The 72,089-nt window shown below is 47.0% G+C and overlaps 1 long non-coding RNA gene across 1 annotated transcript; it reads left to right on the forward strand.

Moving 5' to 3' along the window:
* The first annotated feature begins 44,967 nt into the window (after positions 1–44,967).
* Positions 44,968–50,729, forward strand: LOC140390050 (uncharacterized). Its single transcript, XR_011934543.1, has 2 exons — positions 44,968–45,511; positions 49,488–50,729. It is a non-coding gene; the product is annotated as an uncharacterized lncRNA (long non-coding RNA).
* Positions 50,730–72,089: the final 21,360 nt, after the last annotated feature.

A 72,089-nucleotide genomic window follows, 5' to 3' on the forward strand; every position in this document is an offset into this window, starting at 1 on the left:
GCTCTGAGGAGGTCATGCAGTTTCTTTCCGCAATGCTGTCGGTCCTGGCGTTGGGGTCCCACAGCAGTCACGGCCTCTGCCGCCTGTGCCCAAGTCCAGTTGACATCCGCGGGTGGTAGCCTCCTTCCCACCCCAGGAAACAGTGTGCTCCGCCTCCCCTCCATGGCATCCAGTAGTGTCTCCGGTTCGGCATCAGTGAACCTCGGTGCCTCTCTTCGGGGTGGCATCTTCCTGGCTGGAATGAGAGTGTGTGGGGAGTGGAATGCTTATATGCAGCTGAAGCTTGTCAGGCTCTCGAGTGTCAATCCCGACCCCGGTAAATCACTCGCCAGCATTTGTTGGAATTGCACTACTTCCACGTGGCCCCTGTGCTAGCCCATTAGGATGTCCTGAATCGCTCCGGGACTTGCGCTGCTTTCCGGGGCGTAGAACTCTCACGGTTCAATCCCAGCGCCATCACTTATTCTCTGAAACGGAGAATTCCACCCCAGGTATAGCTGCCCTTCCTTGTGAAGCTGTGGTGGCTCGCCAGGTGACAGCTCCAGCGCATCTGAAAAGTGGCGGGTTTGAGGCTTTGGAGTGAAGGAAGGAGGATGGGGTGGGAAAAGCAAGAGATCCTTGTTGCCACCTGACTCGCCAGAGAGCAGGATGAGTGTGAACTGGGATTTATGGGGTATAAAGTAGGAACATCCTGTCATCCTGCACGACCTTGGTGACTCTGGATGGAATAGCCTCTGTCTCAGCCAGTCCATGATGTGAGGCACACTCTCCTCCAAGTGCCCTTTGCCTTGTGGTTCCTTTGTGTGGTGAATTTGAAGAACTCGCTGTCCCATTGTGTGGTGGAGTCGGAGTCATTAAATGGTTTCAAGAAGGAGATACATATATTTCTGATAATAAAAAAAAGGGTTAAAGGGATATGGGGAACAGGGAGGGAGGTGGCTTTGAGAGCAGGAAGAGATCAGCTATGATCTGACTGAATGGCAGCACAGACTCGAGGGGCTGAATTGCCTACTTCTGCTCCTAATTCCTATGTTCCTCTCTACTCCCTGCTGCTTTGGTCCACCTTGCCCTGAAAGAGAAGAGAAGGAAAGCCAGTGAATGTGCTGAAGTGGTTTTTGGGTGATGTCTTTGTACAGCTGAATAGCTGGGGGTATTTGAAAGCGACGAGAGGTGGTTATGGTATTAATAGCATTGATGGGTGCACGTGAGGGTGAGGTGGCATCTCCGAATATTAGGCCTGAGTCCTGATTGCTAGAGAGTGCTGATGGGTGAGTGATGGGACTGCTGCTTGGGAGCAGTGTGAGATGTTGGTATTGCGATAGGTGGGAGATGTCATGTGAAGATGCATTCACTGACTTTGACCATCCCTGTGGGGTCACTGAAAGTTTTCTGTCGGGTGCTCGGGGACACACTCTGAAAATGGACCCTGCCCCTGGTCACCTGGAACCATCCCCTTCACAGGGTTTGCCTTGAGGACCTCCTGGGCCTCTGTGGAAACATCACATTCTCCTTTCCATCTCCGACTAATGCCTCGAGCACCACATCCGAAAGCCTGTCCCCTGCCTATTACTCCATTTTCAGTGCTTTTGCTAATCTCCATTCCTTCCACAGTCTGCAGCAACTTGTGTACAAACTAGTGTAGATCACTATTAAGAGGGACACGCTGCCATTAAACCATGCAGACTACCTGAAACATGCACCAACCAGGCACATTGCTGGGCTGTACGCTTAAATCATTGAAATGAGGAGCCAAAATAAGGTCTACTTTCTGACTGTCTCAACAGAGCCGGGTGCAGAATAATCATGAATCGCGACCCCCATTCCCGAAAAAGATCCTAAAATTCAGTGTTTCAGGTATTAAGTTTCCTATAATGTTAGCATTTAAATTTAAGTTAACTTTCTGAAAAGCTACCCCAATCATTCATTATCGTACATTATCGTACATTCATTATTGGTTAGCACTGCTGCCTCCCCCCGCCAAGGATCCAGGTTCAATTCCGGCCTCGGGAGACTGTGTGACATTTGTTCATTCGCTCTGTGTCTGCATGGGTTTCCTCCGGGTGCTCCGGATTCCTCCCACAGTCCAAAGATATGTAGGTTAGGTGGGGTTTTGGGGATAGGGCGGGGTGTGGTCCTGGGGAGGGCACTCTTTTGGATGGTCGGTGCAGACTCAATGGGATTCTGTAGATTATATGCAGAAAACCATTTGGCTACTCCAATAGGTGTAAAACACCCCGTAGCATTATTAGGAAGAAGAGCAGGGGAGTTTTCTCGATTACATGTCCTGACCCATATTTATCCATCAATCAAACATCACAAAAACCAGATTACTTAGACAGTGCTGTGTGTGGGAGGTTGTTGGGTGCAAATTAACTGTTGTGCCTCCTACATTATAACAGTGACTACACTTCAAAATGTGCTCCATTGGCTGAACTGCGCTTTGAGATGTCTGGTGATTGTGAAAAGCGCTGTGTAAATGCAAGTCCTTCTTTTTTTTAAAAAACGCATTTTATTCAAACTTGTATCAAAGTAGGTTACAGCAAATAAATACCCCGGGAAACAATCTTCCCAACAATCAACTATACAGTTTGTACAGATTTCTTTCCTTCTTCACCCACCCCCCTCCCGATCACCCACCCCCATGCGACGAACAGCTCCTCAAACATGGTCACAAACATCCCCCACCTTTTCTCAAACTCCCCTGCTGAGCTCCTTAACTCATGCCTTATCTTCCCGAACCGCAGGAAGTCGTACAGGTCACTCAACCTTGCTGCAATCCCCGGTGGCGATGCGGACCGCCACTCCAGCAAAATTCGTTGCCGTTCAATCAGAGAGATGAAGGCCAAGACATCGGCCTTCCTCCTCTCCATGAGCTCCAGCTTCTCTGAAACCCCAAATATCGCCACCAAAGGGTCCGGGTCCACTCCCTCCTCCACTACCATGGCTAAGACCGCAAACACTCCCGCCCAGGATCTTCCCAATTTTTCACAACCCCAAAACATGTGCGCATGATTCGCTGGCCCCCGCCCACACCTCTCACACTCATCTGCTACCCCCTGAAAGAACCCACTCATTCTCGCCCGAGTCATATGCACCCTGTGCACCACCTTAAACTGTATCAGGCTCATCCTTGCACAAGAGGAGGTCCTGTTTACCCTTCGCAGTGCCTCACTCCATGCTCCCCAATTGATCTCCATTCCCAACTCCGCTTCCCATTTCTCCTTGATCTTCACCACCCGCTCGCCTCCCTGCTCCCCCAGCCACTTATATATATCCTCAATTCTTCCCTCCCCTTCCACATCTGGAAGCAGCAGTCGCTCCAGCAGGATGCATCCCGGCAATCTAGGGAACCCCTTCCAGACCTTTCGTGCAAAGTCCCTAACCTGTAGCTACCTGAACTCACGACCCCTCGGCAGCTCTGCCCTCTCCCTTAGCTCCTCCAGACTGGCGAACCCTTCCTCCAAATACAAACCCCTCATCTTGACTAGCCCCACTTCTCTCCACCTCCTGTATACACTATCCATCCCCCCCGGCTCAAGCCCATGATTCTCGCACAGCGGCGTTAGCACCGACATCCCTTCCACCCTAAAATGCTTCCTCAACTGATTCCATATCTTCACCGTGGACTGCACCACTGGGCTCCCTGAATACCTACTCGGAGTCATTGGCAATGCTGCCATCACCATAGTCCTCAAACTAGACCATTTACAAGATTCCTCCTCCATCCTAACCTACTCTACCCCTTCCCCTTCCCACCACCGCCGCACCTTGTCCACATTCGCCGTCCAATAATAATGAAGCAGGTTTGGCAACGCCAACCCCCCCTGCTGCCTCTGCCTCTGTAGCAGGGTCCTCCCCAGTCTCGGCACCTTCCCCGCCCATACAAAGGTAGACATGATTGTGTCCACTTTCCGAAAAAAGGCCTTTGGTAGAAAGATCGGGAGAGCCTGAAAGATAAACAAGAACCTCGGCAGAATATTCATTTTCACCACTTGGACCCTCCCCGCCAACGTTAAGTGCAGTGTATCCCACCTCCTAAGATCCTCCCTGGCCTCCTCCACCAGCTTTGTTAAGTTCCACTTATGGAACCCCGTTCATTCCCTCGCTACCTGAATCCTCAAGTACCTAAACCTATCCCTCACTACCGTAAATGGCATCCCCCCTAAATTAGTCCGCTGTGCCAGCTCATTCACCAGGAATACCTCGTTTTCCCCTACATTCAGCTTGTATCCCGAGAACCCTCCAAACCTTCCCAGCAGGCCCATAACCCGTCCTATACTCTCCAACGGATCCGAAACATACACAAGAGGTCATCGGCATAGAGCGACACCCGATGCTCTCTCTGTCCCCTCATTATCCCCTGCCACCCTGCCAACCCCCTGAGAGCCATCGGCAATGGCTCTATGGCCAGCACAAACAGCAGCGGCGACAGCGGGCACCCCTGCCTCGTACCCCTGTGTAAGTCAAAGCTTTATGAGCTAATATCATTCGTCCTCACCCTGGCTCTTGGCGTCACATACAGCAACCACACCCATGCCACAAATCTCGGCCCAAACCCAAACCTTCCCAAAACTTTGAACAAGTACCGCCACTCCACCCGATCAAATGCTTTCTCCGTGTCCATGGTGTTGCTCTTTTTAGCCGAGGTCTATTTGCTCTGATTACGTCACTTTTTCTCACGAGTCGCCAGGTATCTTTATGATACCGCCACGTGGTTCAAGTTCAGGTTATGATTAATAATACAGCACACCGCTTGGTAAGGATTAAAACAACGGTCATTTATTATATACAACAAGCAATATTAATACACTAATACTACTATCTATATAATAAACCTATCACTACTGGCCAATATTTAACTTAGGAAGAGCCCACCAGGTCAGGGAAACGAATGGCTTGTCCAATCAGATCTGGCCCGCGGGATTCAAAAGGCTGCTACAGGTCGGTGGCTAGGTGTCTCTACCGGATAGCGATCGCTGGATTCAAACTTACAGTTGCCGGTTGCTGGTCTTGCGAAGGTCTCGAGCTGGCGAAGAGGAGAGAGAGAGAGATCTGAACTTGGCCCCTCACTTTTATAGGGCCCAGGGGCTTCCCGCCTCCTGGGGCGGCCCTTGACCCTGAGTCCCAAGTGATTGGATTTGTCCCCAATCCCTGGGGTTGATGTGTCCAATGGGGAGGCGATTCCTCGATCGGGGGGTGGTCGCTCACCTGTCTTTGTTTCGGCCACTGCAGGCGCCGACAGGTCTGGCCCGGTATTCAATTGCTAATATGTTGCAATTGTTCCCGGGGATAGCCGATTTAACTGCAGCTGTCTGGATAGATAGGCTGCAAACAGTCCTGAATGTAACTGCAAATATCTGGGTTGATGGGCTGTTGATAGCCCTGACTATCGATCTGGGCTAACTTCCCCAGAGCCGAATATGCAATACTGTCTGCAGCTGCCTGCTTGTGTCTTGTTAGCTGTTTTTCCCAGCAGCCTTTCGGGTTAGCCATTTCAAACTGGGTTTTGGCCAGATTAATCGGGACGCAGCCATTTTACGTGGCTACAATGGACACCACCACCTCCGGTACCAGAGCTCTTGACTGATTCATCACCACATTCAACAGCCGTCTTTTATTACTCGCGAGCTGCCTGCCCTTCACGAAGCCTGTTTGATCTTCTGCAACCACCCCCAGGACACAATCCTCCATCCTCCCCACCAACAACTTAGCCAATATTTTCACATCCGTGTTCAATAGTGATATGGGTCTATACGACCCACATTCCACCGGATCCTTCCCTTTTTTGGGGATTAGTGTGATTACCGCCTGCTTCATCGTCTCCGGCAACTCCTCCTTCTCCGCTGCTTCATTAAACGCCCCCAACAGGTGTGGTGCCAGGTCCGCTGCAAATTCCTCATAAAATTCTGCCGGGTACCCATCCGGCCCAGGGGCCTTCCCCGACTTCATACCCCTGATACTATCCAGCATCTCCCTCAGCCCCAGGGGCTCCTCCAACACATGCCTCTTTGCTTCCTCCACCTGGGGAAATTCCAGCTCGTCCAGAAACCACCCCATGTCTCCCCCTCTCCTCCTGGGTCTGCCTCATGAAGTCCATGGTAATACTCTCTAAATGCCTCATTTATCTTCCCTGGCTCTGACACCACATCCCCAGTCCCAGTCCGGATCTTCAATATTTCCCTGGACGCAGCCTGCCTCCGCAGCTGGTGCGCCAGCATGCGGCTCGCCTTCTCCCCATACTCGTATTGTACCCAAATGCAAGTCCTTCTTTCGACCAGTCTGATTCCAACGTGTGACTCGACTCTCCTCTCCCTCTGAGGGAAGATTTCTGATGCATCGTCTGAGGCATCTTTACAAAGGACAGAAAGCCCCTGCCCCTTTTCAATATGTGGCAAAATGCGTAGTAAGATGTATAATCAAGTACGTGATTATAAAGTCCTCACTTGTTACGCTGAGAGTTCCGCATGAGTTGAGAGCAATCTTTGTGTCTGGAGCTGTTGAATCATCAACGTTCCAAACCACCAAATGGAGCAGTTATCAGCTTCGGTGGCACTTTAAAAGGTAGGTGTGGTGAGTTTGCTTACATGTTTTTCCGCCTGGCTGTGGCATTCCTGAGACTCCCTCGGATTGACAGGTGGAGGTGACAGTCTGTCTGTCGGTTCCTTCTCTCTGTGACAGAAGATTTGATTGTTCTTTGAAGCCTTTGTTGTGTAATCTCCCCACTGTCACGGCTCTCCCTCTTTTGTGTTGTGGAGACTTTGATCATCATTCTTTTCTGTGTAGGTTCCCTTTTTTGGTTTCTCCAACCCTTGTTATGCTCATTCACTCAATTGACATGACGCTACATGTTTGCGTCTAAGTGCGTATTGAACATTTGGTTTTCTTTCGGGTAAATGCGCCAACACTTTACAAAACCCGAGGCCAGGGTTGGACTGAATCATTTTGTCATTTTAAACAATGCTTAAACAAAGGGCCACTAACAATTAGGCTTATATATAGATCCTGTGCTCCCAGCACAAAGCCTCACACGAAGGAATCATGCACTGAATCAGCACAAAACTATTGTGCCTTACTCAGACTTGCAGTCTTGCAAGTGAGGAGGATGGTGGGAATGTAGCCTCTCTGTCCTCTGGAGAAATACATAGCGGTTACAACGCAGAAATAGACCATTCAGCCCAACTTGAAATTTATTCTGTACTGCGTGAATCATTTTTTCCAGCAATCCCCTGCCCACTCCAATTTTGAGTGTTGAAAATTGTTTCAGCCTCAGTCAATAATCCTGGAAGTGAATTCAACAGTCTCGCAATTCTCTGGGTCAAGGAATTTCCCCTGTGCTCTCTGATTTTGATCCCCATGACTGGGAAAGAGGCTTTTGAAAAAATGAATTTACAGGATGCGAGCATTGCATGTTGGCCAGCATTTATTGCAAATCCCCAGTTGCATGTCAGAAGGTGGTGGTGAGCTGCCTTCTTGCACCGCTGCAGTCCTTCAGGTGTAGGTACATCCACTGTGCTGTTAGGGAGGAAGTTCCAGGATTTAGCCTCAGCGACAGTGAAGGAACGGTGATATATTTCCAAGTCAGGGTGGTGAGTGACGTGGAAGGGAACCTCCAGGTGGGGGGTTCCCAGGTATCTGCTGCTGCTCTTGTCCTTCTAGATGGTAATGATCATGGGTTTGGAAGGTGCTGTCTAAGGAACCTTGGTGAGTTTCTGCAGTGCATCTTATAGATGGTACACATGGCTGCTACTGTTCATCGGTGGTGGAGGGTTTGAATATTTGTGGACTGTGTAGCAATCAAGTGGGTTGCTTCGTCTTGGATGGTGTACAGCTTCTTATGTGTTGTTGGAGTGCACTCATCCAGGCAAGCGGAGAGTATTCCATTACACTCCTGACTTATGTCTTCTAGATGGTGGACAGTCTTTGGGGGGTCAGGAGGTGAGTTCCTACCTTTGACCTGCCCTGGTAGCTACAGTATTAATATGGCTAGTCCAGTTCAGTTTCTGATCAACAGTAACCCCCAGGACGTTGATTGTGGGCTATTCAGCGATGATAATGCTATTGAATGTCAAGGGGCGGTGGTTAGATCCTCTCTTGTAGGAGATGGTCATCGCCTGGCACTTGTGTGGTCCGAATGTAACTTACCACTTATCAGCCCAAGACTGGATAATGTCCAGGTCTTGGTACATTTGGACATGGACTGCTTCATTATCTGAGAAGTTGATCATCTTGCGACACTCTGGAGACTATTAATTAAACAACATGAATACAAAATGATCAGGGGGTTGGATAGGGTGGACAGTGAGAGCCTTCTCCCGCGGATGGATATTGCTGGCACGAGGGGACATAACTTTAAACTGAGGGGTAATAGATATAGGACAGAGGTCAGAGGTAGGTTCCTTATGCAAAGAGTAGTGAGGCCGTGGAATGCCCTACCTGCTACAGTAGCGAACTCGCCAACATTGAGGGCATTTAAAAGTTTATTGGATAAACATATGGATGATAATGGCATAGTGTAGGTTAGATGGCTTTTGTTTTGGTGCAACATCGTGGGCAGAAGGGCCTGTACTGCGCTGCATCGTTCTATGTTCTATGTTCTATGTTCTAAGTTGCGAATGGTGCTGAACACTGTGCAATCATCCGCAAACATCACCACTTCTGCACTTATGGTGGAATAATCCCGGAAGTGAATTCAACAGTCTCGCAATACACCGGGGACAAGAGGTTTCTCCTGTCCTCTCTGTTTTCATCCCCATGACTGGGAATGAGGCTGTACGCAATCATGACAGGAAGAGCCTTAAATAATGCTGCACAAGGTGATATAGTGATATTCATTTGGATTGTGGAACTATCCTCCACTTACTGCATGTTCACTATTCATTTGTATTGTGGAACTATCCTCCACTGATGCTGGTGAAATAATCCTACCTTGTCTGGGAATCTGTTTGCTGTAGCTTTAATCATGAGTTTGTGGACTGCAAATTACTGACCCACTTTACAATCATTGGCACAGTGGTGTCAATATTCATGTTGTTTAATTAATAGTCTCCAGAGTGTCGCAAGATCTACTCAACATGTTGGCTTATTTTGGCTGTTGGGCCTTCACCATCGCTTTGCAATATACAATTCAATGTGTCAGCATGGTTTTAGTCATGAAGGATAAGTCAGGTAGCACGATGACACAGTGGTTAGCACTGCTGCCTTACGGCACTGACGTCCCAGGTGTGATCCTGGCCCCCAGTCACTGTCCATATTCTCCCCATGTCTGCATAGGTCTCACCCCCACAACCCAAAAAGGTGATTTGGCCATGCTAAATTGCTCCTTAATTGGAAAAGAAAATTTGATATTCTAAATTACTTTTTTTCAAATGAAGGGTAGGTCATACTTTCTTTGAAGGTGTAACCAGCAAAGTGGATAAGGGGGAAACTGTGGATGTGGCATATCTAGATTTCCAGATGGCGTTTGACAAGGTGCCACATAAAACATTGATCCAGAAGGTGAGATCGCAAGGGATTGGGGATAGAATAGTAGATTGGATTGAGGATTGGCTGACTGACTGAAAGCAGAGGGTCAGGATAAATGGGTCCTTCTCTGGCTGACGAACTGTAACTAGCTGGGTGCTGCAGGGGTCAGTCCTCGGATCTCAACTGTTTACAAACTAAATAAATGATCAGCAAGCAGTGGCAGAGTGTAGCATAGCGAAATTTGCGGATGACAGTAAAATGGGTAGGAAAGCAGGCAGTGAAGAGGAGATAAAACAATTTCAGATGGATATACATAGGCTTGCAGATTGGGCCAAAGTTTGGCAGATGGAGTTCAATGTAGGTAATGATGTGTTAAATAAGTTGGATCACCGTTGACTGCAACTGGATGCAGTGAAACTAGAAACAGGCTTCTTACACAGGAGATGGTCCAACACTGTTTTATTGAACTTCCTGATTGCTGTAGTCTGCTGTGAGTTGACACTCTATCAATCTAACTGATAACCTCCTACTGGCTTGACCAGACTAACTCTCTACCTCATGGTGACAGTGCTCACTGGCTTGTGCACTCTTACTATCTCAGTAGCTGTGTCCTGTAGAGAGAGGGAGAGTCTTAATGCCCTGTGTGCTTTATAGTGGTGGTGTCCTGTCTGGTGATTGGTTGATATGTGTCGTGTGTGTTCATTGGTTATCCTGTGTGTCAATCACTGCCTGTCTGCATCTCATTATATACATGAGTGGATATTATGACAGGTAAGTGTGAGGTTATCCATTTTGGACGAAAAAATAGAAAGGCAAATTATTATCGAAATGGAAAACTGATTAAAAATGTGCCTGGGCACAGGGATCTGGGTAACTTTATTCATGAATCGCAGAAAGTTTGTATGCAAGTACAAAATGTAATAAGAAAGGCAAATGGGAAGTTACCGTTTATTTCAAAAGGACTGGAGAAAAAAAGTAGAGAAAGGTTGTTGCAATTGTATCGGGTGTTGGTGAGATCACGGGCGTCATTCTCCGACCCCCCAGCGGGCCGGAGAATGGCTGTTGGCCGTCGTGAATCCCGCCGGTTGCCGAAGCCTCCGGTACCGGATATTCGGCGGGGGCGGGAATCGGGCCGCGCCGGTTGGCGGCCCCCCCGCTGGATTCTCCGGCCCGGATGGGCCGAAGTCCCGCCGCTAAATTGCCTGTCCCGCCGGCGTAAATTAGAGTACCTTTTTACCGGCGGGACAAGGCGGCGTGGGCGGGCTCTGGGATCCTGGGGTGGGGGGGGCGCGGGGTGATCTGGCCCCGGGGGGTGCCCCCACGGTGGCCTGGCCCGCGATCGGGGCCCACCGATCCGCGGGCGGGCCTGTGCCGTGGGGGCACTCTTTCCCTTCCGCCTCCGCAACGGTCTCCACCATGGCGGAGGCGGAAGTGACTCTCCCACTGCGCATGCGCGGGAAACTGTCAGCGGCCGCTGACGCTCCCACGCATGCGCCGCCCCGACATGTCATTTCCGCGCCAGCTGGCGGGGCAACAAAGGCCGTTTCCGCCAGCTGGCGGGGCGGAAATCCCTCCAGCGCCGGCCTAGCCCCTCAATGTTGGGGCTCGGCCCCCAAAGATGCGGAGCATTCCGCACCTTTGGGGCGGTGCGATGCCTGCCTGATTGGCGCCGTTTTGGGCGCCAGTTGGCGGACATCGCGCCATTTGGGGAGAATTTCGCCCCACATCCGGAATATTGTGTCCAATTTTGGTCTCCTTATTTGAGGAAGGACGTGGTGGCATTGGGGGCAGTTCAGAGGAGATTCCGCAGATTGATTCTGGGGATGAAAGGGTTCACGTATGAAGAAAGATGAAACGGTTTTGGCTTATACACGCTGGAGTTTAGAAGGATGAGAGGGGATCTGATCGAGGTATATAAGATACGGAAAGGGATTGATAAAGTAAACATAGACCAAATGTTCCCCCTTGTAGGGCAACCTAGAATGAGAGGTCACAGATATTGGTTGAGAGGCAGTAGATTTAGAACTACTTCTCGCAGAGGCAAGTGAATATACTCTGTTGTGTTTTCTGTCCTTGTCATATCGCCTTCTCTCCTCCTCGGGAATAACCCGGGTGGGAGGGGTCTTTGATTATGCTGTCCGCTTTCCCAAGGCAGCAGGAGGTGTAGAGAGAGCCAATGGATGGGAGCTGGGTTCGCGTGATGGACTGGGCTGTGTTCACGACTCTGTCGTTTTTTACGGTCTTGGGGCAAGCAGTCGCCATACCAGGCTGTGATGCAGCCAGATAGGATGCTTTCTATGATGCATTTGTAAAAATTGGTAAGAGTTAATGTGGACATGCCCAATTTCCTTAGTTTCCTGAGGAAGTATGGACGCTGTTGTGTTTAATTGGTCATAGCGTCGACATGGGTGGACCAGGAAAGATTGTTGGTGATCCATTTCTTGCTCTGAAAGTTCATTCCACTCTTGTGTAATGAACAATTCTGTGATATCTTGACCCCACTTCTATGTCAGTTGAAATTATCATCCTGCATTAGATTTTTTCTATACCCAGAACAATCTTATATGTCATTGGTGCTGTCGCTATCACAGTCTACTTGGCTGTGTGAGGTATATCACTGTTACATCCATCTATTCAACGTAAGCATATCAATCATACACAAGGATTGGTGCAACAATAAGAGGGTTCTTTATTTGAAGATAAGACTATATATAAATAATGTCCAGAGGGCTAAATATTGGACATCTGCCTTCTACCCAATGCTCATAAATTACCTACATGTCATGGAACTAGTATAGCATATTCTGTCGAATTGTGTAATGATTGACAGCAGTTTAAGGTATGCTCCTTTAGCATATGGGAACACCACCACATGGAAGTTCTCCTCCAAGTCACACACCATCCTGATTTGGAATTATATTGCCGTTCCTTCACCGTCGCTGAGTCAAAATCCTGAAACTCCTTTCCTAACAGCACAATGGGTGCAGCTACATTGACTGCAGCGGTTCAGGAAGCCAACTCACCTCCACCTTCTCAAAGGCAATTAGAGATGGCCAATTAATGCTGGACTGGCCTGCAAAGACCACATACCATGAATGAATTTTAAAAACTGCCTGCACATCATACCACGCCAATCTTTTGAGAGGGACGATATCGAACCTCACAGTGAATCTAGCTGTGATAGAGGACAACAGAGTCAGTTACTATATCTTAATTTTTGTATAACATAGATAATTTTACAAAGAGTTAACCTTTCCCTTTGGAAATAATTTAGATTTCTTGATGTGCACCTCCCAGGTACATCAAACTGAAAGAAACATTGACTCAGAGTTCACTGTCACTGCTGCATTCTTTTATCTGACTGTGAATCTCTTTCTTCTGTTGTTGCTGATAATTGCCACTTGGCACACTGACAAATCTCACAGTCTACAGGCCCCGGTCCAAGTAATCCGCTCATAGTGATTCTCCCTGTTTAGTTTCTCAGCGCTGGACCGGGCCATCAGATTCGCATCCAAAAGAAAACAAATCAAACAGCGAAAATAAATAGGCAGAAACAGAAAAATAAATCAGGCCTTTGTGAACTCACACAAGTCCCGGCAAGTCACCTCCACATGTTACATGCACACATTGCCTGGAAACTGACTTTGCTTTGGTAAGTTGGAGATGGCAAGCAAAGGACGCTGGAGGTGAAATTTAATTGGTGCTGTTTGAGCTCAGTTCATCCAGTTTCATTTAACTGGATACGATTGTTCATTGAAATAGTGGGTGCAACCTAACGGGTAAGTGAGGGAGCTATAGGGAATCGCCGGGTGCTTCCTGGCCGGGCCGGTAATGATGCCCCACGGGGTTCACCATGGAACTGGCTATCCCACTAGCTGATTGGCCCGGACGCCGCCCAGCAGCTCCCTGCTAACAAGGGGGAAGGAGCTTTTAAACCGTTTCCTCCAGGCAAACCCTAGACAGCATGCAGCCATGCCACCAAGGGGACGTGCACCACGATTCGGAGGTGCCAACCTGGCCAGACTGCTGTTCAATGTGGTGTCTCGACCGGACACCCTGCTTCCCCTGAGGGGGTCGGAGGGTCAGCCACAGAATCAGCCGGTGCTGCTGGGAAGTACTGGAAGTGGCCGTCAGTGCGGGGAGTGTTACCAGGAGGACCGTCACCCAGTGCCATAAGCTCAACGACCCCCATTGGGCCGTACAGGTGAGTTGACATCGGTCCCGCCTGCCACCCATGTCTACCCCCCGATGAGCTGGCGGTTGGCACCACACTTCCCATCCCCCACAACATCACACATGTGCCCAGCACTCCCTGGTATCTACCAGCACACCCCACCATGCCCAGTGGTGGTGCCCATACCTGTTCCCCACATTTCCCCCCACTCCCCCCAGCCCCCCCCCCCCCCCCCCCCCCAGGCAATGCATAAAGCATGTGGCTCACAATGCCCTCTCTTTGTTCCCACAGGAGAGGTTGGCACACAGTCTGCGGGAAAGGGCCCAGGCGGGCAGCGGGGGTGACCGAGGACAGAGCGGTCCCCGACACCGAGGTTGGTCCGGAGGTGAGGACTCCCCGGCCCCCAACCAGATGATCTGTCTCACGTGAGTTGTTCATAACAGACATAATGATCTTTCCTTCCCACTGACCACATGACCATTCTCCTGCAGGATCTCCTTCTGATGGTGCCAGCCCATCCGGGGTGGCCCCACCCCTGCCAAGAGAACACGTCAGAGGAGAGCTCCATGGATGCCACCATTAAGGTGTCACAGTTGTCATCCCCTCCTTCTGTAGCCATCTGGGATGGCCACGTCCCGATTACAAAATGGACACCCGCAAAGAATGCAGGGAAAATTGGACAATGCTAAGAAACAAGCAGGTGCAAGCTCTGTCTGTTGATTAGAACCTTAAATGCTCAGACAGGACAGAAACTACCAAACAATCTACATACCAATGAGCCATCTCCGGGGACAAAAGGGAAACATTTAGATACACAATGTTAAGGCAGACTCCCCGGCACCAGAAGAAGCTAAGACAAAGCTGACTGACAGTCACCAGGACACGCCCAGCGATCAGGGAACCACCCCTCTATTGGAGGAAAATCGATACCGACGATTGGGAAAGACCCAATTAGTTGAGGCCAAGTTCAAGGCCCGCCCAAAAGTGCACGAAGCCCTTTGCAGTACAGGAGGTATCACCCAAGGGAGAATCTTCCTCCTTTGGCTTTGGCTCTCATCGAAGAGAGAGACCTGCCTAGCAGCAACATCAGACCAAGTAAGTTCCAAGTCAATGCACGCTACGAGATAGACGCTCCTAGTTGCTACCCTGTAAACAGCTCAACCCAGCAGCCTCAGAACCGAGCAACGGCCATTGTTCCTCTGACTGAGTGGGTGCCCAAAGCTAAGTATAGGCTTTAGTAATAGTGGTAGTTTAGTTTGTAGAGTTTATGCGTGAGTAGATTTGACTGTATGTAAATAAATGAGCATTGCTTTTGAACTTACTAACTGGTGTATCGAGTCATTGATCAGTATTCGGTTCTGAACCTTGTGGCGGTGTCAAATGATACCTGGCAACTCTTGAGCAAATGTGATTAAATAGAGCCAAATTAAGAACCAACCAAAAGAGAGCAATACTTCCACTTGTGCAGAGACACAAACCTCGGTGGGTGACACTAATGGACAGGGTTCCAGTCAGATGCTGTGCCTCTGGACCAGGTTATCCCAAAGCTGATGCAGATGCTCGGGTGCGGCTATGTGATTCAGGAGGGAATGTCAGCAACACTCCAGTGGGTCTATAGCCGATTGGAGGAGTACCATAGGCTACAGGCGCAGATCGTCCTATGAGATACAGGCGAGGATGAGGCCACCCTGGTCCTCCGGGCATGCCGGACCCTCGCCGCCAAATGTTCTCCATCCTCCGGCTTCTCCTGAGGACCCACCCCAGGCCTGTCCTCCAACCTCTCCTAATCTGCCCTTCTCCTCATATGAGGCCACATTTCCCTCTTCCTCCACCTCCAGCACATGGCCCCGCTGCTGTGCCAGGTTGTGGAGGGCACAGCAGACTACCACAAAGTGGGTGGCCCTCTGGGGGGGGGTGTATTGCAGGGCACCACCAGAGCAGTTGAAGCATCAGAACCACATTTTGAGCAGTCCGATGCACCACTCAATGACCCAACCTGGGTGGCCACTTGGGCCTCGTTATATTGGGTCTCTGCATCGGGCTCTAGCCTCCATACTGGTGTCATTAGCCAGGACCTCAGCGGGTACCCCTTATCCTCCAGGAGCCAACCCGTCATCCTGTGTGTCCTTTGAAGATGTCAAGGATCTCCAACTGCCCCATGGGCAGCACAGTAGCACAAGTGGCTAGCACTGTGGCTTCACAGTGTCAGGGTCCCAGGTTCAATTCCCCGCTGGGTCACTGTCTGTGCTGAGTCTGCACGTTCTCCCCGTGTGTGCGTGGGATTCCTCCGGGTGCTTCAGTTTCCTCCCACAGTCCAAAGACGTGCAGGTTAGGTGGATTAGCCATGATAAATTGCCCTTAGTGGCCAAAAGTTTAGATGGGGTTATTGGGTTACAGGGATAGGGTGGAAGTGAGGGCTTAAGTGGATCGATGCAGACTCGATGGGCCGAATGGCCTCTTTCTGCACTGTATGTTCTATGTTCTATGGTGTAGCTTTCGTCCACACTCCCTGGGAAGAGTGCACACATGTGCATGAACTTCATGTGGTGGTCGCACACGAGTTGGACGTTCAGGGAGTGGAACTCCTTCCTGCTAATGAAGGGCAGACTCAGACCACATGCTCAAGGAGATCTGCGTGTCATCTATTATCCCCTGGACCTGGGGCATCCCAGCGATGGTGGAGAATCCTGCTGCCCAGGCATTTTGTTGGGCCATGTCTAGATCAAATGTAATTGGCTGCCCAGGCAAATATGGCATCCATGACTTCACGGATGCACATGTGGGCTGTAGGTTGGGAAATGCCACACAAGTCCCCACTCGAACCCTGGAACGAACCCGAAGCATAGACATTCAGGGCTACAGTGACCTTCATGGCCACCGAGAGGGGTATCAAAGAACAAAGAACAAAGAAAAGTACAGCACAGGAACAGGCCCTTCGGCCCTCCAGTCCTGTGCCAACCATGCTGCCCGTCTAAACTAAAATCTTCTACACTTCCTGGGTCCGTATCCCTCTATTCCCATCCTATTCATGTATTTGTCAAGATGCCCCTTAAGTGTCACTATCATCCCTGCTTCCACCACCTCCTCCGGCAGCGAGTTCCAGGCACCCACGAACCTCTGTGTAAAAAACGTGCCTTGTACATCTCCTCTAAACCCCTCGCACCTTAAACCTATGCCCCCTAGTAATTGACCCCTCTACCCTGGGAAAAAACGTCTGACTATCCACTCTGTCTATGTCCCTCATAATTTTGTAGACCTCTATTAGGTTGCCCCTCAACCTCCGTCGTTCTAATGAGAACAAACCAAGTTTATTCAACCGCTCCTCATAGCTAATGCCCTCCATACCAGGCGACATCCTGATAAATATCTTCTGCTCCCTCTCTAAAGCCTCCACATCCTTCTGGTAGTGTGGCGACCAGAATTGAACACTATACTCCAAGTGTGGCCTAACTAAGGTTCTACACAGCTGCAACATGTCTTGCCAATTCTTATACTCAATTCCCCGGCCAATCAAAGCAAGCATGCCATATGCCTTCTTGACTACCTTCTCCACCTGTGTTGCCTCTTTCAGTGACCTATGGACCTGTACACCGAGATCTCTCTGACTGTCAATACTCTTGAGGGTTCTGCCATTCACTGTATATTCCCTACCTGCATTAGACCTTCCAAAATGAATTACCTCACATTTGTCCGGATTAAACTCCATCTGCCATCTCTCCGCCCAAGTCTTCAAGCGATCTAAATCCTGCTGTATCTTCTGACAGTCCTCATCGCTATCCACAATTCCACCAACTTTTGTGTCAGCTGCAAACTTACTAATCAGACCATTTACATCTTCCTCCAAATCATTTATATATACTATGAACAGCAAAGGTCCCAGCACTGATCCCTGTGGAACACCACTAGTCACAGCGCTCCAATCAAAAAAGCACCCTTCCATTGCTACTCTCTGCCTTCTATGACCGAGCCAGTTCTGTATCCATCTTGCCAGCTCACCCCTGATCCCGTGTGACTTCACCTTTTGTACCAGTCTGCCATGAGGGACCTTGTCAAAGGCCTTACTGAAGTCCATATAGACACCATCCACTGCCCTACCTGCAGCAATCATCTTTGTGACCTCTTCGAAAAACTCTATCAAGTTAGTGAGACACGACCTCCCCTTCACAAAACCATGCTGCCTCTTACTAATACGTCCATTTGCTTCCAAATGGGAGTAGATCCTGCCTCGAAGAATTCTCTCCAGTAATTTCCCCAATACTGACGTAAGGCTCACCAGCCTGTAGTTCCCTGGATTATCCTTGCTCTCCTTCTTAAACAAAGGAACAACATTGGCTATTCTAGAACAACATTTGGCTATTCTAGAACAACATTGGCTTTCTGGAACAACATTGGCTATTCTAGAACAACATTGACTATTCCAGGAACACCATTGGCTATTCTGGAACATCATTGGCTATTCTATCCTCCTCCTCCATGTGGTGCCATAGTCAGCAAAGACATGGCACAAGTGCCGTACTGTCCCCTAGTTGAAGCGGAGCCTCCTGCAGTTGATGCATCCGATACCTCTTCAAATGACCTGCGACGTCTTGGGCCCCTTTGGGTCTCTCACTGGCCTGATGGACAGCCGGGTACTCAGGGTGTGGAGCAGGCCCCTGCACCTGGGCTTCCACCTCGAGCCTCCGTCGATACCGCTGCCGCTGGCTTCTCCGGCATCTGGCCGCGTGGCCTGCCACTGCGGGATCCACAATACCATCCATGATGTAATATCTGCAAGAAATTGAAGCGGGTGAGAGACCGCCAATTGTTTACCTCATCCGCCCCGGATCCCTCGGGTCCCCCATGCCTCCCACACCCTTACATTCCCCTCCTTCTCTCAGGGTGCCACCCAACGGGCCGGTTGTGCTGGGGGATCCTGCCCTTTATACGCACCCCCGGCCTCAGCAGGGGGCCCTGGGCACCAGACCCCTGTCCCCAGCTGAGAACATTACTTGGACTAGTCTCAGGTTCCTTCTCCGATCCACACATATGCACCCCCTGGTCGCTGGCATATCCCCACAGTGCTGAAGCTCAGCTCTTGGGTGTTTTATTGGTTGCTGTCTCTGTGGTGTTGATGCCTGCAGGGTTCAGGCGAAGTGTCCAGGCCTCACAGTTTGTTTGGGATGCTAGGCAGTAACATACGCCTGCGAAATGGCACATCCACCCACGGGAATTCACTTGAGAGCTGTGAAATGCTTCCGTAAATAACATTGCCAATTCTTCAGTAGCAATAGCTTTCAGCTGTGCAGCCAGAGGCCGCCAAGGTCAGAGGGGGTTAAAGTGACCTCCACCTATTACCACGGTGGGAGCGACAGGCAGCAGCTGAAGTTACCCCTGGGTATACACAATCCGGGAGGTGGCCTGTTGGACCTTCTAAGCTCCTCACCCCCCCAGGCCAGGAGTGACTCCCCACTAATTGTGCCTGACCCCCCCCTCCAACCAGGCCTGTCTCTCCCACGGCTCTCCTCCTCCCCCCCCCCCCCCCCCGCGCCTCCAAGCACTAGAGCAGAGTCCCTCCCTGATTGCCCAATTTCAAAGATGGCTACTCACCTCCTCCGATCTCCACAGCAACCATCGCGCGAGCTTCACATTTTTAACTAGGTGTACTAAAGGACACCCGCGTGACCGCTCGCTGGGAGCCGGTTAGGTCACGGGAAGCCATTATATAAGGGTCCGTACCATTAACGATATCGAGATTGGCCTTAATTGGTGATTATTGGTTTCTCGCCACGTCTAGGAGGTTTCCGGATCCCGCTAATGGGTTGGTGACCGATTAGATTGGTAACCGAGTGGCGCCTGACGCGGATCCCAATTTCGGCCCCCTCCGCGATCTAACTGGCTCGCACAGATCCACGCCGGTCACAACGTGGCCATTAGATCGCCCAGAATCTAATATTCTCACCCAGAAATGTAACATACTGTCAGTGTCCTCACCCAGGTGAGTTGCTCTCTGACCTGCTCTTGCAGCCGCAGTAATTATATGGCTGGTCCAGTTCAGTTTCTGGTCAATGGAAATCCAGCATGGTAGCACAGTGGTTAGCACTGTTGCCTCACATCGCCAGAGTTCCAAGTTCGATATCCTGCTTGGGTCATTTTCTGTGCGAAGTCTGCATGTTCTCCCTGTGTCTCTGTGGGTTATCTCCGGGTGCTCCAGTTTCCTTCCACAATTCCCGAAAGACGTGCTTGTTAGGTGAATTGGACATTCTAAATTCTCCCTCCGTGTATCTGAACAGGAGCCGAAGTGTAGCAACTAGGGGATTTTCCACAGTAACTTCATTGCAGTGTTAATGTAAGCCTACTCGTAATAAGAATAAAGATTATTATGGGGATTCTGCAATGGCAATGCTATTGAGTGCCAAGGGGAGATGGTTGGAACCTCTCTTGTTGTAGATGGTTATTACCTGGCACATGTATCGTGTTACCTGTCGCCAAAGTCTGAATATTGTCCAGGTCTTACTGCATTTGGATATGGGTTGCTCATTATCTGAGAAGTCGAAAATGGTCCTGAAAATTGTACAATCATCGGCAAACATCCCCACTTCTGACTTTATGATGGAAGGAAGATTATTGATGAAGCAGCTGAAGATGATTGGGTCGAGGACACCACACTGAGGAACTCCTGCTCTGATGTCCTTGGACTGAGATGGTTGACCTTCATCCGCCACAGCCATCTTCCTTTGTATTTGCTATGGCAGGTGGTAATTGCTGGACTACCCAAATCCCAAAGGGAAACTTGAACAAGCTACGACAACAATTTTCAACTTTTATTTTATAATGTAAATGTTTGTGCACTGAGGTCAAGAGCAAGAATTTCAATACCGTTTTGGAGATTTTAAATATTAAATTTAAAAGTTGTCCTAATGGCCTATTCCTGCTCCTAGTTCTTATGTTCTTACAAACATTTGCCAAAATATTTCTGCTTAGTTAAACTCACACTCAAACACCCTTTTCAAACAACAGTCCCTTGAGATTCTTAATCCATATAAATTCGAGTAATATTATCAAGACATGCAATGTTGCTACAGCCAAGGCTTCTCGCTCTCACTTGATAAAGGAAAACCAAGACTAGTAACAAATCTTTGCTTTCTGGATTAGCCAAACATGTTCATGAGGGTGACAAGAGCTCACTTTGCTTCTTCCACAACACTCTCTAAACACAGCACATTCTTCAGCATCTCAAATGCCCACTGTCTACTCATACAGCTTACAATCTTTCCTGAAATATGTTTTTTTCTATTTCTTCTTTAAATCTCATTGTTCTGAATTGCCTTTGGAAGCTACCTTTCCCAGAATATAAAAATTTATCATGTTGTTTTTATGACTATTACTTTTATGTAAAAATAAACGTAATAGTTTGCTATTATCTATTTATGATCATTGCCTATTGTAAATTTTCCTTTGAAATACAACAGGTAATCATCAACTCGTTCCTTATCTTCTAATGCAAATTTCTATTCATGCACACATATACACGCACTCTTCCCTCTGTTTACCATCACACACTCGCTCCTCTCTCTCCCACATTCATACACTAGCCTCTCTGTCTTTTACACACATTCGCCAGTCTCTTTCTCACTCTCTCCCTCTCTCTCCCATACACACACTCTCTCACACACTCTCTCTCTCTCCCCCACCCACACACACACACAAACGCACATGTGCCCCTCTCTCTTCCCCACACTCCCCTCTCTCTCCCCCCACACACACTCTCACCCCTCTCTCACACAGACACACACACTCTCTCTCTCTCATACACACTGACACTCTCTCTCCCACACAAATGCACACACTTGCCCCTCTCACTCTCTCGCACACTGGCCCTCCTCTCTCCCACATGCACACACATACGTGCCCCTCACCTCTCTGTCCCACACATGCGCTCTCCCCTCTCTCTCTCCCATCCACACACACACACTTGCCCCTCTCTTCACACATACACACTTGCATTTCATAGTATATCTCAGTGATATTGGGATTGATATTTCTTTAGAGACGCATGCGACAAAGGAACATCTGTAATTATGAGTGATTTTAATCTGCATATAGATTGGGCAAATGAAATTAGTCAGAATACCGTGGAGGAGGAATTCCTGTGGTGTATACGGGATGGTTTTCTGGGCCAATACATTGAGAGAACAGGCCATCCTGGACTGGGTATTGGGTAATGAGAAAGGAATTATTGGCAATCTAGTTGTTCGAGGCCCCCTGGGGATGAGCAACCATAACATGATAGAATTTTTCATCAAGATGGAGAGAGTTTCTGATATCAGAGTCCTGAATCTTAATGAAGGAAACTGCGATGATATGGGGCTTGAGTTGGCTAAGGTAGATTAAGAAATGTTAATTAAAGGTGGATAGGCAATGGCAAAAATCCAAGGAGCACATAGATGAACTGCAACAATTCCTGTCTGGCGCAAAAGTCAAACAGGAAAGGAGGTCAAAGCATAGCTTACCAGGGAAATTAGAGATAGTATTAGATCCAAGGAAGAAGCATACAAATTGGCTAAGAGAAACAAAAGACCTGAGAATTGGTGGGGGAAAAGGAATTCGGAGTTGTTCCTGCTCCTTGCGATAACCTTGGTACATCAAGGGGAGTGAGCTGTCAAACGAGAACACTGGTACAGTTTAAGATGGTCAATCAAACCTGGCAGTTGTCAACCTGCCAATTGGATAGAAAGTATTGTTTTACTGATGATGGCCTTGTCGGAAGTCAATGGAGGTTATTCTCTGTACACCACCACACAGAGGGCCCTAAACACAGAAACAACTAGGTTTCCAACACACAGCGGCAGGGTGATAATTGCAAATAGGGATTCAGGAGGTCGCTCAGGAATCCTCCACACCCATTTTCTCAATGAGAGTGGAGGAGAGCCAATCAACAGTTCACAAAAGCAAAAGAAGAACATTTTGGTGCAATGTGTTAAATGTGTTGCACACCACCGTGCTTTAATTAATTGCAGCAAGTGATCAACACAATCATAATGTTTTTGTTTTTAAATTGTTTCAAGAGGATTAGAGCAGTAAATTTATAAAATCGTACTATAATTCAGGGATTGTCTGAGAATGAAAGTTTAAACATAAAAAAAACCTAATTAACTAAACTAGAGATGGCAGTGCAGGCGATGTGTTGTAGCTGCAGTATGCGGGAGCTGGTGGATCCCATTGCAAGCCACGGTGACCACATCCACAGAACGTTCTTGCAGCGCGAGGGAATTCCGCTCAGAGTTGATGAGTCGGAGTCCGAGCTTCGGACACGGCGGCGCATCAGGGAAGGGAAAAGTTATCTTGATGCTGTGTTTCAGGCGTAGGTTAAGTACTTCAAACTTGGCCAGTGGTCAAGGATAGGAGGGTGCGACTGCGAATGCAGCAGGTAGAGGGATCCTGAATTTAGCACGGGTGGAACCTCAGCTCGTGACCTTGTCCAACAGGTACGAGGGACTTGCTCCCTGCATGGACGAGGAAAAATACAGTATGGAAGATGGGTAAACTGACCACTGCACCATGGTACAGGAGGCTATTCAAGCAGGGGGTTGCGGGGGGAGCTAAAAGACAAGTGGTAGTGGTAGGAGATTCTATTATCAGGGGTATATTTAGCACATTTTCAAAACAGGATCGAGAGTCACACGTGGTGTGTTGCCTACCTTGGGCCACAGTGAGGGAGATCTCAGACTGTCTTGAAAGGATTTTGGAAAAGGAGGGGTAGAATATAATTTTTCTGGTGCATGCTGGGACCAACAACATAGATAAGACTAGTCAACAGATTCTGCATTGAGATTATCAGGAATTAGGAACAAAATAAAAAAACAGGACCTCAAGGGTTATAATCTCTGGATTATGACCTGAGCCACGTGCAAACTGGCATAGAGATAAGAAAATCAGGGAAGTAATCACATGGCTAAAAGAGTGGTGCGGGAAAGAGGGGTTCCAATTTGTTGAGCATTGTCAGCAGTATTGGGACAGAAAGGAGCTGTACCTTTGGGACAGGCTCCACCTGAACCGGTCTGGGAACAAGGCTCCACCTGAACTGGTCTCGGACCAGTGTCCTAGCGGAAAGGCTGAATGGAATGGTGGCAAGGACTTTAAACTAGGAATTGTGATTGGAGAGTCGGGGGAGGGGTGGGGGTAGGGGTGGGGGGGGGGGGGGGGGGGGGTTGGGGGGGGGGGGTGCCCCGGGTGAAGTCAATACAGTTTGAAAACAAGTCGCAGGAAAGAGTAAAGAAACTGTCAGGAACCCATGTTCAGGTGTGGCAGATATAGCAAAACTATGAGACATAGATTGATAAACCAGAAGTGAGAAATAATAAACAGGTGAATAAAGCATCAGTGCTGGGGGACAGAGTGGACGGCCCATATAGGGTTCTATAAACAAATGCACGGAGTGTAAGGAACAAATTAAATAAGCTGGAGGCACAAATTGGAGATTATGATTGAGTCATTACCAAGACATGGCTGCCGGATGGTCAGGACTGGGAACTTAATAAACCAGGTTATAAGATTTACAAGACGGATAGCAGAGTAGCCTTATTGATTAGAAACCAAATCAATTCATTGGTGAGAGAGGATATAATGAGGGGAAAGCATACAGTGGAGACCTTGTGGGTGGAACTGATGAACAGTAAAGGATCTAAAACTGTAATAGGTGTTGTGTATAGAGCCTCTGGTAGCAACTCAGAAGTGCTAAAGATTGTATAAATGCAGGAATTAGGCACGTGTGTCACAAAGACAAAGTAGTATTAATGGGGGATTTTAACTTTAACATAGATTGGGAGATTCTGTAAAGCACCTGCCAGAGAGGTAGTGCATTTCTGGAGTGTGTCAGGGATCATTTCCTGCTGAAAAATGTCCTGGGTGCAACAAGGGGTCAAGCGCTATTGGATTTAATAATGAGCAATGAGCCGGATTTAATTAGTAACCGAGTTGTGTGTGAACATTTTGAAATAGTGATCATAACATGTCAAGTTCAATATAATATTTGAAAGTGAAAAGCACAAATCAGTTACTAGAATTTTAGATTTAAGTAAGGCCGACTTTAATGAGATAAGACAGAGACTGTCCAGAGTAAACTCGGAAAATCTGCTGATGGGTAAAACAAACAAAGAACAGTGGAAGATGTTTCAAGAAACAGTTAACGCAATACTGAACCAGTTTATACCCCTGAGAGGGAACAGCTCCATTGGCAGAATAAACAGTCATGGACAACTAGATATAAAGGACAGCATAAAACTAAAAGAAAAGGTTTGCAAAAATGCCAAAACAGCACAGATTCCACCGAATGGGAAAGATATAAAGACCGGCAAAGTCCACAAGGGACTTACAAGAGCTACTAAAAAGGATTATGAAAGGAAACTTGCAAGGGACATCAAAATCAATAAGAAGTTTTACTGATAATAATAATCGCTTATTGTCACAAGCAGGCTTCAATGAAGTTACTGTGAAAAGCCCCTAGTCACCACATTCCGGCGCCTGTTCGGGGAGGCTGGTACAGGAATTGAACCCGCGCTGCTGGCATTGTTCTGCATTATAAGCCAGCTGTTTAAGGGAAAGGAGGTGGTCAGGATCAATATTGACCCACGAAAAACTGCAAGTGGAGATATTGTCAATGACTATGGGGACATGGCAGACATGTTGAATAATTGCTTTACCTCAGTATTTACAGAAGAAAAGGAGGATCGCTTGCCGGAAATTAAAGAGTGACAGGTCCCATGGGGCCTGACGGTTTCCATCGAGGGTGTTAAAGGAAGTAAGGGAGCACATTGCCTCGATGATAATCTTGGAGTTCCTTAGATGCAGGAGTCTTCCTTCTGGATTGGAAAATTGCTCATGTCACTCCATGTTGAAAAGAGAACGAAATAGGAAAACAGGAATTACAGACCAATTTCCCCGTCTGTGATTGGTAAATTGTTGGAGTCTATAATCAAGGATCGGGAGCAGGATTCTCCGACCCACCGCCGGGTCGGAGAATCGGGGGGGGGGGGGGGCGGCGTGAATCCTGCTCCGATGCCGGCTGCCGAATTCTCCGGCGCCGTTTTTTTGGCGGGGGCGGGGATCATGTCGCGCCAGTCGGGGGCCATTGGCAGTGGCCTTCCCGGCGATTCTCCGGACCCCGATGGGCCGAGCAGCCGCCCGTTTACGGCCGGTCCCGCCGGTGTGAAATACCGGTCCATACCGGTGGGACCTGGCTCTGAGGGTGGCCTGCGGAGTCCTCAGGGAGGGCGCGGGGGTATCCGGCCACGGGGGGGGGGGCACCCACGGGGGGGGGGGCACCCACGGTGGACTGGCCAGCACTCGGGGCCCACCAATTTGCAGGTGGGCCTGTGCCGTGGGGGCACTCTTTCCCTCCGTGCCGGCCTCTGTAAAGCTCTGCCATGGCTGGCGCAGAGAAGAAACCCCCTGCGCATGTGCAGGGATCACGCCAGCGATTCTGCGCATGCGATTCCGCAACTTCTGGGCAGCCCGACGCCGGAGTTGTTGACGCCACTCTTTGGTGCCGGTACGGCCCGCCGGTTGTAAACAAATGTGAAGTTATCCATTTTGGGCCAAAAAAGAACATATCAGGGTACGTTTTAGATCCTGAAGCTGCAAGCCATTCATTCATTTCCCTTAGTGGGCTGTAATTGACAGCCTCCACAAACGCAGCTCTGAGCCTTGCTTCAGTCATCTTTTTCATGGTTCAGTAACTCTCAAGTGCTGTAACCACAATGTTGACAAACATAAACCACTGCAAAGAGAGTTAAATGCATTCCAATCATCCCCCTTCACGCTTGAGTGATTTTGAAGTGCTCAGCTGGAAATTGACAGCAGTTAACTCTCTTCGAAGTGGTTGATCCAGCTTTTATCGTAGACGTTGCATCAGGGATATCAGTGGCGGGCGGCGGAGAATCCAGGTCATTGTGCTTCAGCTTCGTAAGATGATGTAACTAAGAGGAACAGCTAGAGTATCAGACATTTTGCAGAAAAGCCATTCAGTTTGAGATAATAATGTGAGTTAGAAGTCAAGCATCTGTTCCCGTTGCAGTTCAAGTCAAGGATTTTACTGGGGACAGACCAGAAGCAGCTGATCTCAAGACTCCGAGATCAAGATTTGCTTGTGAACCGGATAGGAAGTTTCAACAGTGTCATGTGAGAGTACCCTTTAAGAAATGGGTGTTTAAGAAACGTACCTTTAAGAAATGGAGCTGCTCATGTTACTGGAGTGATGTCAGAGTGTGGGCGGAGCTGAGCTCCACTTCTGCTTTTTAGTTTCAGTTTGAGAAAGCTTGGGTGTGTCTGTGAGCTGCACTGCTGTTGATCTCTGCCATCAAAAGACTATCTATGGATCATTTGGCAAACTCAGAATTGTAAAAAGGTCTTAGTATTGAAGTAAACCCTAATGTGCTCCTGTTTAGAGGTTTGTTAAGTCTTTTGGATGTTAAAAGAACAGCATACAGATTACTTAGTTTTGTAGTCTTTGGGGGGTGTATTTGATTTACTGGTTGCTAAGATGTTCACCATTTATTTGAGAAAGGTTAACTTGAGTTCATAGAATAAACATTGTTTTGTTTTAAAAACCACTAGCCCATTTTCTGCATTTCCATACCTGTAGAGTGAGCCGTGTGCTCCTCATACCACAATCTATTAAAAGTTGTGGGTCAGGTGAACTCCATGATACACTTTGGGATTCTCTAAACCCTGGCCCATAACAATTGGGGGTTCGTCCGGGATAAAAGTCTATCTATTGGATTGGCTTAATGAACTTAAAGACAGTGAGGGGTGAGTATATTGTGGTTGCTTTTCAGGTGTGGTATTTTAGTTTAAATGGGGAGTGTGTTATGGACAATGGTTCTTTCAGAGGCTCAGAAGGTTTTGGGGGTGGAGACTGTCACAGGCAATACTTTATGGACAGAGACTAAAACCAGATTGTTAGATTTGGCAAAAACATTGCAGTTAACATTACCTGACAAAATGCAAAAAGATGAGGTAATTATGGTGGTGGCTAAACATTTAAAGTTGCCTGAGATACAGTTTGACTCATTGGAAATGGCAAAAATTCAGTTGCAAATTAAACAAATGGAACATGAGAAAGAATTAAAGCAGCTGGAATACGAAAGAGAGAGAGCGGAAAGAGAAAGAGAGAGAGAGGAAAAAGAAAAGGAGAGAGAAGGAAGGAGAAAAGAAAGAATAGCCCTAGCAGAAAAAAAAGAAAGAGAAAGGGAGATACAGATCAGGGAAAAAGATAAAGAGAGAGAGTTTGAACTTCAGAAAATGGCCATGAAATATGACAGTCAGTTAAAATTGGCAGGCATAAAGGGAAACGTATAGTTGGTTGATAGTGATGAGGATAGTGAGAAAGAGCGTCAACGTCAAAGGCTTGGTGGGAATCTATTTAAATATGTTCAAGCATTGCCAAGGTTTGATGAGAAGGAAGTGGAAGCCTTTTTCATTTCATTTGAGAAGGTAGCTAAACAAATGAAATGGCCACAGGACATGTGGGTGTTACTGATTCAAACAAAGCTGGTAGGTAGAGCTAGTGAAGTGTTTGCATCACTACCGGAGGAGGTATCTGGGACGTATGAGGAGGTGAAAAAATCCATCTTAGATGCATATGAACTAGTGCCTGAAATTTACAGACAAAGGTTTAGAAATTTAAGGAAAGAATTTGGTCAAACATACGTGGAGTTTGAAAGGCTCTAACAGAGTAATTTTGATAGGTGGATAAGGCTTTGAAAATAGACCAAACGTATGAAGCTCTCAGAGAAATTATACTTTTGGAGGAGTTTAAAAATTCAATTCCTGATGTAGTGAGAACTCATGTGGAAGAGCAGAGGGTTAAAACCACGAGATTAGTAGCAGAAATGGCAGATGATTATGAATTAGTTCATAAATCAAAGCTTGGTTTCCAACATCAGTTTCAGCCAGTGAGGGATAGAAACTGGGGACATGAGAAATACTCAAGTGGTAAAGGTAAAGATGATCTGATGGGAGATAATAAGGAGAATGTACCTCAGATTAAAACAGAAATCCAGGAGGGTGGAAGAAATGTGAAAAGTTTCAAATGTTTTCACTGTAATAAACTAGGCCATGGAAAGTCACAGTGTTGGTGGTTGAAGAAAAGCACTGGGAAGGCGGATGTGGTAAAACAGGATAAGACAGTGGGGTTTGTTAAAGTGGAAAAGGAAAGCCCAAGTGAAGCAAAGGAGGTGCAAACGATAGTACTGCTTAATCAAGAGGTGATTGATAAGAAGGTGCCAGATCTCTTTAAAGAATTTACTTGTGTGGGTAAAGTTTACTCATGTGTATCAGGAGGAGCAGGTAAAGAAGTCACAATTTTAAGAGATACGGGAGCTAATCAATCTTTAATGGTAAGAGATGAGGAGTTATATAGTTTGGGAAGAATGTTGCCAGAAAAGGTGGTAATATGTGGAATTCCGGGTGAGAGGAGTAGTGTTCCATTATATAAGATAAGGTTGGAAAGGCCAGTGAAGAGTGTGAAGTGGTAGTAGGAGTAATAGATAAACTATATTGTCCAGGAATACAGTTTATCTTGGGTAATGGTATAGCTGGATCGCAGGTGGGAGTGATGCCTACGGTGGTTGATAAGCCAATGGATAATCAGACAACTGAAGTGTTGAAGGACGAATATCCTGGGATTTTTCCGGATTGTGTAATAAGGTTATTTAAAGAAGTTATGGACAGCTTAAGAATAAAACAATTTAAATCAACTGCGTACCATCCAGAATCGCAGGGAGCGTTAGAAAGGTGGCATCAGACATTAAAGACAATGTTGAGGGCTTATTGTCACGATTATCCAGAGGATTTGGATAAAGGAATTCCATTCATACTGTTTGCAATTAGGGATGCACCTAATGAGTCAACCAAATTTAGTCCTTTTGAACTAATTTTTGGTCATGAGGTAAGAGGACCACTTAAATTGATTAAGGAAAAATTGGTGAGTGAGAAATCGGAAATTACATTATTGGATTACGTGTCAAATTTCAGGGAACGATTAAATAGAGCAGGTGAATTGGCTAGACAACATTTAAAAGTTGCACAACATGTGATGAAACGGGTCGCGGACAAGAAATCCAAAGTTCGTAGTTTTGCCAGTGGAGATAAAGTTTTAGTATTGTTACCAGTGGTAGGCGAACCTTTAAAAGCTAGGTTTTGTGGACCTCATCAGATAGAAAGAAAATTAAGTGAGGTGAATTATGTGGTAAAAACACCAGATAGAAGGAAGAATCACGGAGTGTGTCATGTGAATATGCTTAAAAGGTACTTTGAAAGGGAAGGAGAGAAAAAGGAGGAGGTTTTAATGATTCCAACTCAAAGTGATGAACCAAATCCAGATGACTGTGAATTTGACATACCTCAAATTAAATTGGAAAATGAGGGTGTTCTTAAAAATTGGGATGAATTGTTGAGTTATCTTCCAGAGGAAAAATGAACTGACCTGAAAGAGTGATTGATATCACATGGGCAAGTTTGTGGAGATAAATTGGGAAGTACTTAAATCCTATACATGATGTAGATGTGGGAAATGCTGTTCCAATCAAACAACATCCATATAGACTTAACCCTTTAAAATTGGCACAGGTTAACAAAGAGATTGAGAGTATGCTTAAAAATGGTATAATTGAAGTGGGTTGCAGCCAATGGAGCTCACCCATAGTGATGGTACCTAAACCAGATGGTACCCAACGGTTGTTTGTGGACCATAGAAAGGTTAATACAGTTGCAAGAATGGACTCTTATCCTATCCCAAGTTTGGAGGATTGCATTGAGAAAGTGGGACTATCAGTTTTTATTTCCAAACTGGATTTACTTAAAGGTTACTGGCAGGTACCTTTATCCGAAAGGGTGAAGGAGATTTCAGCTTTTTGACTCCATATGGTATATACCAATTCAAAGTTATGCCATTTGGCATGAAAAACGCCCCAGCCACATTTCAACGGTTATCTAAAAAAGTTGACTCAGGATTACCCAATTGTGCAGTATACATCGACGATCTGGTAATTTTCAGGCAGACATGGAAAGAACATTTAAAACATCTGATGGAGTTATTCGATCGACTTCAGGAGGCGTGTTTGGTGATAAACCTAGCCAAAAGTGAATTTGGAAAAGCCCAAGTCACTTTCCTTGTCCATACAATTGGACAGGGTGAATGGTCCCACGGGATGTGAAAACAAAAGTTATTGGGGAGTTTCCGACACCCTCTACACGACGGGAAATAATGCGATTTCTTGGTATGAGTGGATTTTACTGGCAATTTGGACCCAATTTTAGCAGTGTGGTCGCTCCACTGACGGACTTGCTCAAGAAGAGTAACAAATTCCAGTGGACAGCGGAGTGTCAACAGGCATTTGACGGCCTGAGGCTGTGTTAACCACTGCTCCTGTGTTAGCCATCCCAAATTACACCAAACCATTCAAAGAGGCGGTTGATGCGAGTGATGTGGGCGTAGGTGCGGTGCTTCTACAGATGACGACGAAGGGCTAGAGCGGCCTATTGGTTATTTTTCAAAGAAATTGAATTCTCACCAGAAAAAGTATTCCACGATTGAGAAGGAGACTTTGAGTTTGGTGCTGGCTTTGCAACATTTTGACATTTATGTGACCAGCAATCCTTCTCACACCGTATATATACTGATCATAATTTGTTGACGTTTTTGGAGCGATTCCGGAATAACATAGCAAGGTTGTTTCACTGGAGTTTATTGTTACAGCCATTTCATTTAAAAATAATACATGTGGCAGGACGAGAAAACGTGATAGCCGATGCTTTGTCACAAATGTAATGAACGGAAGCAATTTCAGTTGGAGGAAGAAGAAGGGAAAAAAATGGACTAGATTATTACACCTGTTTGCGTGTGTTGTCTTTTGAAACGATAAAGTTCATTTACTGTGTGCATTTCTCAAAGAATGGTGAAAAGGTGAAAAATGAAACCACCTTGAAGTTGATGGGTTTTTTTTCTTGGGGGGGGGGGAGGTGTCATGTGAGAGTACCCTTTAAAAAATGGGTGTTTAAAAAATGTACCTTTAAGAAATGGAGCTGCTCATATTACTGGAGTGATGTCAGAGTATGAGTGGAGCTGAGCTCCACTTCTGCCTTTTAGTTTCAGTTTCAGAAAGCTTGGGTGTGTCTGTGAGCTGCACTGCTGTTGATCTCTGCCATCAAAAGACTATCTATGGATCATTTGGCGAACTCAGAATTGTAAAAATGTCTCAGTATTGAACGTAAACCCCAATGTGCTTCTGTTTAGAGGTTTGTTAAGTCTTTTGGATGTTAAAAGAACAGCATACAGATTACTTAGTTTTGTAGTCTTTGGGGGGTGTATTTGATTTACTGGTTGCTAAGATGTTCACCGTTTATTTGAGAAAGGTTAACTTGAGTTCATAGAATAAACATTGTTTTGTTTTAAAAACCACTGGCCCATTTTCTGCTATACCATACCTGTAGAGTGAGCCGTGTGCTCCTCATACCACAATCTATTAAAAGTTGTGGGTCAGGTGAACTCCATGATACACTTTGAGATTCTCTAAACCCTGGCCCATAACACATTAGTTTGAGGTTGGTTCTGACGTCAAACCATGAAGACAGTTTCTGAAAGCTTCAACTGGAAATCCTGCATTGTTCTGACAGGATTCAGGTCTATCTCTGAAATCAATCTCAAAGAACATCTGCTAAACACATATGCCTGGGTCTGCTAAATGTATTTGAATGTAGATTGAAAACTGAGATGATTTTGTTGTTTGAGTGGGAATAAAGATAACAGTTCAGGCTTATTGTGTCACTGCATTGATTAGCATTGTTGAAAGGGGTAATTGTAAGCCCATTTTCTTGTGTGATGTTAAAGATATTTTAATGCGGTGTTTGTAATCAAGTTTGTTTCAATAAACCGGGGTGCGATCTAACAGTCACGTCATGCCCGACTTGGGACGTGACACGGAAGGTAAATCTCACGAGAGGCCTGTAATGAGATCGCACGAGACGTCGTGATCTGGATCATGCTCACAATGGGCAGGGCTTACATTTGCATATTCAAGTTAGGATCGCTTGAATGTGTCTATGCCGGATCTACCCAGTGCCAGGATCGAATCCCGTTTGCCTCAGAGGCTTTGACCGGGCACCATTTAGCACTGGTCTCCACAAACGTGCACCAGGTGTAAAGGCACTTGGGAGGCGACCGGAGGCCCCGGGTGTTTGGCCTCGGGGCAGGGTAGTACCCAAGCACTGATTCCACCAGGGCTCCCTGGCAGGGCCACCTGGGTGCCAACCAGGTACTGCCAGTGGCACAAGTGGCACTGCCAGGGTGCCAAGCTGGCAGTGCCAAGGTTCCCAGGTGGCATCTTTCCTGTGCCGGGGATCAGGCCCACAGTCCCCTGCCCTTATGCGGTGGGGTTAGGAGACCCCGTAATCGGTAGGTTGGGGTATTGATGGGGTCCAGAGGTCCCATTGGCGAAGCTCCTCAGTGCAAGAAATGAAGGTCAATGTTGCCTTGGTGGAGCCTTCCTCTCTAAGGCCCCCAAAAAGAACAGAATACCGTTTAATAATGGATGTAGTATTATCATAACTGTAAAAACTGCAAGGGTTAATGAAATGTCTAGTGTAGCCACTAGAGGGAGCTCCAGATACAAGTATATAAGGCATTGATGCCAAGACTTGTGGGGGAGAGAGTAGTCCAGGAGTTAGCTAGAGACAGAATGAAGTATTGATAATGTGAGTAAGAGCAGATCATAGTTTATAACAGTATTAAGAACATAAGAATGAGGAGCAGGAGTAGGCCATATGGCCCCTCGAGCCTGCTCCACATTCAATGAGATCATGGCTGATCTTTTGTGGACTCAGCTTCACTTTCCGGCCCGAACACCATAACCTTTAATCCCTTTATTCTTCAAAAAACTATCTATCTTTATCTTAAAAACATTTAATGAAGGAACCTCAACTGCTTCACTGGGCAAGGAATTCCATAGATTCACAACCAATTGGGTGAAGAAGTTCCTCCTAAACTCAGTCCTAAATCTACTTCCACTTATTTTGAGGCTATGCCCCCTAGTTCTGCTTTCACCCGCCAGTGGAAACAACCTGCCCGCATCTATCCTATCTATTCAGGGGGTTGGATAGGGTGGACAGTGAGAGCCTTCTCCCGCGGATGGATATGGCTGGCACGAGGGGACATAACTTTAAACTGAGGGGTAATAGATATAGGACAGAGGTCAGAGGTAGGTTCTTTACGCAAAGAGTAGTGAGGCCGTGGAATGCCCTACCTGCTACAGTAGTGAACTCGCCAACATTGAGGGCATTTAAAAGTTTATTGGATAAACATATGGATGATAATGGCATAGTGTAGGTTAGATGGCTTTTGTTTCGGTGCAACATCGTGGGCCGAAGGGCCTGTACTGCGCTGTATTGTTCTATGTTCTATGTATGTTCTATTCCCTTCATAATCTTATATGTTTCTATCAGATCCCCCCTCATCCTTCTAAATTCCAATGAGTACAGTCCCAGTCTACTCAACCTCTCCTCGTAATCCAACCCCTTCAGCTCTGGGATTAACCTAGTGAATCTCCTCTGCACACCCTCCAGTGCCAGTACGTCCTTTCTCAAGTAAGGAGACCAAAACTGAACACAATACTCCAGGTGTGGCCTCACTAACACCTTATACAATTGCAGCATAACCTCCCTAGTCTTAAACTCCATCCCTCTAGCAATGAAGGACAAAATTCCATTTGCCTTCTTAATCACCTGTTGCACCTGAAAACCAACTTTTTGCGACTCATGCACTAGCACACCCAGGTCTCTCTGCACAGCAGCATGCTTTAGTATTTTATCATTTAAATAATAATCCCTTTTGCTGTTATTCCTACCAAAATGGATAACATCACATTTGTCAACATTGTATTCCATCTGCCAGACCCTGGCCCATTCACTTAGCCTATCCAAATCCCTCTGCAGACTTCCAGTATCCTCTGCACTTTTTGCTTTACCACTTATCTTAGTGTTGTCTGCAAACTTGGACACATTGACCTTGGTCCACAACTCCAAATCATCTCTGTAAATTGTGAACAGTTGTGGGCCCAACACTGATCCCTGAGGGACACCACTAGCTACTGATTGCCAACCAGAGAAACACCCATTAATCCCCACTCTTTGCTTTCTATTAATTAACCAATCCTCTAGCCATGTTACTACTTCCCCCTTAATGCCATGCATCTTTATCTTATGCAACAACCTTTTGTGTGGCACCTTGTCAAAGGCTTTCTGGAAATCCAGATATACCACATCCATTGGCTCCCCGTTATCTACCACATTGGTAATGTCCTCAAAAAATTCCACTAAATTAGTTAGGCACGACCTGCCCTTTATGAACCCAGCCATTTCCTCATCTCCCATTATTAAATCTTCCTTCTCATCCTCTAAAGGACCAATATTTACCTTAGCCACTCTTTTTTGTTTTATATATTTGTAGAAACGTTTACTATCTGTTTTTATATTCTGAGCAAGTTTACTTTCATAATCTATTTTACTCTTCTTTATAGCTTTTTTAGTAGCTTTCTGTTGCCCCCTAAAGATTTCCCAGTCCTCTAGTCTCCCACTAATCTTTGCCACTTTGTATGCTTTTTCCTTCAATTTGATACTCTCCCTTAGTTCCTTAGATATCCACGGCCGATTTTCCCTCCTTCTACCATCCTTCCTTTTTGTTGGTATAAACCTTTGCTGAGCACTGTGAAAAATTGCTTGGAAGATTCTCCACTGTTCCTCAACTGTTTCACCATAAAGTCTTTGCTCCCAGTCTACCTTAGCTAGCTCTTCTCTCCTTTGTTTAAGCACCAAACACTAGTGCTTGATTTTACCTTCTCACCCTCCATCTGTATTTTAAATTCCACCATATTGTGATCGCTCCTTCCGAGATGATCCTTAACTATGAGATCATTCATCAATCCTGTCTCATTACACAGGACCAGATCTAGAACGGCTTGTTCCCTCGTAGGTTCCATTACATACTGTTCTAGGAAACTATCGCAGATACATTCTATAAACTCCTCCTCAAGGCTGCCTTGACCGACCTGGTTTAACCAATCGACATGTAGATTAAAATCCCCCATGATAACTGCTGTACTATTTCTACATGCATCAGTTATTTCTTTGTTTATTGCATGCCCCACCATAATGTTCCTATTTATCAGTGATTTTTCACCTTACTATTCCTGATTTCCACCCAAATGGATTCAACCTTATCCTCCATAGCACCGATGTCATCCCTTACTATTGCCCGGATATCATCCTTAAATAACAGTGCTACACCACCTCCCTTACCATCCACTCTGTCCTTCCGAATAGTTTGATACCCTTGGATATTTAACTCCCAGCCGTGACCATCCTTTAACCATGTTTCAGTAATGGCTACTAAACCCTAGTCATTCACGATGATTTGCGCAATCAACTCATTTACCTCATTCCGAATACTATGAGCATTCAGGTAAAGTACACTTATGTTGGCTTTTATACCTCTGTTTTGAATCTTAACACCTCGATCAGTAAACTCTCCTAAGTTATATTTCCTCTTAACTTTTCTCCTAATTTTCTTTGTCGTTGAACTCATATCTTCATGTAACAACCTGCCACGTTGCTTACCATTTATGTTTTTACTTCCCGTTTTATTCCTTTTAGTATTACTGAGCCTATTCACTGAGCTCCCCTCAGTCACTGTACCGTGTACTGTCGCCCTTTTTGATTTTTGACTATGGCTCCTCTGCCGTACATATTCCCCCTTACTGCCTTTTGTTTCTGTCCCTGTTTTACTATTTTCCGGCTTCCTGCATTGGTTCCCATCCCCCTGCCACATTAGTTTAAACCCTCCCCAACAGCTCTAGCAAACACCCCCCCCCCCCCCCTAGGACATCGGTTACAGTCCTGCCCAGGTGCAGACCATCCGGTTTGTACTGGTCCCACCTCCCCAGAACCGGTTCCAATGCCCCAGGAATTTGAATCCCCCCCTCTTGCACCATCTCTCGAGCCACACATTCATCCTATCTATCCTGACATTCCTACTCTGACTAGCTCATGGCACAGGTAGCAATCCTGAGATTATTACCTTTGAGGTCCTACTTTTTAGTTTAACTCCTAACTCCCTGAATTCAGCTTGTAGGACCTCGTCCTTGTTTTTACCTATATCATTGGTGCCTATGTGCACCAATTCAGCTGGCACTTCACCCCCCCCCCCTAGAATGTCCTGCAGCCGCTCCGAGACATCCTTGACCCTTGCACCAGGGAGGCAACATACCATCCTGGAGTCTCGATTGCGTCCACAGAACTGCCTGTCTATTCCCCTTACGATTGAGTCCCCTATCACTATAGCCCTGCCATTCTTCTTCCTGCCCTGCTGCACAGCAGAGCCAGCCACAGTGCCATGAACCTTGCTGCTGCTGCCTTCCCCTGGTGAGCCATATCCCTCAACAGTATCCAAAGTGGTATATCTGTTTTGCAGGGAGATGACCGCAGGGGGCACCTGCACTGCCTTCCTACTCTTGCTCTGTCTTTGGTCACCCATTTTCTATCTCCCTCAGTAACTTTCACCTGCGGTGTGACCAACTCGCTAAACGTGCTATCCACGACGTCCTCAGCATTGCGGATGCTCCAAAGTGAGTCCATCCGCAGCTCCAGAGCCGTCAAGCGGTCTAACAGGAGCTGCAACTGGACACACTTCTTGCACATGAAGGAGCCAGTGAAAATGGACGTGTCCCTGAGCTCCCACATCGCACACGAGGAGCATGACACGGGTCTAGAATCTCCTTCCATGTCTTAAAACTTCGGTTAACTTCAACAACTACAATTCCAAAAATAAAGAAGAAAAAAAGGGAGAAAAAATAAATAAATATACCAATGAAAAGAAAAAGAAAACAGAAAAACTACTTACCAGTCACTTACCAAGGATAAAAAGCACCTCCTCCCAAGCTTCGAATTCCCAAACTCACTCTTTGCTGTCTCACTCTGGCTGTGTCTTCTCAGGCTCACTGGGAGAACTCACTGGGAGTGAGTTACAAGTTGCTCTTTTAAATTGGCCTGAGTTGACTCCCCTCCCCCGCCTGCTTTTAGATCAAAGTAGATTCAGGTAACTGACACTTAACTGCCAACCAGTTATGTGAGTGGGTGGGGCAGCCCTTGTTAACCTTCACTGCACAATTCAAGATTAATTTAAACACCTGAAATTTAAAAAGGAATAGTCTTACCGATTGGAATTCAATTTAATTCAATTCCCACCAAGCTTCAAATTCCCAAACTCACTCTTAGCTGTGTCTCACTCTGGCTGTGTCTTCCCTGGCTCACTGGAAGAACTCCCAGTGAGCCAGTAAAGTTGTAGATGAGTGTAGTTTATATGTTAGCAATCAACTATTATTTAGAAGTAAGTGTCAAATCCAAATTCATAGTGTCAATAAATGTATAGCTTTGTTTAAGTTCAAGCTATTATGTAGTCTTTGTGAACACTACACCAACCATCCTCAATTAAGCAATACAAAGAACGCCACAGTGGGGTCATTCTCAATGCTGCCAGCACTGGGAAGCACCCGGCTAAACGTGCCTACAACGGGACTCTATTTTGTTTTCCATTAATTCACTATATCCCTATTTTGCGTGAAATGATTGATGGAGCAAGGTATCCTTTCCTCACAATCTTACAAAATTAAAGTATAATATTGGGGTTGCTATCCACTGTCCTAGCAACTGTTGGGATCTGGTCCAGGATTGCAATATGGCTTATTGGACTTCGGAATAACTTCTTCCCCACAGTTACCAGACTCCTCAATGAATCTCCCTTGGACTGATCTGTTCTCTCCAAGACACTATTCACGACGTTCTATGTGCTCTTGCTTATGTTGTACTTGCTTTGTTATTTTGCCCTTGTTCCATACTGTAACTGATTATTTGTTTGTCGATGTACTATGTACTTTCTTACATTCACTGTAACTATCTACTTTTTTGTCTACTGTGTACGTACTGTGTACGTTTCCTTGGTCACAGAACAATACTTTTCTCTGTGCTTCGGTACATGTGACAATAAATAAATCAAATCAAATATTGCCCAGTTGGCATCTAGTACTGTATGAGCAGAAAATTCCTGTAACTATTGGGATGACAGCCAGAAATTCCATTCTCTCAGCCTTTTCTTGGCAAATGTTTGAGGCTGAAGCAGATTGTTGCACCTTTGTTGTCATATCTGACCCCGAGCTGAGATTCTGATGACATATCCACTTCATCACCAAGACCTGCCTACATCCACCTTCATAAGTTTGCCCATCTCCACATATGCCTCAGTTCATCTGCTGCTTAAACCCTCATTCAGGCATTTGCTACCTCCAGAATCGATTATTCAAATGCTCTTCTCGCTGGCCTCCTACCTCCCACACTCCGTACAATTTGGACTCATCTAAGACTCTGCTGCCCTAGCCTAAGTTGCATCAATTCCTGTTCACCCACCATCCCCTTGGCTGCTGATTTGCATTGGCTTCAAGTTTGTCAATGCCTCAATGTTAAAATGGTGTTAAAACACCTCCAAGGCCTCACGCCCATCTCCGTGATCCCACCCAGACCTACAAAACCCCAAGATCTCCGCTGTCTCGCAATTCGGGTCTCCTGTGCATCCCAGTATTGGCAGCCATAGGTTCATCTGCCTAAAGATCTGGATTTTCCTCCCTAAATCTTTTCTGCCTCTCTACCTCTCTCCTTATCTCCCTGTGCAACTTATTGTTGAATATAATTCTGATTGTGCTCCGGAGAAACACCTTGGCCAGAATTTTAAACTCCCCCAGGCAGTTTCCACAGCGACCCAGATGTAATCTCAGGATAGGGTAGACAAGGCCTCAGAAGGGATGCCTGCCCATACCCCTTAAAGGCTTTCCCCTGGACAGCCTCAATTTTTAGACTGACGGGTGCTTGTTGAATCAGGGTGTCAAATAGAAAAAGTGAAGGGGGGGGGGGCTGTGTGGTGTACCTCAATATGAAGATTCCTTCAGTTTTGGGGTACCCAGCCCTCAGGGATCTGGGAGCTCCAACCCTCCCTCCTTCCACTGGCCTACTCCCCTGACACTGAGATCACCCCCCACCCCCCTGCACCTCCAGGGCATTTCCTAACCTTCTGGCCCCAGGACCTCTGGTAATTAACTGAAGCATGGTCCCGGGGCTTAGACCCAAGCACAGCAGATTTGACACCAAAAAAAGGCAATACATTCCCATATAAGGCTTGCTGCCCTTAGCACCAGCTTAATGTCAACGCATCTGAAAATTTAGTATAAAGCTCATATAACATCACAGCTTCATCAGATGGCAGTGCACACATTGATTTATATCGGAAATGAAGGGCAAGGAGAGCTGAGCAGGTCACATATTTACTGGATTATCTGAAATTGATGTACTTTTGACCAATTTTATTTGGTGATTAAGAAAGATCGCACAAACTAGGTAGGTTGACATTGTGCGGATTTATAAATGAGGAGATATGAGTTGGGTTGGAGCACAGCGAAGGTTAATGTTTCTGGTCAAAATAGTCTTTGAGATAAGGTGCCAAGCCCAAAGAAATTGTCCACAATATTTCTGATGTGTAGACTGACAGGTGATTCTTCTCAGCCCTAGCATCTACTCTCCCTTCTCTCTCTCTCTCGCTCTCTTCATATCATCTCTCGCTCTGGAGCTCTCATTCCAACATTTATTTTTCCCCATTTTCCTCAAACATTTCCTCACTAATTCCTCCTCATCTGCAAATGCCCCGTCCTACATATCTGTCCATCTCCCTACATTGTCATAGCGTTGTGGTCAAATCTCATCACACTACATTGTTTATTCCAGTCCATTCTTTCCAAACACATTGTAGCCCTTTACACACCAGTCTGTTGGTACACATGTGGTTAGTCTATTAGAAACATATATCCATAATCTCCCTCAGGGACTTTAAGTGAGATTTCCAATAGCTGCAACACTTTGCTGATCTCTCACAGCATTGCTTCTGGCTGACCTGGCATTTAGGGCTTGGTGTGGCATTTGAACCATTAATGTAATAAAATTTGACCTGTTCTGTCTCTCCAAGGTCACTGCTTAGCTACTTGTTGTGGTAAAGTGATCCAAATGGGTGCATTCTGAGCTCTGGCTGTTTCTCTAGATTGGCGACATATGTGTTTTGGGAATGGTGTTTGTGGTTAGATCACACAGCAGTCACTCGCAGCCCCCACTGATTTGTCCCCTATGTATAGTCTCTTTCAGGGAAGCAATGGTCAAAATAACTTAACTAATGGTGGGGCACTGTACACATCTGATTTGCCTGGTGCCCGTTTAAATACAATCTGCATCTCAAAGCAAAGCAGGTTTTTTAAAAATTCATTTACGGGATGTAGGCTTTGCTGGTTAGGCCAGCATTCACTGCAAATCCCTAGTTGCCCATGAGAAGGTGGTGGTGTGTTGCCTTCTTGAACTGCTGCAGCCCTTGAGGTGTAGGTACATCCACTGTGCTGTTAGGGAGGGAGTTCCAGGATGTTGCACCAGCGACAATGAAGGAACAGCGATATATTTCCAAGTCAGGGTTGTGAGTGACTTGGATGGGAACCTCCAGGCGATGGGGTTCCAAGGTATCTGCTGCTCCTGTCCTTCTAGATGGTAGTGGTCTTGGGTCTTGATGTCTGAGGAACCTTAGTGAATTACTGCAGTGCATCTTGTAGATCAGTGTTCTTCAAACTTTTTTCCCGGGGACTCATTTTTTCCAACCGGCCAACCTTCGGGACCCAACCCGGCCGATCTTCCCGACCCACGCCGGCCGCCCTTCGCGACCCACGCCGGCCGCCCTTCGCGACCCACGCCGGACGACCTGCGCAACCCACCATTTTCTCTTACCTTGTTTGCTGCTGACAAAAATGGAGGAAATGGTTTTGGGTCCCTTTGGCCCTCATACGCGCTCCTCCAATGGAACCTGTTGGATGAAGGTGACGCCTTCTGCTGTCGGAAAGTATGGAGTCTCCATCTGTCCAAAGTTCTGAATTTTTTTCATGTAAAATTTTATCAAATAAACCCCCCCCGAACTTGTAAAAAAAAATGAGTAAAATAAATGAAAAAAATTAATAAACCCCCCCGAACTTGTAAGAAAAACTAAAATGAATAAAATAAATGAAAAAAATGAATAAAACCCTCCCGAACTTATAAAAAAAATAAAATGAATAAAATAAATGAAAAAAAAAATTAAATGAATAAAATAAATGAATAAAAACCACTACAGAACTTGTGAAACAAAAAGCTGCAACCGTTTAACAAAATAGCGGCCGCACTGCGCATGCATTTTTTCATCACATTTTTTTTTAAACATGTTCGCGGCCGCTTGCAGCCGGCGTTATGAAAAGCCGACTGCTGCGTGGGGATTTGCGCGATCGGGAGTGCCGCGACCCTCCCGACACCCGCCCGCGACCCACCCGCGGTTCACGCCCCCGACTTTGAAGAACATTCTTGTAGATGATACACATGACTACCGCTGTTCGTCGGTGGTGGAGCGTTTGAATGTTTGTGGAAGGGGGAGCAATCAAACAGGCTGCTTTTTCCTGGAAGATATTGAGCTTCTTGAGTGTTGTTGGATCTGCACACATCCAGGCAAGTGGAGAGTATTTAATTACACTCCTGACTTGTGCTTTGTGGACAGGTGGAGGTGTAGTGGCAACTTTACAAATTGTCCACTCAAGACACCTTTCGCTGCTCCCAATGCAGTCTCCTCTACATTGGGGAGACTAAACGCAGACTGGGTGGCCACCTTGTTGAACACCTTCACTACGTCCGCAAGCAGGACCCTGACCGTCCTGTCGCTTGCCATTTGAACTCAGCACCTTGCTCTCATGCCCATTTTTCCATCCGTGACCTGCTGCAATATTCCAGCGATCCCCAAACAAACTGGCAGAACAGCGCTTTGCCTTCTGATTAGGCGCGTTACGGCCTTTTGGATTCAACATTGAGTTTAACAACTTAAGACTGTGACCTTTCCCCTCCACCTTGACACTCCCCTTTATTTGCTGTTTAGTTTTTTGGTTCCCTTGGCTTACACCAACACAACCCCACCCCGTCCCACATGGTCACCTGTCTTTTGTGTCCAGTTTTGCACCCAATGAGCACTAACCTTTGTTCTCCTATTAACACAGTATGCTATCTTACCTTTCGCCACTATTAGCATTCTTCAGTCCTTAACGGCACATTAGCTCCCCTCCTCTTATGTCCATGACACCTTTACTAATCTCTCCTTTTCTCCGACCTATCCCTCTCCTTTTACTCTGCCCACTTCCTCCACCCACCTCTCCAACTATACAATTCATTACATTTCTATCTCTGTTCTGTTCTGAAGAAGAGTCATCCAGACTCAATATATTAACTCTGCTTCTCTCTCCAAAGATTATGCCAGTTTTCCAGCATTTTCTGTTTTTATTTCAGATTTTCAGCATCGGCAGTACTTTGTCTTTATTTAAAACACCTTTGGCGCCTGATTTTAGTAATTTAATCATCTATGGGTTTTTATAGCTGTGGTTTGATTAAGCAATTTTTCCTGAAACAACTGCTCCACAACTCTACCACCGCACCCCCCCTCCCCCCAACACACCCTTAAAACTAAGGCACATCTCACATCCCTCAGTCTCTCATCTTCTTTGAACTCCAGGGCTTTTAAATACCAAGCCTGGCATAATTTTGCCACTGCTTGCTGGTCCACTGTGTCTTTGCGCCAATCCAGAGAATTTGACAACATGTGTGCCATTGGCGTGGCACAGTGGTCATCACTGCTGCCAGAGACCCAGGTTCAATTCCAGCCTAGGGTGACTGCCTGTGTAGAGTTTGCACATTGCCCCGTGTCTGTGTGGGTTTCCTCTCACAGTCCAAACATGTGCAGGTTAGGTGGGATTACGGGGAAAGGGCGGGGGGGAGTGGGCCTAGGCTGGATGATCTTTCAGAGGGTCAGTGTGGACTTGATGGGCTGAATGGCCTCCTTCTGCACTAGACGCATTCTATGGAGTTAGTCTGTTGTAGGTTCTTGAGCTATAGGGTCAGCACCTCAGAACGGAATATGCTGTATAGAGACAGGTTGAATCTTATTGCACTTTCTGTAATATTCGTGTCAGAATATTTTGTAATGCACTTTAGTAAAAATGTTATGAACAATGTGTATTTTGGGGGAAAGGGTTTGATGGACAGAGGGAATGGGGGTGGAGGGGGAGGTGTTGGGGCGGTGGTGGGGGAGGGGGGAGGGTGCACAAGGGGCCAGGATTGGAGGAACACAGAGTCCTTTGGGAGTTATAGGGCTAGATGAAGAGGGTGAGAGGGGATATGGTCATGGAGGTATTTGAACAAAAAAAATCAGCCTATCAATATTAGCAAAAAGTATCTTCTGCTTCCTTTGAACAGAGCTTTTGACTGGCACGGCAGGATCAGTCACTTTATCCGAGCATTGCCTGCAAAAAGAAATGCATTGTGCATGCCAAAAGTCTCAAGCCAAAGCTGCAGTTTGCAACACATTTCCAAACAGTCAATCTGCCTCTGGCTATGTCACCCTTTGTTCACAGTATAATAGCGATGACAGCTTCCATCAATGTAGACACACACAAAAAGCACAGAGGTTAAAATTAATGTTCACCTATGCCAATATTCAGGTGTAACAGCAGAACATAACAGGTGGCGTATCCTGCTGAACCTGCACTATATCCTCTCTATTGCCTCCACCTCCTTCTTACAGTGTGGTCCCGAAGCTGCTGACAACACTCTTAGTGTGGTCTTATTAATGTTTTACTTGGATTCTCAATTCTTAAATTTGATATTCTAGTCCCCCTGCCATAAGGCACCATATTACATTATTACGGGGGCAATTTGGGGCAAAGGGGTGTGGTGGCAATGCCTCACTCCTGCAGAAAGTTGTTTTCTTGCCCATAAAAAATAATTTGGTTGCTAGCTATTGAGTCTCTAAGGAACCCTAAGTCGTGGCGGGGTGGTGGACCCAAAGTGTTGGGAGGTTCGCAGGGCCGTGCATCGCGGCGTTCCCGATCGCGGGAAGTAGCGCCCAACGGCCCGACCGGCTTTTGAAACTGTCGGCCGCGACCGGCTTTCAGAATGCCGGCCATTCCACGCATGCGTGCCCCCTCTCAGCAGTGCGCAGGTCAGGAGCCCAGCGTGGCAGAACGCCTCCTCCTGACGTCAGCGCGCTGATACAGGAGCAGATTTTTTTTTTAATCGCTGGAGTCTTCCTGCCTGGAGTGGCAGCAGAGAGCAGGTCAGGTGCCCTGTACACTGACATCACATGTTCTAAGCACGAGAGATTCCTTCATTTTGGAGCTGCCAGCAGGGCTGGTGTGAACTCCAAGCCCCCTGGTGAACAACCCATGAAGAAGAAGCTGAAAACAGGAACAAAGCAGCATAAAGATGATCACTTGAGGTGTGAGTTATTAATTGTGCCGCTGCAAATCAGGATTCAAAGTTCATGTGTGTTATAAGCAGGGAGGAACTGGCAAATGAAAGTTTAAAATCCTCAAAACTTCAAAGGCATTTGAGACAAAGCCTGGCGAGTTCGAGGACAAACCTCTTAATTTTGTATCAATGGATGCAGTAAATCATCAACTGAAGTCATGATCAGAAATGTAATGTTGAATAACAAAGCAAGTGAGACCATGAGGACCGAGCAGGCTCACCTGTCCCATTGAACTAAAAATGGTGGGTCGCAATGATCGGGCAGCGTGGATCGTGATGGTCGACCAACTTGGGTCGCGAAGGTCGGCCAGCATTGGCTGTGAAGTTTGGCTGGAGTTAGTCGCGAAGGGTCAGCCGGCGGGAGTCGTGAAGATCAGCCGGCTTGGGTCACAAAGGTCAGCCAGGGTGCGTCCTGAGGAATGGCTGGTTGGTAAAAATGGATCACGGGCAAAAGAGTTTGAAAAACACTGCTCCAGTAGATACATGGGGTGGGATTCACCGACCCCCCACCGGGTCGGAGAATCGCCGGGGGGGGCGGTGTGAATCCCGCCCCCGCCGGTTGCCGAATTCTCCGCGCTGGGGATTTGGCTGGGGCGGGAATCACGCCTCGCCGGTCGGCGGCCGCGGCCCCCCCGGCGATTCTCCGGCCCGCGATGGGCCGACTGGCCGCCCGCTTTTGGCCAGTCCCGCCGGCGTAAATTAGAGTAGGTCCTTACCGGCAGGACCTGGCGGCACGGGCGGCCTCCAGGGTCCTCGAGGGGGCGCGGGGGGATCTGGCCCCGGGCGGTGCCCCCACGGTGGCCTGGCCCGCGATCGGGGCCCACCGATCCGCGGGCGGGCCTGTGCCGTGGGGGCACTCTATCCTTCCGCGTCGGCTGCTGTGGTCTTCTGCCATGGCCGACGGGGAGAAGATCCCCCCCCCTCGGCGTAGCGCAAACCACTCCGGCACCGGCCTAGCCCCTGAAGGTGCGGAGGATTCTGCACCTTTGGGGTGGCCTAAGCCGGAGTGGTTCACGCCTCTCCTCGGCGCCAGGACCCCCCGCCCCACCTGGTACGGGAGAATCCCGCCCTTGGCTTCTACTTTGTTTACATATTCAAGAAGCCTAACATCTTGTTTAGGAATCTCCCTGCGGCACCCCAACAACGGCAGGTTGAGAACAGGCCATCCACACTGCTAAGCTGCCAAACACCGTTATGCTAACCTTTAACAGATGGGGGTGAATTGTATCTCCCCTGGCCCAGTGAAGGTGGCCCTTATCAGCTAGACCTCACATCCTTTATAACAGCCAGATGCACAGTCTGCTTTCTGCCTCCCACACACCGTGACCATATCCTAGCCTTTCCTTCGATGTTAGATGATTTCTCATCTATTGATACACATTATTCGGAAACCTGAAGCCGTCGCCCTTTTTTCCCCAAAAACGTTTTTTATTTACTCTGCAACTTTGCAATCTTCTCTGTTGAAACACATCTCAGTGTCCTGTCAGTGAATTTCTCGAGTTCAATCTCTTATCAGCTAGCTCCTTGTTTTTAAAAATCTCTCTTATTGCAATCTGATTCTCACCTTTGGGTCTCCATTTGGATCTTAAACCTTGTTGCTTTACGTTCACGACATCCCGGGCATTCAGCCACATTTAATTTATCTCCTAGATCTATTTCATTGCACCAAAAGCGATTTAGCAACATCTCTCTCCTTGTCAGCAGGTGAAACATTCCTCGAGGAAGGAATCCTGCTCATGGATGAAAAATTCCCTTCCTGTTTCTTTGTTTACTCCTTCACTGAATGAGTGGGTAGTTCAAATCTCCCAGGACATTATCTTGCTTATCTGTTTAGTGATTTCTTTTTCCATTTCTCCCTTACGTGTCCATTACAAATGGAAGTCTTGATGCACAGTGGGTAGCGTGGCTGTATTCGGGCCTGAAGCTTTCATAACAAAGTCAAATAGGTTGGCCATCAACCTGTATATCATTCCAACACTCAGCAGTGGTAAGTGGAGAGAGCAGGATAGCTCCGTGACCAGCCATGTAAGTCAAGAAAGTTGGAGCCTCCATCATCGCTATTCAAAGATCTGGACTGCAATGTGCACACAACGGTGTACATCGCCATAGCAACTTGTACTCCTTGGTGGGGCCAGTTGTCTCAGTTGGCTGGCCAAAAACAACACAAAATTCATTCCTTATTCTGGTTGGGGTAGATCTGGGACTGCCCTTCCCCTGGTGGAGGCCGCTGTGCGGTCTCTCAGTTCTGCCTTCAGGCAGAGATTAAAGAAGAACTGTGGTTGTACAACCTCACTAATGTAATAATCTATTTAATTAACTTTTTGCCTGAACCACTTTTTATTCCATTAATTCTCCCTGGAGTGCGTTGTCTCTTCTTCAGCATTGCTGCAACTTTACCTTCTTTCTTACCTATTCCATCTTTCCTTCAGTTATTCTGAACCCAAAGGTGAGTTTTTCCATTTCTGCTCCATTGGCTCTCAACACACTGAAGTCCATTGGCACGATCTACCGGCCGCGTCCAGCCCGAACAGGGCGCGCAACGGCTGGTAGGTCCTGGGAGAGGCCTCCCCCAGGCTTCTCAACAGCCGTACCACCTAGTGCGATCTGGTTCCCGCCCACAAGGGCTGGACCCAATCTGGCCCGCTTAAGTGAGTTTTGACGTGGAATCTAACTGGCTAGCGGCATCTGCCGGCCTCTACAGGGAGACCCCAGCCGAGCACCGATTAGTGCTGGTCCACACAAACGGGGGTCTACCAGGCCAGTGGGAGGCCCTGGATGGTCAGGGACAAGGTAGTGTGTCGGCCTGGCTCTCCCTGTGGCACCCAGGCACATTGGCATTGCCACCCTGGCACTGACAAGGTACCCCAGGTTGCACTGCCAGGTTGCCAGGGTGGTAGTACCAGGGTGTCCGGGGTGCCTGAAGGGCATTGCCAAGGACCAGGGCCTGAGGGAGCCATGAAAGGAGGGTTGTGCAGGATATAAAATGTGTGCGGGGGGGGGGGAGGGGGGGAGGGAGGGGGGGGGGGGGGAGGGTGAAGGGTGGATATGAAATGGCCTCCGGAAGGTTGGGTGGGGTGAAGGGTGGGATTTCAGGAAGGGGAAGGGCCCGAAAGGGGGCATGGGAAGGCCAGAAAAGGGGGGCCCTTAGTGACCCCATAACGGGGAGTTCTCAGTTGGGGGGGGTGAGGTAGTGCCTATGTGCGTGGGGGGGTGACATTACCCATGGATGGGGGATGTGGGGGCACCTCAATCTCACTTAGAAATTGGGGCACCCTTTCAAAATGGTGGCCCGCTTTCTGAGGAGCCAGTCTCACCGGAGTGTTCAGCTCCCCAGTGATGAAAATAATTCTAAGTGTGGGGTAGCCTGGAGAGAAACTCCCTAGAAAAAGTGACCAAAGGATGGATCTACCGGCCACATTGCCCCAAAAGACCGCGAGGCCAGTATATGTCAGAGACACATCTTCCGGGATCTACCTGGCTTGCCACGCCTCGTAAGATCTAACATGATCTTGCGAGAGTCGCAATCTGAATCCCACCTATTGTTGCCACAAATCTGATACTCACTGGCTGTCCAGCCTATTGTGGGCGGGAGCACTATTTGGCAAATCTACTTATTAGAGCGGGACAGCTAGTCTCACTCTAACATACATACTCCATGTGGTGTTGGGTGCTCTGAGGTACAGATGAACCAACACGGTTGCGATTGGTATAACGCAGTTTTATTCCAACTTGTTATTTACAGATCTGTCTTGGTACTCAGCACGTGGTGACTGTGTGAGTGTCTTGTTAATCAGGTCCTGTCCTTGTCCTTGTCTCCAGATGGACTGTCCACCAGGTGTCGTGTTTCTTGTCTTATACTGTGACTGCTCTTGTCTGTGATTGGCTGTCGCGTTATGTGTGCTATTTGGTCTGTTGGTCTATCTATCATGATGTGTGTGTTTGAATATCATGACACTCCGGATCTACTGAGACCCTGGGAATTAATCCCACAAACGGGTAGCAGATGGAATGGCACTTGTGGGGTCACCCAGGGAATTGGAGACCCCCAGGCGGTTGCCCTCTGGCACCCTGGCAGTGCCACATGGGTGCTAATCCTGCACTGCCTAAGTGACAATAAATCAAATCAAGGAGTGAATTAAGCAAAAGTTACTTTTCTCCTCCACTCTATTCCCTCTGCACATTACCCAAATCCGCCTTGACATCCCTCCCTCGGTCAATACCATTGACAATAGATTCACTCATTTATTTTCATTGCTTTGGTGGGATCTTTCTGTCGACTACTAGAATTAATACTTCTGTTCTTCATGTACATTTACATTGTCTGTTTCCATTTCATATTTTCTCCTTCCGACCGCATTTAATTCTGTCTGCTTTTGTTAAGGGACAGTCGGGACCCCAGTCTTACCTTTCTGCCTGCACAGAGCCATGAGAGACCAGTATATGAACAGTGGAAACAAAGGAGATCAACATGGCAAACACAACATTGTAACTCAACGGGGTGCAACCTGAAAGCACAGAAATGCGGATGCTGACTTCACTCAGTGTCACCCTCACCTCCCCATCAGAATTCTGCGTGTCAAAGCACCTGTGCAGAATTGAATGCGTTATTTGGGTTGGCAATTCATCACCTTGTCATAGGTGCTGTCCTTTGGATCGGGCATTAGGCTGCGGAACCATCTTCCTGGATCAAGTGATCGTTAAGGGAGGTGACATTTTGTGTTGGAGGAGCAAGCGAGTTCTCCGCCGTTGTCCTGGCGAACATTCCTTTCTCAACCAGTACCATTAATGACAGATTAAGAGGTCAATCATTTTACATTGCTTCTTGGGATCTTACTGTGTACACTCTTGCAACATGGCCAAAGAGCCTCCAAAGAGACCAGCTGTGACCTTGGCCAAAGGCTGTGATACCCCTGTGTAAAGTGCTCTAGGTCTCAAACCGGGATATCATAGTTCACTAGGGCAATGCCAAAGGGTGGGTGTACATGAATGATAGCCAGAACAAAAGAACGTGGATCAAAGTCACAGCGACATGTATATTTAAACAGAGATGGTCAATAACTAAAGTCTCACCTACTGGTTCACTTGGGGGTATGAGAAATCACGTCAATATATCAATTTCAGAATGAATAGATCAATCTCAGAATGAATGCAGAAATGCATAAGTACATCTCAAAATTAATAAATAGCCTTCTAAATCAATTTGCAAACTTGCAAACTTGCAGAATGATATAAATTAAGCAATTGGTTTTTTAAAATTAATTTCCTAATTATTTATAGCCAGATTATCTTTTTTATTATTAATGATATCGCTAAAATAAGTAGTTTCCGTGAAAATTATGATTAAACCCCACTTGGTTTTCAAGATAGCAAAATGAAAAGTTTGCTAAATTGAATTTAAAGTGATCACTTTTTAAAATCTATATACTGCTCACACTCTGACCTGTCAATCACAGTTCACTGCGAAGCGCAACAGGGAGAGAGAACGATAATTGACGTTGTCTTTTGTCTGAGGGGGTTTTCATTTTTGGAATGTAGGAATACTGGTCTTTGTATTCTGCAATTTGTAACGACCAACAAAAAAGCTTGCTTTAAAAATAATGAAAGCACTTGCATTTCTATAGCACCTTTCAAAGTCTCAATGCTTCACAGTCAATGATATTTTTTGAAATGTGGTCACTATTGTAATGTACAAAATGACAATTTGTACACTGATATGCCATCAATGAACACACGACGAGTGGTGAACATAACTGAGGCTTTAATAAACGAAACAGAAAGCCTCCTGGCCTCGGATCCCGAACTGAGGCAGCGGCGGAGTTTAGCCACCTTTATACTGAGCCCGGGGGGCGGTGGAGCCAGCAGGCAGTAGTTTACCACATTACACATAATACAGTGGCAGTTTACCACAATACACAGGTTATATACTACAGTGGTTCGGACCCAACAGGGACAAGTCCAGGCATGTAACAGTACAACAGTACAATACAATACAGTGGTTTACCACATACACATCTAGATTCCACAACAACAGTGTGCTAACGACCAGATAATCTGTCTGAGTAATGCCCGTTGAGGGCTAAAACTTGGCCAGGGGACCGAGGAGAGCAGCCTGACCCTTTAACAAATAGTGCTGTGTATTACTTACGTCCATTTGAGTGCAGACAGGACTTGGGTTTAACATCTTATACAAAAGGTAAAATGAGCCTTTGAATGGGTTGCCGGATTATGTACACCAGTGGGTATAGCACCGAACTATACAAACCAGACAAGGTCAGTTTGTGACAAGCGAGGCTCTGTGGTGATCACCTAAGAGGTCGCTCAAAGGCAGATGGCTAGGATGCCTCTGTCGAAAGCGCTCTGGGTCTCAAACAGGGATGTCATAGTTCACTAGGGCAATGCCAGAGAGTGGGTGCATATGAACTATAGCCAAGTCAAAAGAACATAGATCAAAGTCACAGCAACATGTATATTTAAAACAAGATGGTCAATAACTAAAGTTTCACCTACTGAGATGGCGGCTAGGGACTCCTACCAGGAGTCTGTTCCTGACTGCTACCTGGTGACATATACCTGGAGACTGAGTCCACTTGGGCATTGGAAAAGGGCAGGATTGGATTTGTCTATGATGTCACCCAAGGTCAAAACGACACCCAATACTGGCAATCTAGGTTCACAATGCAAAGGGCAGCTGCAGAATCCGCCAAAGTAGCACTCATTGACACGCAGGTAGAAAACAAAGACTGGGTTTATTTCGATGTGCATTAACCTCCATTCCCCAAAGGGTCTCCCTTCATGACCTGTACTCAGATCGAGGTTTATATACTGGTGAGTTTTCACCTTGTTAAGTGGGAAACCCCGACACCCGTTTCATATTCTGTGGAGGTCACGGGGAATCTGATAGTCCTTGTCCAGTAACCTCCACACGGGTTATAACACTCCAACCCCCACAAGTCCGGGGAAACATCCATTCCCATGGATGGGTCTGAGGAAAGCCTAATTTCCTTTGCCCGGGGATGGCATCCGGAGGCCGGCTGTGTGGCATGCAGATGCGAGTACCGAAACAGGGAGTGGCTTTTCCATGCGGAGCGCCTGGGTGGGGCCGGCGAACACAAGGTGGCCATGGGGGCTGGTGTGACTGGCTTCGGCGGTGGCAAAACGTCAGAATCGGAGCTGGGCTGCATCTCTTCTGACACCTTGGCGTCCTCGACATCCGAATCAGGTCTCTCCACAGCTGGCACAACCGGGGGGCAACGGTGGCAACTGAAGTCGAGGCGGCAGTACGAGTGGTGGACAGGCCCGGGCAAGAACCTCCGGAACTGGGATCCGGGGCGTCGGGAATGCGGCTGCGGAGATGGTCACTCCTGGAATGGTAAAATCAATATGGCTCAGCCATTCCCATGGTCTGAGGATTCAGGGTAAACCATTTTGGACAGAGATGAGGAGACATTTCTTCACACAAAGAGTGGTGAGCCTGTGGAATTCATTACCACAGGAAGTAGTTGATGTTAAATCATTGAATATATTCAAGAGGCGACTGGATATAGCACGTGTGGAGAATGGGATCAAAGGCTATGAGGAGAAAGCAGGATAAGGCTATTGAGTTGGATGATCAGCCATGATCGCGATGAATGGCGGAGCAGGCGGGAAGGGCCAAAAGGCCTCCTCCTGCCCCTACCTTCTATGTATCTGTGTATCCATGGGTGGAGCGGTTCCACTGCCGGCAGTTTCTGGTGCTCTTGGCACTACATGCAATGTTGGGCCAACTCCTCGATGTCCGTAACAATCCAAGATGCACATAGGAAGATATTACCAAACGCTCGGTCAAATATATGGGTTTTGGGGAGCATATTTGAGGAGGGGAAAGAGGCGTGGAGAGGCAAAGAGGTTTAGGGCAGGAATTGCAGAGTTTCCGGCCTACATGGTTGTTGTCAACGGTAGAACAGTGGATATCAGGGACGTATATGAGGCCAGGATTGGAGGAGGTAGCTATAGCAGAGGTCTGTGAGACTGAAGGAGGCTACAGGGATAAGGGGAATTGTGACCACAAGTGAGATCAAGGTCTTGCTGAATCAGGAACTAATGTAAGTCACCAAGCACATGGTGATCATACAAAGTGTGAATTTGGATGAACTCAAGTTTATGGCTGGTATAAGGATGGATGCCACCAGAAGAACATTGGAATAGTAAACACAACATAAGCAATCTGTAATGAGAAGAATCCCAATGGTCAATAATAGTTCTGTCTCTTCAAGGACAACAGATCAGTAAGGTGGGCTGGTTAATCAACAGTAGTATCATATATCTGCCATCACTGAGGGTTGACCTATGTTCCAGCATCTGTTGCATCACCATGGAGCCAAAGATACCCAATGTAACTTATTTTCCTATTGTATCCCCACCACCCCATCAATGGAGGATGGTCACCGACCACCTGGAAAATACAGGTCACTGGCCCACACAAACGTAGACCAGGTGTAATGATACCGGGAGGGATGGGGTCTTTCAGGCTATCAGAAGCTCCCAGGTGGTCAATCTCTGGACAGGGCGATGCACTGGCACTCCCAGGGTGTCTTGGCTCTGCCAGCCCAGTACCTTGGCACTGCCACCCTGGCACTCCAGGATGTCAGGGGCACTACCATGGTGCCAGTTTGCCTGTGCCAGCGATCAGGCCAAGGTGCCCTGCCCTTAAGAGGTGGGGTGCTTGAGGACCCCTAAGACAGGGCATAGGAGGGATGGGCAGAAGCAGCGGTGGGGAGTTTGAGTTTGAGGGGGGGTTAAGAGATCATGGCAGCATTTAAGAATGTCCTGCGCTGACAAGCTCAGGAAGTGAAGTGAGTGCAGCCTCGGCAGGGCATTCCTGACTGAGGCCAGATAAATAACAGAGTCCCATTTTATAGCGGTGTCGTTCTTGGCACTGCAGACGCTATTCGTGCCCAAAACGGTGCTCTATTTTTGGCTGTTAAAACGCATCCTGTATATTTGTAAATAGTTCTAAAAGTCAAAGACTTAAGGTGGAATATTCCAGCACCATTGCAGTGGGGGGCAGTGTGGAAAATTCAGTAAGTCAATCAAAAATCCATTAACCTTGGCAGGATCAAAAAAACCCTGATGGTGGACCATAAGATTCCATCCTTGTAGTTAATCTATATGTGACGTGTGGTGAACCACTGTTATTGTTGTTCCACTGTTGTTCCACTGTTACTTACAGCGCTGTTACTCACTGTGTTATATATTGTTGTTCTTCCATGGCTCCATCCCACTGGGTGTTGTATATAGTTGACTGACCTGTAGCCCTGTCTCCAGTCTGGGTTCAGCAGCAGACAGGCTACATCTTAGAGTATTAAAACCATTACTTCATTTTCTACAACTTGCCTCGTGTGTAATTGATGGTGCATCATGTCTATGAAGACATCTTCACACCTACCAAACTATCACCAGTACCCGACAACATGCTAAAAGCAAATTACTTGCGGATGCTGGAATCTGTCAAAGCTACCACATGGTGGCAGCTTGTTAGAAAGCCCAAAACCTCTCAGAAGATGCAGAGAAAAACTAAACTGTGGAAGACTAAGAAAAAGATTTAACAAAACATTCTGACCTGAGCAGAGGCGCAGGGGAAAAATTGTCAGGAAAATGCTCCAAAGAAGGACATGGAAGCTGAAGGCAGAGATGAAAATTCCTTACTGTAGCAAAAGACTCCTTTGTCTCTCCTTTGAGAGTCCAGCTTCAAATACCAGAGCACAGAATCGCAGACCTAGCAAGGGTCAGCTCAATCTATTTAATTTTTTTAAATTTTAGATTCAGATATGCAGTTTAAAAAAAGCGATCAGTGAAAATTTGATCCCCAAGTCGGCACCTTTAAAAGTAGCGTCTGAGCTCACTCTAATTTTTTTAATAGATAATTCATTGAATACTTCAAAATTGTAACTTTTTAAATCCAGCTAACGGCAAAGAAAAATCAGTATTTGCAGGGGCTGGTTTAGCACAGTAGTTTAAACAGCTGGCTTGTAATGCAGAACAAGGCCAGCAGCGCAGGTTCAATTCCCGTACCGGTCTTCCCGAACAGGTGCCGGAATGTGGCAACTAGGGGCTTTTCACAGTAACTTCATTGAAGCCTATTTGTGACAAAAAGTGATTATTATTATTATTATGTTGGGCCTTTAAATAGAAATGCTGCAGGTGACCATTACAGACAGATATTGTTGAAAAAGAAATTGCACGCTAAGCACGATCGCCATTGTAGTGGAGCCTGGCGGAACTAGTAAGAGCAGGAAATCCCTTAGTCTCAAAGAGAGGGGTGATGCCATCTTGAAATTTTGACAGCTCTTAAAGCAGAACCTATACTTCTAAAACATTAACCATGGATTATAATTCAACTCATCCAGAAGAACTTATCCAAGGGTCAAATCTTATGGGAAATTTGGTGTTTCAAGAAGAGAATATCAGAGTACACCATGTCTGAACCGAAAGTCAGAACAAGTCCAGATCAATACCTTTTTATACTGGTTTGGTGAACTTGTGGGAGGAGTAATCATAATGCAAGGCATTGATGAAGACTTTTTAAAAGTAAATTTCGAGAACCCAATTCTTTATTCCAATTAAGGGGCAATTGAACTGAATGAAAAGATTCACAAGCTGGAAAAGCAACTGGGAAGAAAGAAAGTCCTCAAATATTTGAATACAATTATAAAACAAGTGGGATTGAAGGTTCCACTGTTGAAATGTGAATTGCCACATGTGTCTTGACGACCCACATGAAACGGAAGAAGCAGCAAAAGCAATAAGGAGACGTACCCATTGATCATCCACCCCACAAGCAATCTGTTTGCGTAGCAACCACTGACTAGCACAATAGCCGAACTGACCCAAGTGTGGTTCAACATGAAGGAATGGAAGAAAAGGGTGAAAAAGTACGATGATGCCGAAACAACCTCCAAACCAACAGAAAGAACCAGCACTATCAGAGCCAACCACCACTCCAGTAGCAGTGCGAACACGATATAGACGGGTTATTAGGCCTCCAGACCATCTGACCCTTTGAATTCAAGGAGGTGGGGGGTGGGGGGAGATGGGATAGTGACAATGTAGTAATGACAATGTAAATGTATGATGACTATAATTTAAGACGTATGGTCAAATATAATGATTTAATACATTAAATTGAGACTTGGAGGGAGGTGTAGTATAAGGGCCTGGTATTTATAAGGTTAATGTGGGACTGAGTACAGTATTGCCCACAAATGATGTAAGAGAGCCCATTACCCGCACCCAGGACCAATCAAGTGTTGGACAGAGCTGTGTGTACCAGCAAGCACGGGACAGATCCTAGCTTGTACCCTTCACATTATCTTTGTAATTAGTTCTGAGTCAATCAAGACTTACAGTTAACCTATGTGTGACTGCGAAGACCCCCTCAGACATACCGAACTATAACCAACACCCCACAGCAGAAATCAGCAGCATGAAAATCAGAAAATTATTTCATAACATCAGGGAATAAAGCTGGCCTAGAAAAGAGCCCTGAGACGGAGAAGCCTTTTGAATAGGTAAATAAGAGCATCGGGGGATTGCAAGAAGCTGAAAACACGAGTCTCCTCCAAGCTCAAGGTCAGTCTCATGCATCTCTTTTGTCTGGCTTTCCTTGTAATTTACTCTCACAAAGACATCCACACAACCATACAAGCATCATGCGCAATTTTGTAATGCAAGTTCTGTTTGATTCCTCTGCCTGGGACAGGTGTTTTAACATTTGCCCCTTTTCTGTCATTGTTGGTCCAGAAGATCAGCTTTCCCGGCAGTGCCAGTAGCCCAGAGTGCATTGCAGAGGATTCAGTTACTGCAATCCTTCACTCTACTGACTCCATAAGAACCTTCATAACTGTGAGCATCTCAGACAAATCTTCCCTTGAATCTTCTCAGTTTTTGATACCTAGAAGATACAGGGGGCGATTCTCCGGGACCCGCGCCAGACCGGAGAATCGGCGCAACCACGCCATGACGCCCCGACGCTGGCGCACAATTCTCCGAGGGGCGGAGAATCGGCGCCATTTGCGCCGGTGCATTTGGCGGGCGCCGGCCGCAGACCACTGGAATCGGCGGGGCCGCCGATTCTCTGGCCCAGATGGGCCGAGCGGCCACGCGGATACGACAGAGTCCCGCCAACGCCGCTCACCCCTGGTCGCTGCCGGCAGGAACTCTGCGGGAACGGTCGGGAGGCGGCCGATGGGGGGGGTGCTCCTTCACCAGGGGGGGCCTCCGATGGGGTCTGGCCCGCGATCGGGGCCCACCGATCGGCGGGCCGGCCTCTCCCCCCCCGGGCCTACTTTCTGGCGCGGCCGGCCCCTGAACACCCATGTTGGGTCGGGGCTGGCGGGCGTATGAAGTCCCCTGCGCATGCGCAGTTCGGCGCGGCCCAACTGCGCATGCGCAGGTTGTTTCGGTGCCCATTTGGCGCCGCGTAAGGAGTCTGGAGCGGCGTGAACTGCTCCAGCACCGTGCTGGCCCCCTGTGGGGGCCAGAATCCGTTGTACCCGAGCCCAGTTCGTGCCATCATGAAACGCGACGCCGTTCACAACGGCGCGAACACTTGGGCTCCATATCGGAGAATCGCCCCCACAATGTGGAAAGAGGCAATTCAGCCTAACCAAGTCCAGTAGTTCTGAACACATTACCCATAATATTGCCACCGGGCTGGCAATCCAAAAAAACGTGAGTTCAAATCCCACCACGGCAGCTTGATTTCAATTTTTCTTTTTCAAAAATTCAAAATAAAAGGCTTGCCTCTGTAAAACAAAAAGTTGCCAGAAGTTTTATGGAGTTCCAGATTCTTGTGCAAACCCCAAATGTTTTTAGCAATGTATTTTAGGGAAGGACGGCTGCAGCCGCTGCAAAGTCTGGGCCAATATATGACTGCAATCTCACATCCATGTCGTGGACTTTCAACAGAAATAGCCACTCAGTTGTATCAAGCTGCTACAAAAAGTATGGGGTGCAGCAGTTCAAGATGAAGGCCCCCAGGGTAGCTAGGTAATAAATGCCAACCGTGTCACCAACACCCACATCCCAGAAAATGTTCTCTAAAAACATTCCTTCGACCCTTTTCCCTGTATAGAATTATCCAGTCTGAGGCTATGAGACTTAAACTCAAGAGTATAGCTCCCACCAATGGAAGGAGGACCACATTTCAACAAACGGGATTTAAAACATCTGCCACTTTCCAAGAATGTCTAGCAAAACACATGGCAATGAGGACAAGTCTCCCTGTCAACTTAATAAGGTAGATACCGAGAGGCTGTTTCCCCTGGCTGGGGAAGCTAGAACACTGGGCAGCTTCAGGATAAGGGGGACGATCATTCCGGACAGAAATGAGGAGAAATTTCTTCACTCAATGGGTTGCGAATCTTTGGAATTCACTACCCCAGTGGGTTGTGGGAGAGTTGTGGGCGCTCCATCATTATTTAAGGCCGGGATAGACAGATATTTAGTGGGAATCAGGGAATCGAAGGGTCGAACCATAGAGTCCCTACAGTACCAAAGGAGCCATTTGTCTCATCGAGCCTGTATCGACTCTCTGAAAGAGCACCCTAACCAGGCTCCCACCCTATCCCAGCAACCCTGTAACCACACTTAACCCACACATCCATGGACACTAAGGGGCAATTTAGCTTGGCCAATCCATCTAACCTGCACATCTTTGGACTTGAGGGGGGGAAACCGGAGCACCCGGCAGAAACCCACGTAGACGCAGGGAGAACGTGCAGACTCCGCACAGACAGTGACCCAAACCAGGAATCGAACTCAGGTCCCTGGCGCTGTGAGGAAGCAGTGCGAACCACTGTACCGTCGAGCAGGAGAGCGGTTGGGAAAGCGGAGTTGCAGTTGAAGATCGATCATGATCGTATGGAATGGTAGGGCAGACTCGATGGCTGTGCGCTCTACTCCTGCTCCTATTGTGTTTCCTATGAGTTGGTTGAAGAGAAGATGAATCAGAGACTACTAAACTGTTCAGCAAATCAAAATATTAACTGACACAAAATAATTAGCTTTGATAATTATGTTTGCATCAGTGTTACTCATGCTTACAGTTAAATAAAGCCATTCAGAAGGTTTAGTGAGATCAAAGTGAAGTATTGTCAATCGAGAACTCTAACAGAAGGGCCTTGCTGCCCCCCTCTGGTAAGTTGCAACATTGCCAGAATGTCAAAAAACATTCTTACATTTTCCAATGCTCCCTCTACCTCATAATGATTCAAATAAGACTGTTCCCAACAAAGTTTACAATATGAGGTGTTGCTTGTGCCTATAATTTCAGTCACAATGATATAACAATAGGATGAATTACCAAAATTTAACTTCACTTTAATTTCATTCCATTGGCTGCAAGGTAACGGAATGTCAGACACTGTGTACAATGGATACAATACTGCTCAAGGCAAACTTTTATCCCTCCGTTTTTGGTGAGGTATGAATTAGATGTTGGTGCTGAGTCACTCTTACCCATTAACTAATGCACCAACACATCTATCATTTCTGAGCTCCCAAAGATCCCCTCGTCTACCAAAATAATTTTAGTTGTCTGGGAGATGTGAGCACAAAGTTGTCATGTTTCCCCATTCCAAAACCCATCATGGACACGGGGCAGGAGGTAGCTGGTCTTTCAAAACTGCTGTGAACATGTGTGAACTTGTCTGATGAAAGGTCGTCGACCTGAAAAGTGCTGCCAGTCCTGTTGAAACTTTCCGATATTTTTGGTTTTTATTCGAGATTCCAGCATTCATAGTCATTTGCTTTTGAAAATAGCCTGTTTGTTAAAGCTGGAAAAAGGAAATCTGCCCATTTCTGAACAGGACTACTTAATAAAAACATCCATCTTTGAACAGATTCAACAACAAACAGATCCACTCCTGAACAGATTCAACAACAAACAGATCCACTCCTTAACAGATCCACTAATGAATAGATCCACTCCTGAACAGGTCCAATAATGAACAGATCCACTCCTGGACAGGTCCAATAATGAATAGATCCACTCCTGAGCAGGTCCAACAATTAACAGATCCACTCCTGAACAGGTCCAACAATGAACAGATCCACTCCTGAACAGGTCCAATAATGAACATATCCACTCCTGAACAGGTCCAATAATGAATAGATCCACTCCTGAACAGGTCCAACAATGAACAGATCCACTCCTGAACACATCCAACAATGAACAGAGCCACTCCTGAACAGGTCCAATAATGAACAGAGCCACTCCTGAACAGGTCCAATAATGAATAGACCCACTCCTGAATAGGTCCAATAATGAATAGATCCACTCCTGAACAGGTCCAATAATGAATAGATCCACTCCTGAACAGGTCCAATAATGAACAGATCCACTCCTGAACAGGTCCAATAATGAATAGACCCACTCCTGAACATGTCCAATAATGAACAGATCCACTCCTGAACAGGTCCAATAATGAACAGATCCACTCCTGAACAGGTCCAATAATGAATAGACCCACTCCTGAACAGGTCCAACAATGAACAGATCCACTCCTGAACAGGTCCAATAATGAACAGATCCACTCCCGAACAGGTCCAATAATGAATAGATCCACTCATGAACAGGTCCAATAATGAAAAGATCCACTCCTGAACAGATCCAATAATGAATAGACCCACTCCTGAACAGGTCCAACAATGAATAGATCCACTCCTGAACAGGTCCAATAATGAATAGACCCACTCTTGAACAGGTCCAATAATGAACAGATCCACTCCCGAACAGATCTAATAATGAACAGATCGACTCCTGAACAGGTCCAATAATGAATAGATCCACGCCTGAACAGGTCCAATAATGAATAGATCCACTCCTGAACAGGTCCAATAATGAATAGATCCACTCCTGAACAGGTCCAATAATGAATAGATCCACTCCTGAAAAGGTCCAATAATGAATAGATCCACTCCTGAACAGATAAAGCAGTGAACAGATCCACTTTTTCATAGATCCATTCCTGATCATATCCACTCCTAAACAGATATAATTCCAAACATTTGGACATTTTCTGAATTTAATCACTGCACCATTGGTGGCTGGGCCTTCAGTGACCTCAGCCCTTATCTCTGAAATTCCCTCCTCACATCGCTATCTCGCTGTTCTCCTTTAAGAAGCTCTTTAAAACTCGCCTCTTCCACCAAGCTTCTGGTCATCAGGCCTAATATGTTGTTATGTGACTCAGCGTCAAATTCTGTTTGATAATGCTCCTAGAAAGACCCTTCGGATGTACTATTATGTTAAAAACAATAAGTAAATGCATGTCCACCCTGAAACCTCTCACTCCTCTGGACGACCGTTGTGATCTGTGCTGCACAGGGCAAGTATTAGCTATTAAACTCAGCCTGGGGCCTTGATCACTCAAAACACCACCCTCTCCACCCCCAGTTCCAGGACTTGTGTGGAGAATGCCTCAGCAAGAGCTCAGTGGGCCATAATTCCTGAGTTGTAGGAGGGCAAAAATAGGGGTCTGGATTCTCCCAAAATGAGACTATGTCCCCACGCCAGTTTAAAAACAGTGGAAACTCCAGAAATTCTTGCAAATATGTTCAACGAATTCATAATGGCATTATGAATGTCATTAGGGATCCAGAGGGACCTAGCAGGGACCCGGAGTGAATCTCACAGCTTTTGCTGCAGATATGGTCCCCCGCACTTCCGGGTCAGAGACGGCGCATGCGCATGGCGACGGCCTTCAGTGGCCGCGCCGTGCTCCATGGCAGGCTGGGACCGTGGAGCCAGACCGAAGAAAGAGACACCCCGATCGGCCACCCGCCCACGCCTCAACCCCCGCACATTTAATCCCTGGCCGTCGGTAAGGCCCCCCCTTGTCACCGATCTGTCTGCCCCCGCCACACGAGCATCCCGACCGGGAATAGGTGGTTAGTTCCACACCGTCAGGAACTCGGCCAGTCGGGACCAGAGGATTGATGAGTGGGTCTCTGGCAATGGGTCCCCAGCGGCACGGCGTACTCCACGGTGACGCCGATTTTCATTGCCCCGAGAATCGCCGGATCGGCGCCGGGCCCTATTACGGCGTCAAACTGGATTCTCCGCCCCGGTGCCGGCCACGATTACGCCGTCGGGCTGCGGAGAATCCAGCCCAGGGAATTTCTGTTGGAAAGGGAGGAAAGGAATTTGCATCAGAACCTGCTAGAACTCTTTCTTTTCCAACATTTTCCTTCAAATTCCAATGGCTGAGCAATTCCATTGGCCCAGCTCCCCACTCCAACGTTCTGGCACACCTGCCACATACAAAGATCACTTGAGCATCCTCGAGGGAGTTCCTAGAGATCTGGATAAATAAAACCGTTGCACCCTTTTAAAGACTGAAGATTGTTCAACAGCTCAGAGGTAGCCTGAGTTGCTTTGAGACCTAAGTTAGTGGATAAATAGATTGATTCGGCTGGTGAGCGTTATATTACTCATGCAAAAAACAGTGACATGTGAGAATACCTTTAAGACATGGATGTTTAAGAAATGTACCTTTAAGAAAACAGTGATGTCAGAAAGTGGGTGGAGCTGAGGTCAGGTCAGCCATTTTGCAGTTTAGTTTTGCAGTTTGGAGGAAAAGAGCTGGGTGTGTGTCTGTGTTTTGCAGTGAGCTGGATCTCTGCCATGAAAGACTATCTCCGGATCATTTGGGTGATTTAAACTTATAATAGTGAAGCCTTTAACCTGATGTGATTTTGTTTAAAGGTGTTCAGTCTCTTGGAACTTTGAAGGAACATTTTAAGGAATTATTTACTGTTGCAATATTTTCTGAGTTATCTTTGAAGTAAAGGGTGTTGAGAGATCCAATGTTTATTTAAGATGTTAAGTTGAGTTCATGGAATAAACAGTGTTTTGTGTTTAAAAACCCACGTGTCCATAATTGTAATCCCACACCTAGGAAACAAGCCGTGTGCCAGGAAAAGCAACAAATCCATTAAAGGGAGAGGTTGGTGGAACTCCATGATACATTTTGGGGTTCTGAAAACGCCTCGCCCATAACAATAGCTTGGTGCAATGACTTCTGCCAGGATTATGAAAAAGAATAGCAACAAAGGGCATGATTTAATGTCCTTGTTGTGCCTGACTTGGTGTCGGGATGAGGCCGTTGAAATTCGCAAGTTGTAACGCGCGAAACCCCTCGCGAGATTTAATGGAGTTTCGCGAGGCGTCGCATTCTGGAACTTACCCTTACTGAGCGTGACCCAGATCAGTGGCTCATTGGGACCTAACGGCTGTATCTGGGAGACCTCGCCAGGGCACCGTTTGGTACTACACTCCCTCTGGCACCCAGGTACCTCTGCCCTGTGAGCCTGTCACCCTGGTAGCTCCCATCAGGGCGCCCTGGTGTTACTGCCAGGCTGAAAGGGGTACTGTGCCAAAATGACAGTGCCAGGTTTGCCAGGTTGGCACTGCCACGGATCAGGCCCGGGGAGGAGGGTTGAGGGTGTGTTCCCGGGTGCTTCCCCAAGGTTGGGGGGGGATAGATTGTGGGGTTGAAAATGAGGTTGGGGGGCTGAAAAAGGATGGGGAGTGGGTAGATCAGGACAGCCAGACAAAATGGCTGTGAGGACTGTCTTAGGTGCTGCCTTTGTGGAGAGAAACTTCCCAAGGCCAAAAAAACCCGCAAAGTGCCGTTGGATAGCAGGGTGTTTCTCATCACTGCAGCCATCGAGAAACACACGGCTAAATGTGCCCCAAACCGGAAATAGGTCTTTTCTGGTTAAATTGGGCCCAAAATGTACTTCTAACCGTTCTGTACCAGTAGAACAAAGAGACTTTCCATTGCCTCAGCGCTTCACCTTAACCAAGAGGATAAAATGTGAAACGAAAAGTTTACCCAGTAAACAGAAAGCGAATGGGCCTAAATTGGAACCTTTAACACCAGCTTGTGCAAACGGTAGTCTGCACGCCTCAGGGTTCCTCTATAAACAGCAGTGGGAGCCAGGGAACTAGGCACTGGGTTTCTCTGTTGCCGATTCAAAGGGTGGCATGGCGGACCCATGGATGCTGGGACACACACCCCACCACCCACCGATGGTGGTCTCTTCCCGAGCAGTGGAGCAGCAACCCCAGCATTCCTGGAATCGGCGATGGCTACTCACCTCCTCAGATCCCCAGAGCAGCCATTGCACCAGCTTCACGTTTTTAAGAAGGTGTCCTGATCACCACCCGCGTGACCAATTGCTAGAGAGGTGGTTAGATCACGGGAGGCCGTTAGATTGAGGGTCGCTCCTGTTAATGGTATGGAAATTGGCTTTAATTGGTGATTGTTGATTTCTCGTCACGCCATGGCGGGATCCTCAACTCACCAACGGGAGCGGGCCAGTTTGATCGCAAAACGATCGGCGCCTGGTGTGGTTCCCGATTTTGGCCTCTCCTATGATCTTTTTAAAAATAAATTTAGGGTACCCAATTCTTTCTTTTTCCAATTAAGGGGCAATTTAGTGTGGCCAAGCCACCTACCCTGCACATCTTTGAGTTGTGGGGGTGTGATCCACACAGACATGGGAGAATGTTGTAGCCATCTGGGATGGCCACTTACAAAGGGAAGTATGGCCACTTGCAAAGAATCATGGGAAATATGGGCAATGCAGGATCCAGACGAACTCAGAGCTTAAGTGTATATTGGCCACCAGATAACCAGATACTATCGAAACCCCCAGCTGATTTTCATTCTAATGGCCCATTTCCCCAGAACAAAAGACTTGTACTCAGGTATCAGACATAGATACAGACTTATCGGCGCCACTCCCTTCACCCAAAGCCCAAGGAAGCCCAAACAGCTAAGGTCAATGACCGCTCAGGACACGCCCAGCCATCAAGGCACCCGCCCCTTTATTGGCTAAAATTGAAGGCAGTAATTGAATCCTGCTGAATTATTGGGTCCAAAGCTAAGGACCGCCTAAAAGAGCGCGAAACCCCCGAAGGATAAAAAGAGACATTGCCACGTGTTCGGTCTCTTTTGGCCCCGGCGCACTGGCACTCTCTTGGCCCGGCCTACGGTTGCAGCACCACGATCGCTACCAGACGGATGAGCCCAGCAGAAAAAAAGTTACTTCTCCAGACCCAGCCACGCAAGATCTGAACCTTGTTCCTCTGCATAAAGCCGGGTGCCTGAAATTAAGTACAGGTTGTTGTAGTGTTAGGTGTAATTTAGCTTGTAGTGTTTTATGTAGCATGTCGAAGTAATTCTTGTGTGTAAATAAACTATCATTGAACTTGAACTAACTAACTGGTTGTTGGGTCTTTGATCGATATCCGGCTAAACGTTGTGGTGGTTTCATTTGATACCTGCCGACTCTGAAAAGCAACATCATCATTAATAACCGTCATTTAAGTATCCAGTTAAAAAGAGCAACATTATTAGCGCCTCCGGTGCAAATTGGCAATAATGTGCAAATTCCACATGGACAATGACCCGGGTCCTGGATTGAACCCGGGTCCTTGGTGCCTTGAGGCAGCAGTGCTAACTACTGCGCCTCCGTGCCGCCTTTGCCTGTCCTGTGATCTAACGGCCATGTCACACTCTCGCTCGAGCAGCGATTAAATCGCGCCCACAGTGTTGATTCATTAATATGTGGCATTTATTTTTTAAAATAAATTTAGAGTACCCAATTTAATAAATTTAGTGTACCCAATTTATTTTTTCCAATTAAGGGGCAATTTAGCGTGACCAATCCGCCTAGCCTGCACATCTTTGGCTTGTGGGGGCGAAACCCATGCAAACACGGGGAGAATGTGCACGGACAGTGATCCAGAGCCGGGATCGAACCTGGGACCTTGGTGCCGTGAGGCAGCAATGCTAACCACTGTATGAAACACAAAAGGGAGAAAGGAATTCAAAACAAACACAATCAGAAAGAAAAGTATTGGAAAGCTAATTGTTCCAAAGACTAACAAGTTCCCTGGATCTGATGGCCTACATCCTCGGGTAACAGAAGTGATTGCAGAGATAATGGGTGCACCGGCTGTGATCTTCCAACATTAGTTTAATATCAGTAATTGGGAAACGTGCTAGAATCTATTATTAAGAGCTAGCTGCCGTTTCTGCTTGTTGCTACTCCCAGCAAGAGATCTGCAGTCATGGTGCGTCACACTCCTCTGTCTTGCTCCACCCATTGTAGCTCATCAACAACCTCTCTGTGATGTCCATCATCCAACTACGCCCAGAGCAACCCCACTGTCTGTTGCCCCCTACAAGAGATCTCTGCAGCTTTTTAGCCCTGGTCAAGTTGCCAAAATATTTTATTTTAATTCTGGGTATCACTTTTTCATAGTTCTTTCTGTTCTTGCAATTTCAAGCCCCTCTTCATTTGCCTATGCTGTGTACATGAAATTTTTAGCGCACATCTTGGCATCCACATTTCAAATGTTTCCATTTTTTTCTTCAGATCTTTACTAGCTGTCCAGATTTCGGAGGCATATAGGAAAGTGGATCGAATGTAGCATTTTGTGAGTTTCTTCCTCATTACAAATTTGAAATTTCCTGTTGTTAGCACATCTTTTGTCTTTACAAAATTACTTGCAGCCAACGCTATCCTTGCAGTCATTTGGTAGTACAGAGTATTGTTGAGAAAGAGCCTATACTAAGCATTGGTGAGGGCACACCTGCAGTATTGTGCACAGTTTTGGTCCTCTGATTTGAGGAAAAATTTAGTGTCATTGGAGGCAGTTCAGAAAAGATTCACTAGGTTGATTCCAGAGGTGAGGGGTTTGGCATTTGAAGGGAGATTGAGCAATTTCGGCCTATTCTCTCTTGAGTTTAGAAAAATGGGGATATCAGATTGAGGTATACAAGATGATAAAAGGTATGGATAAAGTAGACATGGAGCGGATGCTTCCTCTTGTGGGGCATTCTAGAATGAGACGTCTGTGGTAAACACCACTAGTGGTATATTGTGTGCATTACGGCACTGCCCGTATATTACAGGTACAACGGTAAATCCCTGCCTGCTGGCTCTGCCCAGCAGGCGGCATATAAAGTGTGTGCTCTCCTGTGCTGCAGCCATTCTGGTTCCAGCTACAGAAGCACAACATCTTGCTCAATAAAGCCTCGATCGTTTCACCATTCTCGTCTCGTGGTAATTGACGGTACACCAACATCATAGTCTTAGGATAAGAGGTAACAACATTTAAAACAGAGTTGTGGAGAAACTACTTCCCCAAAGGGTTGTGAATCTGTGGAATTCACTACCCCAGGGTTCATTGGATGCTGGGACAGTGAGTAAATTTAAGGAGGAATTAGACAGATCTTTAATTGGTAATGGGTTGAAGGGTTATGGAGAATGGGCAGGACGGTGGAGTTAAGGCCAGGATGAGATCAGTTATAATTGAATGGCGGAGCAGACTTGATGGGCCAAATGTCCTAATTCTGCTCCTATATCTTATGAATTTATGCCATCAAAGATTTTCATTCTTTATTCATCAGAACAGCTCGCAAGAAATTACCAACAGTAAAGGGAACCAACAATTTATACTGCATGAGAAGAGAGAGCTTGGTTGGGAGGTGGACTCTGGTTGGTGATGGTGTTGCCATGGGAGTACTGACCATTCATATACAACTTGTACTTGCAAAACCCAAAACATAGGTCGGACTTTTCAGGCAGTTCATGCCGACGGGATCTTCCGGCCCTGCGTACAGCACACCCACGCCGTGGGTTTCATGGCAGTAAGGGGTGCATTCAATGGGATACTGTGTTAACAATGGCGGGACTGGAAGATTCCGCTGTCACCAATGATGGGCCACCTCTACAGGAATACGTGGCGGGTTACACGGAAAATCCAACCCATGGCGTCCAACATTAGATGCATTGGACAACACTTGCTACACAATCCTGATTGTGCTAAGAATTACACAGGAAACTGATTTAAGATTGTCAATCGGATTTGCAGTGTGGATTACTTACACCTACTAGAAGCCACATATATTCACACAGAGGACCCTGCCCGTTGCAGACATGTGGAGCATGTCCACACATTGCGCCTTTTTCAACTAAACAGAAGCTTGTTGGATAATCATTCGCTGGTTCATTCCCCAGGGCAGTGCCTTGACGAATCAGAGTCAACTTGCCCAGTTTGAATTTGACAGAGCTGGACAGTTAACTGTTCCATGCTACATTCTCCATGGCAGTACCTCCACCAGTCAGAGTCCGCTTGCTAACAGAAGTAGCACTCTCTTCCCGTGCAGTATAAATTGCAGTCCCCCCTTACAGTTTAGTAATATCTTGTGAGCTATCCTGATGAGTGTAGGATGAAAAGCTTTGATAGCATGCTTTTTTATTCAGCAATAACTCTATCCTTCTTCCAACTACGGCATCACATCTACCATCTTCTTTTATCATTGAACGTATCCGCTTGTTCCAGTGAAACACCATCCGCTTCAATCTTTATTCTAGTTTCTTCTAATGTATTTCTTCCAACTACCATTGTTTTTGTCTTTTTGGTGTCTATATTCTAAATGTTTAGATTTTACTTGATGTACGTTATTTGGCAGAGCCCTTCTGATTCTGCAAGTACCTCTGTGCCATCAGCGTACCACAAGTTGGTTATGCTCTTGCCTCCAGTTTTTATCACTGGAAGTGCATCTAATTCTCAGACATTTTGTTCTGCATACATATTGAATAATCTTGGCCACAGTACACAGCCTTGTCTGACTCCTTTCTTCACTCGAAACATACCCAATGGTCCATCTTCTATTCTGATGTTATTATGTCTTCATTTGTGTTTGCAGTTTCAACCTGGTTACATCTTGAACATTACAACAAATGTGAAGGAATATTGGCCGAGATGTAAACCAGGCTTCTGATTTGCCGACACCCATCTGGTGATAAAAGGTTGCAATTCCCACCCACTGTGTTCATGCCACATTAGAGGTAAAGTCGTCATAGTCCCAGAAGACCATAGGCTGCTTTCGGCTTTGTGGGGGGGAGGGGGGGGGGGAGCTGACTGGTGGTGATTTAACCTCATCCCACCTCAGGTGAGGGGCAAGGTTGAGGTTCATGAATAACCTCAGTCGGTACAAGAATTAAATCCATGCTGCTAGCTTTGCTCTGCATCACGAACCAGCTGTCTAGCCAAATGAGCCAAACCGACCCCTGGTTGGTCTACCTGTGACGACTAGATGCAAGCCTCTTTAAAACACGCCATTAAAATAGCACTGATGGAAAGTCAAGCGAACGCATTATGCGGTGCTCGGATTACAGGGATTTTAAAACGATGCAGTTCCAACAACCCATCCTAACTGTATCCCCATGACATTAGAAAGGACATTTAATATACACAGTATAGTCCTTGTAAGACCATCGAGGTGCTAAATAGTGTGGGCACAGATGGATACTAATGGACTGTTAATAGAATTTCCAAATAGTCAATAGGGAGTGCATTGCTCCTCATAATACACAGTATTGTTAATCTGACATACACTTGGTCAATAAAAGTGCAATTGTTCAAAGGAACTAAGATTGCAGGCTGTGGAACGGAGTGTTCTAGGGAAGTATGAAAAGCTTTAATTCGGTCACTGAAAATCTTTTCTGTAACATGTGGCAGCAAGGAGAACTGCAATTATGAGGTACAAAAGCACTGAAAATTGCCACGTACTTACTAAGGAGCAAAATCAATCGCAGGCTACAAAGAGTTGTCTTTTCACATAATGGAGAGCGGACTTGTTAAATTCAATGGTCAATGGAAGAAAGCAAGAATACCATTGACACAATTATACAATAAACGGCAGCTTTTATTTTTTTCTTGCTTTCTTCTTATCCAGAACCATCAGCTTTCTTTGTTATTAAGGAATCTTGATCGTGTTGTGCGTATGTCAGGACAGGTGAAGGATTTTTTTTCTCTCAAAAGAATCACGCTTTCTTCTCCCTACAAACTGCTCAGTGTTTCCTTGCCCACTTTGAAAGTAGCACCGGGCTACATTTAAGTTTTGCTTCCTGCTGCAAGTTTAGTTCAGTTCTACTTGGGATTGAGGGGCGCAACACTTTAGAAATACGAGAAGGGATAAGTTCACAGAATCATAGAATTCACAGTGCAGAAGGAGGCCATTCGGCCCATTGAGTCTGCACCGGCCCTTGGAAAGAGCATCCTGCCCAAGCCCACACCTTCACCCTATCCGCATAATCCAGTAACCCCACCCAAATGTTTTGGACACTAAGGGCAATTTAGCATGGCCAATCCACCTAACCTGCACATCTTTGGACTGTGAGAGGAAACCGGAGTACCCGAGGAAACCCACGCACACACGGGGAGGATGTGCAGACTCCACACAGACAGTGACCTAAGTCGGGAATCAAACCTGGGATCCTGGAGCTGTGAAGCATCTGTGCTAACCATTGTTCTACCGTGCTGCCCTCCACTGTGCTATCATTCTGTCCTCAGTGAAGTTGGATAAGGTTAAGAAACAGGCGCGGACGGTAGGGGGGGGTGTGTAGGGGGGGGGGGGTGTTGGTCAGAGGTCATGTTACCCCATGTATGCTGATTTAAATGATAGGGCAGGCAGCCCAGTGCAGTGTGCGTCCCAAGGAGACCGAGGTTTGTACGAGATTCGTGCTACTTTAAGCTGGTCTGCACCTCTGAAAGTCGACCACCACAGAACCCCGCAACAAGCAGTCAGCACCGTCCAAAGAAATGATTTGGTCCTTGAAGACTACAACTCAGACGTTGATTTCTTCTTTGGACATCGCGAGCACAATGAGTGTGTGAGGCGAGTGATTCATTTGTGAGAGTATGGAACGGAAAGATGCATTCACACACCCTGACCACCTGTCAGAGGTCATTCTTCCAGCACTCCATCCACTTCATCAGTCTAGACTGTTGACGTTAGCCGTGAGGGTTACCTTCCCTCGCTGCCTTCCTTGTGTCTGCCCAGATGGCCTCCTGGTCCATTGTGGGAAGAGGTCCGCACTCCTGTTCACATCCTCCACCAAGGCCTCCAGCACTGTAATGGTAAACCATGGAGCACACTCTTTGGTCTATTCCACGATTTTCACTCTTAGTCCCGCGCAGAGGTGTTTCTGTCCAGCAGCTTCCACGACGGAGTAGGGCAGATTGCGAGCTTTGACCAGATGGTACAATCGAGTGATCCCTGGGTGACAAAGGCTGTCGTGTAGGGCCCGGAGTCGGTCCACTTGTGCGCTGGCACACATACCTCGGGAGAGGGCGTCTGGGGGCTCGTTGAGTTTCCTGGGGCGATACCAAATCTCGTAATTATAGGTGGAGAGCTCGATTCTGCACCGCAAGATTTTATCATTTTTGATCTTGCCCCGCTGTGTGTTATTGAACATGAAGGCTACCGACCGTTGGTCAGTGAGGAGAGTGAATCTCTTACTGGCCAGGTAATGCCTCCAATGCCGCACAGCTTCAACGATAGCTTGGGCCTCCTTTTCGATGGATGAGTGTCGAATTTCAGAGGCATGAAGGGTGCGGGAAAAGAATGTCACGGGTCTGCCTGCCTTGTTTAGAGTGACGGCAAGGGCGAATTCTGAAGCATCGCTTTCTACTTGGAAAGGCAGTGACTCGTCCACTGCGCGCATCCCAGCCTTGGCGATGTCTGCTCTGATGCGGGTGAAAGCGTGTTGTGCCTCGGCCACGAGGGGGAATTAGGTAGACTGAATGAGTGGGTGGGCCTTGTCTGCATAGTTTGGGACCCACTGGGCGCAGTAGGAAAAGAACCCCAGGCAGCGTTTGAAGGCCTTGGGGCAGTGGGGGAGGGGAAGTTCCATGAGGGGGCATGCGGTCGGGGTCGGGCCCGAGAAGTCCGTTTTGGACTACATAGCCGAGAATAACTAACCGGGTCGTGCTGAACACACACTTCTCTTTATTATAGGTCAGGTTGAGAAGAGTGGCAGTGCGGAGGAATTTATCGAGGTTGGCATCGTGGTCCTGCTGGTCATGGCCGCAGATGGTGACATTATCTAACTACGGAAAGGTGGCCCGCAAACC

The sequence above is a fragment of the Scyliorhinus torazame genome, chromosome 14 (genome assembly GCF_047496885.1).
Source record: "Scyliorhinus torazame isolate Kashiwa2021f chromosome 14, sScyTor2.1, whole genome shotgun sequence".
In the NCBI taxonomy this organism is placed as follows: domain Eukaryota; kingdom Metazoa; phylum Chordata; class Chondrichthyes; order Carcharhiniformes; family Scyliorhinidae; genus Scyliorhinus; species Scyliorhinus torazame.